A 72,089-nucleotide genomic window follows, 5' to 3' on the forward strand; every position below is an offset into this window, starting at 1 on the left:
TTAAAATATATGCACAATTTCTTCCTTGCTTTGTTATTTAAATCTTGCTTATAATAATCACTTTTTAATTTCCTCTCCTCTTCTTGTGCTGTCTTATATAAGGAATATTGGTGGCGGCTAAGCTAAGTAGCTATTCTTTAGATTACAACAGGGATTGGGACTGAAGAACCAATAGCCGCCAGAGATGGGTACAGTGTCTGATGGGACCAGAGCTTTTCCTTTTGGGCAGAGCGCGGGTGTGTCTTTGTTCACACAATGTAAAGCTGTACCATGTTAAGTGGAAGCATGATATTTGGAAATCAGATATTAGAAATGTAGGAAGAGATAAGGAGAAGTCAAGGGTTAGACTGTGCCAGATGTTTGTCTACTGGAATTCCACACCATTCTGACTCCTTTCTATGCTCTCCCCCTAGAGCAAGTGAGGAAACCGGGAATTGCATCCCTCAGAATCCTTGGTCAGCACCTGGTTTGCATTCCACTAGAGAGAGCTTTGAGAGTCCAAGGGAAGCGGGAGCCGCTTTTGCTCCTCGGGCCATAGTGGGCAGATGTTTGGGCTTTGGCAGACATGACATGAGGTTTTACAGCAGCATCTGGGCAGAACTCCATGATTTACCTGTCCCTGTGCCACAGGCAACTGTGGACACCAATTTTTGTGTCTGTATTTTCCTTACTTGGGTGATGAAATTCCCTAAAATCTAGTGGTAACCTTGAGATCTGGTAATGGAATTCCCTGACCTTTCCTCCTCTTGCCTTCCTACAGCTTCATAAACCTTGGTTCCCTGTATTAAGTCTCTTTATTTTATAAATACACTTTAATAACCCAACCCTATCTGATGCACTGGTTTAGGATGCCCATCAAGGCCATGGGAAGTGCAGGATGTGACATGGAGTGACAGGGTCTATGACTCCTGGGGAAAGGCTACTGGGGGAATGAGGGGAAGGTAGCAATGGGGACTGCACTTACTGCATACTGTAATTTTCCACGAATCTCATAAATAATTTTATTTAATCCCTATAACAAGAGCTTTGGCCGCAGAGGGTAGATTTTTGCTTGGGTCCTGGCTCTTTTTCTTACATGCTGTGTGATTGTAGATAAGAAATGTCTACTTGTAAAGGTAGCTAATAACTAGTATCCTCACCTATTACATGTGAATAATAAGTTCCTAGGCCACAGAGCTATTGTGAGAGTAAAAAAGGCAATCTACATAAAGGGCTCAGTACTTAGGACAAAGTAAATTATGAGTATGCATAGCTTCCATTATTTCATTCTAGTGTAAATGAAGAAATGGAGTCTCAGAAAGAGTTAGAAAACATATCATAACAATTAATATATGATAGAGCCAGAACTGCAAAGTCTGTGTTCATTTCTCCGTATCATGCAACCAGCCATACAGAAAAGATGTGATAATTAAATGACAGGCTAAGACGCTTGTATGGTCTGCTAAGACACCAGACAACCCCCAAATCTCATGGCTTACAAGTGTGAATATTTGTCAGAGGCCTGCAGGTTGTCTGTGTCTCTGCTGTGCTTGGCTGGGCACCATGTTTCTTTCTATCTGGCATCCAGGTGAAGGAGCAGTAGCTCTCTGGAACATGCTCTTCCCATGAATACAGAATCTCAAGAAGCCTAGAAGAAATGTGCTGTGCTTCTTAAAGCCTCTTCCTGGAACCTCCGCACTGTCACTTCTGTCCATGTTCTTTTGGCCAAAGCAAGACATATGGCCAAGCCTACATGGATGGGATGGGGAAGTAAACCTTTTCTACAGGGCTGGACAGAAAGGGAGAACGAATATTTGCTGATCAATAATTCAATTTACCTCCATATTACAAACCAGAGTTTTATACTTCTTCTTGCCTTCTCTGTAGTTTTCTTTCATTTCCTCATTGTGCTGGACTATCTGTTGTTTGTCTGTTTTTTTTTTTTGAGCAAGATTAGCCTTGAGCTAACGTCTTCCGCCAATCCTCCTCTTTTTGCTGAGGAAGACTGGCCCTGAGCTAATATTCATGTCCATCTTCCTCTACTTTATATGTGGGCTGCCCGCCACAGCATGGCTTGACAAGCAGTGTGTGAATCCTCACTCGGGATCTGAACTGGTGAACCCCAGGCCACTGAAGCGGAATGTGTGAATTTAACCACTGTGCCACTGGGCTGGCCCTGGGCTATCTGTTTTTAACGTGTGGCATCACCACGACCACCTTTTACGATCTTTTGCACTGCAGGAGAGAAGCCTGGAGATATATTTCTCAGAATCTCTATCATTAGTTAGATCTCCCCAAAGACAGGACAAGCAAGTAAACTTCTCAAGAAAAGGAAGAAAGAAAATCCATTACTATAGTTATCATCATCACCATCATTATTATTGATGGCAGTTGCACATAGTCACACGAGCAGATGGCCAATATGACATTTTTGATACCTTCTGGGCAAGCTCCTAGAATTCACCTGTCTTAATATCACAGGCAGTGGACATTAGTGGTGTTGGCTGAGATTTGAGATTCCTGAGATTTGCTGTGGGTTCCAGGTGAGTTCTTGTTAATTATCCCCTCCTCAAAGCTTCCATGATACTGGTTCTTACAGCCCTTCCAATGATCATGGGAGCCTTTAATGCCCTCTGTTAAAGCCCTTCCTACTTGGAATACCTGGAGTGGCTTCTGTTTGCTCAATGGAATTCTGATTTACATACTTTATATTTTATAAATTTTTTGGATATCCTCTCTCATGATAAAAATGACCAAGTTTTGCAACCTTTGAGTACCAAACATCAAGGCTATAATCATCAGGTGGGATTTACCCTATACATTTTTTGAAGTACAAAAAGTGAAGGAGATCTTAATGCAGGTCAATAATAAATTGATGACAAAAGAATGTTTTGAAAATTGCTAAACACTTGGTAGGATGAACTACATATGCTTATCTCTCAACATGCATACGCAATGAACCACGAAGAAAGAACCACAGAGCTCCAGTTCATCCTCTGTGAAAACTAACAATAAGACTTAACCAGTGTGGCTAAAGGTCTGATTCTCATTTCAAGCTCTCTGTTTCTAGGAGATCTTGCATGTCCAAGAGTCTACTCACCCACACTCTGTCAGCTTCAGAACCTGTTTTATGCATCTCAGAAGGTCCTAGCAATTGTTTAAGCTCAGCTTACAGTCTGTAACCCCTGAGGATTCTGCTCTGCTTCGTGGGGAAGAGAGCTCAGGTGCACAGAAACAGATGAATCACAATCCTTGATTCACATCACATTCATGCTTGATCCATGCACAGGCTTCTTGTTGTTTAATTATTTATTTGTCAATTAGTGTGTCTTAATGAAGCAATCAGCATCCATGAACCTATCACTCTTAGATCCTGTGGAAGCTTCCTCTTCTTCAATATGCTCTGCAAAATGCTGGTAGAATTTTACGTCTTAGCGAAAATAGCTATGTGATTTTCATGTGTCTCTTTAACCTCATCACCAGATCTGTATCTTGGACAGAGTCTGCACTTTCTTCCTTGTCTCTGAAAATAAGGAATAGATGTTTCAAACCCCTTTTGGCAGAAAGAATAATATCCTCCTAGTAGTCCAAGCTATACATGCATCAGTCTTGGGCAAAAATATAAATGCCCTGACATTTCTGCTCGCCACTATGAAAACATCCCTTTGGCAATAGCAGATTGGGGCATTTCCACATGATCAGTGTTGCATTAAAGCCTTGGGAACTCTGTTTTAGACTGATTCAAGAAATGAACCTCTTGAAGAAACATACACTTTTTAATAGTAGATACTCAAAAATAATAAATAAATAAGTAAATACTATTTACGCATTTTTAAAATGAGAGTATATTTCTTAAACTTTAATCAAAGGAAATTATATATCAAAGGGCCTGACAAAATATAAATTTAAAAAAATGCAAACAATTATCTCACTACTTAATTGCAAAATTTCAACTTTTTTAAAGCATGAATTTGAGCTGAACTGATCATTAAATATAGAAAACTGCATTTAAATATGCCAATTTGTTTACCACCAAATTGAACAAAAAGTATATTATGTAAAAAACAAAATGAAACAACATCTGAGAATTGTAAAATAAGTGGAAACAAAAGCAAAGGAAATAACTGATCAATTGAAATCCAAATTAAAAAATATGTTTTCTGAAATGATTGTCATGTAACCAAAAAGATATTCTCTAACATGAAGTAAACCAAGATGCCCATTCTTTAAGATTTATTTAATCATTTCTAAAAGAGTTGACTATTTTCCATCATAATGGGCCAGCTAGTTTGAGAAGTCTCATAATTTGCTTTCACTTTAATTCAACATGAGATAAATAAATAAACAAATAGATAGATTCCCCATTGGGTGCTTGGCGATTGGAAAGGCATTTCAGAAGTCTTGGAAAAATCCTCTACTCTGACTTTTTCCCAAATCTAGGCAGTCTGCCCAATGCCCCAAACTAAATAGCTAACCACTTGTCAACCAGGTCTACAGTAAGGCAGATATTTCTGTCATGTGGACTGAATCTAATGTGGATCTCCAAGGAAACTGCCCATTTGCAATTAGTACCAGAAATCACGCACATTAATGGTTGATGATCTTCATTCTCAGCATGTGTACCTAAGCCTTCTCCAGCCACAGCACATATTCAGAGATTTATAGATAGCTGCATCTGTGAGATAATTTGGAGTTCATCTCATCCAACCTTCTAAACAGTGAAAGAATAATTGCAATCTCAACTATCTTTATTTAATGAAGTGCCAAGCACTTTCCATTTATTATCTTTCATTTTCATGTCTGCAACCAAAGTATTATTATTTGAATTTTCGAGATAAAGAAACTGAGGATTCGGAATTATGTGACTTGCCTACAGCTGCACAGTGACTGAATGATGGATACTGCATTTAAACACGAATCTTTCCCTAAAGCCCACATTTTTCTGTGCTACACTACAGCTCAACCACATTATCCTCCCACATCTAAGTCTGCCAAGGATGAAGAATACACGACCACAGAAGGCAGCCTGACTCTTAGTTAGTCAAGCGTAATTAAAAGAAGAATCTTTTCCACCACTTTCATCCATTCGCTGCCCTGTGAAGCAAGAGAAATAAAAATACTGTACCTTTCCTCCACGTTACAGGCTGTCAAGTATTTGAAGACCCCCTCCATGGCACTCAGTCTTCTCTTTTCCAGGTTGAAGTTGCCATTGACCCACAAGATGTGGCCACGTTTGCTGCCACAAAGGATCTCATAGGACAGCTGAGCAAATGCAGCACGTGGGGCTGAATCAACTGTTCCTGCATAGCATGACTTCCAGAACCTTTAAAATCTTTCGCTAGATGTTGGGCACTGGTCTAAGAAGGTGAAACGATTTCAGCTTCAGGTCTCTCTGAGATCAATACTGGGGAGACAGTGGGGGAACTTCACTTATTTTTAACAGTGAATCTACTGGGATGATTTTTGTTGTGAAAGATGGCTACTCTCTGACCCAAGTCCTAGAAAGGGACTTCCAAATGAGTAAAATGGAAGCTCTGAATCAATCCTTGGCATTCTTTTCTTTGTTATGTTTCTCTGTCAAGATTTGCTGGGCACTCAATGCGTATTTATTAGTCACCTAGTATTTGATGAACACTATTTCAGGCACTGGGAGCAGAGCACTCAGCTAAACAAAATTCCTGCCCTGATGGGGCTGTCAAGCAAGACAAAGAAATTAAGAAAGCGTTCTTGCGAAGAACGTAAAATTCAAAATGGGTGGTCAGAGACATTTGCACGGAAGAGGCATTTGAACAAAGACCTGCAGGTGGTGAGGTAGTGAACTGTGGGACTATCTGGGAAAGAGAGAACTCCAGGCTGAGGTACGAGGAGGCAGAGGGAGCTTGTGAGTCTGGAGCTTGAATCAACAAGGAGGCACGTAGGACAGATGAGGTCAGGGAGGAGCTGGGGGCCAGCCTGTGCAGCGCAGTGGTTCTCAAAGAGTGGCCCAGGGATCCTGGGGTTCCCCAGATACTTTCAGGAGATCCAAGAAATCCAAACAAGTCTCATAATCCTAGTATTCTAAGATGCTATTTGCCTTTTTCACTCTTGTTCTCTCGCTAGTATACAATGGAGTTTTCCAGAGACTACATGATGTGTGATATTTCAAGAACTAATGCAAAGGCAGAAATAAGAATCCAGTTGTCTTGCAAAAATGTACCACAGTGCCTCTTTTACTGCTAATATTTTTTTGGTTTTGTAAAATATAGTTATTTTTGATAAAAACGTTATTTATGGTAATAGGTAATAGGTTTATTATTTTTATTTTTCAATGAATATATATTTTTAAAGTTCTCAATTTTAATGTATAATATGGCATATATTGATAGATATAATCCACATAAACAACAGTTCTTTGGGGTCCTCAATAATTTTTTGAGTTTAAAGTGGTCCTGGGGCCAAGTGGCTGAGAAGCACCAGTGAAGGGCATGACGGTCTATTTTGATGATTTTTGTCTTTTGACACTAAACGGTTTTGAGCAGGGGAATGCTGCCATCTGACTTACAGTTGGGAGGGATTATTCTGACCAATGATGGAGAACAGGCTGGAGTAGCTGGTGGAGGAGAGAAAGGCCCAGCATGAGGGCCAGTGAGAGGGGTTTGCAATGACCGGGGGAAGGGGGGCGGTGAGCAATAGTCTCAATTCCAGATTTATTTTTAATAATAAGCCAATAGGTTTGTTGACAGATCGAATGTGGAATGTGAAAGTCAAACGGGAGTCAAGATATCTTCCGAGGTGTTTTGCTCATTTGTTGTTTTTTGATTGAGGAACTGAAAGGACGGAGTTGTTAACTGAGATTCCCCGTGGTATCCCTTTCCACACCTAATCTGGGACTCGGGGCTTTACTTTTAGCATCCCCACATGTTACCTCTGAGAGAACGTATGGGGTTGAGGCAAATGAGGAACGGCCGTTTCCTACAGAAAGAATGGGCACGTGGCCTGTGGGGAGAGTTTACTGTACAGCCCTGCTGACTTGGTTTCTCCATCACACAGGAAAATAAGAGACAGTCCTGAAGACACTTTCAGGGTTTCCTCGCCCGCTCAGACCGTGCCCTCACCTCTGAGGGCTGAGACAGGGTGAGGATCTCACAGCTTTGGAGGATGCCAAGCAGGGCTAGGAGTGCGGGCTGCTGCCCTGAACCCAGAGGACATTCCTCACTCCCGAGGGATCCCTTTCCCACAGGCAACATGCCAGGAGTCTTCACCCCAGGCTGTGTCACTCTGAATGACTCCCTTGGAAGCGTCAGCAGCGTCAGTGGTGCAGCCTCAGTGGAATCGCCTCTGTGGGAGGCTGATCATGAAGGAATGAGGGCGAACATGCCTGTGACACCACCAGCCCTGGCCTCCAGGATCGTTTCTTATTCGCTGCTGGTCCGTTAGTAACAGAGATGAGAGAGAGTGCTGGAGAGCCGCGTGCTCGGGAGCAGGGGTTTCCTGTCCCTTTTCCCTTCATGTTCTGCTTCTTGAGCACAAGTGGCTTGATGCAGAATCCGCTGGAGCTCTCTCCTTCATCCCTACCCTTCCGCTACTTCTCCCCTATCTCTGGCTCCATCTCTGTCTCTGCCTCTGTCTCTGTCTCTCTCTCTCTCTACCTTTTGTGGCTAAGTCCACAGTACATACAGAGCACTAGAGCATGTATGAATATATATGTATATATGTGCATATAGAACACACATGGACATGGAGATCATGTGGGTGTGCTCTTTTCCTTGAGAGAAGCCTGGCTGGTTGACTGATACGTGTTCCAACCCCACCGCTGCGAGAAAATTCAGGATAATGAATGAGCAAAGGTATTTTGTTGCCTTGGATTTCATTTGAGTTATTTAATGGAAAAAAAATAATAATAGTAGGAAGAAGAAGAAGGGGAGAAGGAGGAGAAGGAGGGTAATGGGAAGGGGGGGAGGGGGAATCGCCTGAAGGTAGTGTATATACTGAACCTGACTTTCTGGTTGAAAGGAAAATAAGTTTATGTGCTACTGCTCTATTTGTACCATGATACTAGCCACTATATATACATACATATATATATATACACACACACACATATATATAGATATATGTCTATATCTATATCCATATACATAGAGAGAGATTTTAAGGAACTGTTTCATATGAGTGAGGGGCTGGCAAGTCTGAAATTTGGAGGACAGCCTGGAAACTCAGGCAGGATTTCTATATTATAGTCTTGAGTTACAATTCCTTCTTCTCTAGGAGCCTCAGTTTTTGCTCTTAGGCCCTTCAACTGATTGAATGAGGCCCACCCACATTATTTCCTTTACTTAAAGTCAACTGGTTGTAAAAGTTCATCACATCTACAAAACCCCTTCACAGCAACCTCTAGGCTGGTGTTGGACCAAACAACTGGGCACCATAGCCTAGCCAAGTTGACACATCAAGTTAAGCATCACAGAACAGTTAAAGGGCCAAGCCCTGGGGAGGGACGTCGTGTTTTATTTCCAACAGAGCAACAGCTTGAAGAAGTGAGAGCAGCTATAAGAGAAGGACTCTGATCTGAGTTAAGTGGGCTGGGGGCAGAAGTGGAAAGAGAGGCCACCCCATAGTACTCAACCCTGCAAAGATGATCTGCCTTCTGAAGGCCAGAGACCTAAGAAGTTTCTAGGACCTTTTCCCTCCACTGGTGCAAAATCATTTCCCTGACTCGAGCCACAATGCAACTTCAAAGTCCATTTCAATCTGTAGGCAGCCCATGGGGAAAGAACCTTGCAAAGTTTCTAGGTTGCATCAATTGTGAGATTGCACAAAGGCAAAGATAGGGTTTCAGTCACTCCCACCTTATGGCCTTGAGATATTTCCCCAGCCAGTTACTGAAAAGAACGGGGCTAAGCTTCTAGAAGCTTGTTACTAACAGGCCCTCTGACTCTGTTGCTGACCTGTTCCATTCTCACTCCTGGTGTCTGGGCTCCCTTATGTTTACATTCTCTTCCTGGCTTCCCACTTTCCCAATTCGACTCTAATTGCTATTTAGTGTTTCATATCCCTAGTTTTACTCAAACGGCTATGCAAAAAATTGTGTCAGATTCACACCAGATCTCCCCTTCCTCTTCCTTTCCGTCCTTTTCTTTCTAATTCTTCTCTGAAATCAGGGTGGACCTTAATTGCAGTTAATCCTCTGGGAACAACTCCCAGAGAGTGTTCGGGCTGCTTAATTTTGTGCTTTTATGGTATATAGTACATGGTCAATAAATGCTTGATATTACAGTTGTCTGAGTACTAGCATGATATGGGGCTAGAAATCAGATGGAAACCAGAAATTCAAAAAATTTAGTTTCAAAAATCAATAAGTGGGAGGGAAGTTCATCAGATGACCGCAGAGGCATGGTCAGGTATGGCAGCCAAATCTTAGGTACCAAGAATCTACAGACGCAGCCAGGGAAATGGAAACCAAGATATTGGTGTCCAGGTAGGAGCAGGTTCTTAAAGGAATAATCCCGAGCATGAACCACAAGTCAGAAACAAAGAAATCCAGGCAAAGTAGCAAAGAAGCAAGGAAGTGGGGGTGACATTGAGATGCCTTGATCTGGATGGCTTTCTAGAGGCTCTCCATGTCAGTCCTTATTTCTTCATGTCCTGAAAGGAACATCTGGAATCTGGACAGGCAAAAACGATTCATTAAAAGGCACAAGATAGAGCAAGGTTATTGGGCTTTTATTCAAGATAAAAGCCCATTTTAGAGGTTTCCAAGTGGACACTTTCACAGACACTTCACTTATTGAAAAATGAAGGGCAAGTTTCTTCCACGAAATATCCCTCTCTGTTCGCTTCAGAGTTCTGAAAATAGTACCCCAACCACACATAAAATAGCACTGACTATTGCCTACTAATTGTCGTAATGGCATTCCTCTCTCTTGGAACTTGCGAAGACTCCAAGTTGAAGTTTGCAAATGGTCCTCTCTGATAATGAGCTTGACCAAAGCTGACCTTAGTTGCTTTTGTTGCAGAGGAAGCAATAGATCATTTCACTGCAAGAAGAGTGCCTGATTTCCAACTGGAGATGGGTCAAATTTTAGTCCCAGTTCCAACACGATCTAGCCATTTGAGCATAAACAGTTCCCTTAAATTCTCTGACATGCAGGTGACTCCATCCCAAAGAGATGCTTTTGTAACTCATATGTCAGCTGGAATGACTCCTCCCCGTAAACTCTAGATTTTAAGATTAGTCTACTACCTTATCTCATAAATTATGGATAACCCATTGTCTCTCTCAAAGATTTCTTAGCATTCTGGGTGGTCTTCCATTCCCCGGTCACCTTGGCTCCAAACTTTGGTGTCTACTCTCCTAGTGATACTTCCTAATATCGCTTCCCATCATATAGACAGGGAAATCATCTCCTCTTCTCTATTTCCTTCCAGCCCTCCCCATTTACAAAAGACGATTGATTGTTATTTGTAGCCAACTTTCCTGGATATTCAAATGCAAATAACTTAAAATAGAATATTCTGCATCCTTGTTCTCTAAGTCCTTTGGACCTCCTAGATTTTCTCTCTTCTCTCACTCTTCCTTCTCTCTTCTCCTAATTTCTATTCATTCTGTTGTAGAACAGTTTATTTGTTTCTTTTGTAGCAGTCTCCTCCTGACCCCTGCAGGGTCTTACCTTCTATACTGAGTGACTTATAAAGGTAGTTTCCTAAGCAGAGACACCTACCCTCTTCTCTAAAAAGACTCTGGTTCCAGTCTTTAGATAGTAATCGTTTTCACTCCTACTTTATTGTGGCAGTAATGACACTCATGGCAATAATAAACATAATTATCAGGAGATTGGGAACTGGCACAATACAGGGACTTCTGAGCATTTATTATACACTAGGAATTGTGCCACGAACTTCCACATCTGTCAATTCATGTATTGCTTTCAAATCTCCCAAACCCTGAATCCACGTCCTGAGTTCACTCCAGAAATCCACTATGCAGCCTCCCTCTGAGGTCAGGAGAGGTGGATCCATCCACAAGATGGGTTAGGGTGTTTCTGTAGAAATAACTTACACTTGGAAAGAGAATGAGAAACTGCAGCTTTGGTTCAAGGTCACTGGGCCTGTGCTGGAGAGGAAGGCTGAAGATTCTGAGGATGGAAAGATCTCTGCTCCTGGAGTCCACCCAGCCCCCAGGGTTACTACAGAAGACAGAGGGCAAAGGGGTTTCAGCTTGTGTGGCTCCGGAGGGAAGATCAGTGGGTGTCACTGTAGAGATGGCACCTCTGGTGGGCAGCAGTGTTAGTATCTTCAGCGACAACTGACAGAAGAGTTGTTTGGGAAAAATATCTCAGTAGGAGACATTGCCATAGGCAAGCACGGGGAGAAGCTACAGGAAGGAGAGGCCCCAATAGTGGGACAAAGGGACATTAGAGGTGCCTCTGGAGAATTCCCAGGACATTTTGTGGGCAGCTTGAGGGGGTTGGATTTCTCACAGACTGTGTGGGAATTGAGCTCGTTGTTGTTATTTTATTTTAACATTGTTGTTAAATAAAATGTTATTTTATTTTATTTCAGAAGAGTTTTATTTTTACAGAAACTTTGATAAGATAGTACAGAGAGTTTCCATATACCTCACCTCATTTTTCCCCTATCATTAACACTTTACATTAGTGTGATGCATTTCTTAGACTTAATAGACCAATGTTAATACATCATTAACTAAAAGTCCATGCTTCATTCAGAGTTCCATAGTATTTACTTAATGTCTTTCTTCTATTACAGGATAGCAACCAAGATGGCACATTTATTTGGTTGCTTCTCTCCTCAGTCTCCTCTTGGCTGTGGCAGGTTCCTAGACTTTCCTTGTCTTTGACGAGCTTGATGGTTTTGAGGAGTCCTGGTCAATAATATTATAGGATGCCTCTCTATAGGAACTTGTCTGATGTTCTTCTCATGATTAGACTGGGGTTACAGTTTTGGGGAGGAAGGTCACAGAGGTAAAGTGCCATTTTCTTCACATGATATCAAGGGTACATACCATAAACCTGACTTATCACTGTTGATGTCAACCTTGATCACCTGGCTGAGATGTGTTTATCATGATTCTCCACTACAAAATTAGTCTCTTTTTCCCCTTGTCCATGCTGTGCTCTTTGGAAAGAAGTCAAAATACACAGCCCAGACTTAAGGAATGGGGGATTATGCTCCACCTCTTTGAAGCAGAGTAGCTACATAAATTATTTGGAATTCTTCTGTATGGAAGATTTCTCTATTTGCTCCCATATTTTGTCACATTCTGTATTCCACTATGGGATCCTCTGTACTCTTAAATTATTATTATTATTGTTATTATTACCACTATTATTTTTGCTGAGGGAGATTTGCCCTTAGCTAACATCTGTGCCAATTTTCCTCTGTTTTGTATGTGGGATGCCTCCACAGCATGCCTGATGAGTGGAGTAGGTCCGTGCCTGGCATCTGAACCTGTGAACCTGGGACACCAAAACGGAGTGCCAGAACTTTAACCACTCAGTCACACTTTGTGCTGTAAAGTTCTATGGGTTTTAACAAATGCCTAGTGTCTTATATCTGCCATTACAGTATCATACTCAATGGTTTCACAATGCTAAAAAAATCCACTGTGCTTCACTGATTCAACCCTCCTTTCTCCCCTGGAACCCTTGCCCTTGGCAAATCCTGATCTGTTTATCATCTCCATAGTTTTGTGTTTTCCAGAATGTCATGTAATTGGAATCATACCTTATGTGACTTTAATAAACTAGCTTCTTTTACTTAGTGGTATGCATTTAATAATCATCTGTATCTCTTTGTGTCTCTAAAGCTCATTTCTTTTCACCACTGAAAAACACTGCATTGTATGGGTATACCAACTTGTTTATCCATTCACCTCCTAAAGGACATGTACATATGTATATAAATATATACATATATGATTTTCTTACCTTATTACACTAGCTAGGACTTCTGGTGCAATATTGAATAAGAGTGGTGAGAGAGCACATTCTTTCCTTGTTCTTAATCTTAGGGGGAAGTGTTCAGTTTTTTACCCTTAAGTATGGTGTCAGCTGTTGATTGTCTGTAAATGTTCTTCTCTGTATATGTCCAAATTAAAGGTCTCTCTATTCCTAAATGATGAGAATTTTTATCATGAACGGGTGTTAGATGTTGTCAACAAAATCTAAAAGTTTTTTTGTATCAATTGGTATGATCAATGATTTTTCTTCTCTAGACTGTTGATGTGGTATGTTACATTGATTGATTTTCACATAGTCAACCAGCCTTGCATACCTGGAATAAATCTCACTTGGTCATTGGGTATAATTGTTTTTATACATTGTTAGGTTTGCTAAAGTTTTGTGGGCAGTTTTTGCATCTGTGTTCCTTAGAGATGTTGGTTTGTATTTTTCCGTTCTTGTACTTCATGTCTTGTGTTATTATTAGGGTAATGCTGGTCTCATAGAATGAGTTAAGAAGTATTTCCTCTGCTTCTATCTGTGGAAGAGATTGTGGAACCTTGGCTTCATTTCTTCTTTAAATATTTGCTCTAATATACCAGTGAAACCATATGAGCCTGGTGATTTTTTTTTTGGAATGTTGTTGATAATTGACTCGATTTATTCAATAAGCACTGTCCTATTAAGAGTATCTATTTCATTTGGTATGAGTTTTGGTAGCTTGTGTCTTTCAAATAATAGGTCCATTTTATCTCTGTTATCAAATTTGCAGGCATAGAATTATTCAGAGTATTGCTTATTATACTTTTAATGTCTATAGGATCAGTAGTGACAAGCTTTCTTCATGTCTGATGCTGCTAATTTGTGTCTTCTCTCATTTCTTGGTTAGCCTGACTCTAGGTTTATCAATTTTAATGATCTTTTCAAAGAATCAACTTTTGATTTCATTGAGTATCTCTATTGTTTTCAATTTGATTTATTTCTGTTCTAATTTTTTTATTATTTAATTTCTTCTGCTTGCTTTTGGCTTAAATTGGTATTCTTTCTCTAGTTTACTAAGCTGGAAGACAAGGTTATTGGTTTTAGATCTTTCTTATTTTATAATGTATATCATGTAATGCTACAAATTTTCCTCAAAGCATGGCTTTTGTTGCATCCCATAAATTTCAACAAGTTATTTTCATTTAATTCAAAATATTTTAAAATTTTCCTTGAGACTTCTATGACTCATGTGTATTTACAGGTGTATTGTTAATTTTCAAATATTTGGAGTTTTTTCCAGCTATCTTTCTCTTATTGAATTCTAGTTGAATTCCATTGCTGTTTGAGAACATACTTTATATGAGTTTTATTTTTTAAAATTTGTTAAACTGTGTTTTGTGGCCTAGAATATGGTCTATCTTGAGGAATGTTCCATGTTAGCTTTAGGAGGGTGTGTATTTTGCTCTTATAGGTTGGAATATCCTATCAATGTCAGTTAGATTAATCAACTGATAGTTCAGAGCAACTATATTCTTACTGACTTTTCTGCCCACTTGATCTATCAGTTACTGAAATGGGTGCTTTAAAATTTCCAACTATAATATTATATTTTTCTATTTTTCCCTGAAATTCTGTCAGTTTTTGCCTTACCTATCCTGATGCTCTGTTGTTAGGTGTATACATATTTAAAATTATGTCTTTTGGAGAATTCACCCCTTTATTGTTATGTAACGCCCCTCTTTATCCTTGATAATTTCCTTCATTTTGAAGTCTGCTTTCCCTGAAATTAATACGGCTATTCCAGCTTTCTTTTGATTAGTGTTAGCATGGTATGTTTCTCTTCATTACCTTACTTTTAACCTATCTGAGTCTTTGTGTTTTAAATAGTTTTCTTATAGACAAAACATAGTTAGCTTTTCTTTTTTTTTTATCGAATGCTGTTTTAGCTATACTTTTATTTTTAGGCTGGTGCAACTTGATATATATATGTTAACTCACAAAATTTTGTAAGATAATGTTATTATTCTCATTTGAGAGATGAAGAAATTGTGGATTAGAACATTTAATTAGGCCAGAAAAGGACACAAACCCAGGTATTCCATATTTAACTAGGAAGACACACAGCACAGTGGCTAATAGTACCTGTCTTTGCCGCTTGCTGTGTGTGAGATCCTGAAAAAGTTACTTAACCTGTTTAAGTGTTGGTTTCCTCAACTCTAACATGGGGATGATGATAAGAGGCATAACTTAAATTAAATTAAATGCATTAAAAATTATAAGCACCTAGAATAGTATGTTGTACGAGGTATTAAAAGAAAGAAGAGAAAAAAATAAAGCCCTAAGCTTTTTCTATTTCAGCATCTGCCTTTGAACCTGTCTTCTTCTGAGACTGAGGGATATTAATAAAATCAATTTCCTAAGTTTGTTGAATGGATTAAGTGGAATATTGCCTGATAAACACATACTAAACAGCACCAGGTGAGTGCTCAACAAATATTGTCTATAGTTATAAAAATATTTACCACTGTGGGTATTTTCCTATATTTCACTCTTACAAACAGTCCTGAAATGACCATACCTACACACATGTCATTGCATGACAAAGGTTTATCTGGAGACTGAAATCAGAGAGGTGGAATTGCTGGGTAAGGGTATGGAAGTTACAATTTCAATAGATATAACACAGTTTACCTCTAAGCATCATAACTCTTTAAATTCTCACGGACAATGTTTGAGAATGTCTGTTTTCCTCACACCTCTACCAACACACCTTTTCATTTTTGTCAACATAAAAGTTGTATTTTATTTTTATTTCTTTATTAGTGAGATTAAGCATATTTATTTTCTTTGCCTTTTTCGTGTTGTTTATCCATTTTTTTCTTTAGATTTCTTTAAGCACCCATTACATGCTGGGCAGGATCTCTAGACACCAGGAATGCAGTGGTGAAAAATAGCCAAGCTTTCTGCTCTTGCCAACTGAGGCTGTTTCCTGATTTCTGTTCTTATTGATTTGCACCGGCTCACTGCATGTTTAGCAAATTCATCCTTTGTCTACCAGGTGCTAGAACTTTTGGGAGGAATGGCATTTTTAAGGCAGAGGCTTCTACAGGACTTCTTTTCAGAGTGTAATAAAGTGTTAATCCTCAGGAGGAGCATAAACAGTTTTTCCAGACTGAAGGCAGCAGTTACAATTGAGTGTTAATGATTTTCCTGATTTGCCAGTAAGACTCCGATGTTAAGTTCCTTAACACAGTCTTGATAAAAGTGGGAGTGTGGTGGGAGACAGGAGAGGCAAGATACTCCTAGAATCCTGAATAAGTGCCCCGGTTTACAGAATTTTTTTAAAACTAATTAAACAACACTCAATTGTACAGCCTGACGATGGAATCTCAGGCCCAAATCCAAAAGTCAAAATTGAAGCAAATTACCTAATGTGGCCTAATGATAGAGTCATTTGGGTAGTGGATTGGAAGTCAATAGTTTTCATCTGAGTACAGAGCTCTCCTGTTCAGGAGGACAATTTGTATCTAATCTGGGCCAGCGACTTCGAACCGAACATGCAGGGCACCGAGAGCTGATGCTAATGCAGTCTGCTCCCTTCAAGTCAGCGGAGACAGGGACCGTCACTGCCTGTGAGCATCCACAGCCCTGGAAGGCTCCCCGCACTTCACCTGGGAGGTCACAGTTGAACTGAGGCCCTGGGACAGCCATAGACACATCTCGCGTCTTCTCTGTGAGATGTTTTCTCAAGGGGCAACCACCTCCACAGTGAGAAATCCTGATTTCTAAGGACCCAGAAGATCAGAGCACAGTCTATGTGCCTTGGAGGGAAAGGGTACTAGGGAAGCTCCTCCCGCCCCCTAGCACAAACACACACACACACACACACACATCTTGCATTTCCCGTGGTCATACCCTGCTCAGCACCTCACTCTAGAACTCTGAATCAGCCCTCTTCAAACTGTAAATCTCTTGAGAGGCGTGGTTCTTAGCTGTTTGTTCACCTTAAAAGGAATTATCATCTACACGCTGACTGTTGCTGCCTCAGTGGGCTAAATTATGACTTTGTGACTATTCCACATTTGATTTGTACGTTGGACATTTAGGAATTTTTGCTATGATATTGAACCAGCAGCATCTCTTTATCTCAGACAGTGTACTAAGTAAGTGCTCTTATATTAAGAAGTCTGTTCATGTAAAATGCTACAGAACACAAGGAAAATATTATGACATAATGATGACCTTCAAATGTTCTCTACATATGTGCTCCTTAGGTTTACAACAAATTTACTGATTTTAAATTTAATAATAGCTAACATTTATTTAGCTTATACTACAAACATATGTAATTCATGTATTCTGCTTATACTATGTATGTTTGTAATATATTATATGTATATCACATATAAGTTATATATCTAATAATCTTTGCAAACAACCTGCTTATATATTATATATAAATATTGTATATATTTTATATTATACATAATCATTAGTATTCATTAAAAAACAAGATCAGCATTATTACACTAATTTTATAAACGAAAAAAGTGAATTTCAGCAAGGAGTGATGACTTGCTGAATGTCATACAGCTAATATGTAACCCAGCTTTGACTGAAACTCAGGTCTTTCTTCCTCTGTCACAACATTAAGAATAACAATAAAGGCTAATGCTATATAATTCTACTATGTGCCAAGCACTGTCCAAAGTACATTTTATATTCACTAACTCATTTAACCTCCATGAAGTGGGTATGATCATCATCCCATTTTATCAATGAGAAAATTGAGACACAGAGATGTTGAGCAAATTGCCTGGAGTCACATAATTACTAATTCTGGAACTGGTGTTTGAACCCAGAAAGTCTGACTCCAAAGCTCAGTGCTCTTCCCACTATATCAAACTACTTCTCCAAAATCTGTTAATTGTGATTATGGTCTTTTTGCCAAAAACTTGGGAATTACGAAAGAGAAAAGAAGAATAAATCATCTGCAACCCAAACATCTAGAAGCATCCACAAAAGGCATTTGATTATATTCCCCTGCAGTCTTTATTAATGTGTGTTTTTGTACTGGTGGAATTCTTTTTATTGACTACAAAAAAAATTCCATTTTATGAACACTCCAGAATTTACTTCTCCATCTCTCTTCTGATGCTCATTTGACTTCCTCGCTATTTGTATTTAAATATATTGTTTAGGATGTATTTCTTGAGGTAGAATTAAGAGTGAGAGAAAAATCACATTTAACCTTTTTCAAACATTGCCAAATTGCTTTCTTAGCAGATTATTCATATTTACCCATATGTCAGTAATGTATGTGGTTGCCCATGTCAGCATACCCCTATTGAACATTTATCTTTTTCTAAAAAATATCCCAGCTACTTTGGAAGGCATAACATGGTATGCTGTTAATGTCTAGTGAGTTTCATGTGTTTCACATGTTTACTAGATACTTATAACCTCTCTCTAGTGGATTTGTTTCTCCTCTTTGGCAGTTGTGCCGAATGACCATTTACTCCTCAAGGACTGAGGTGGTTGGGAGATATCAACCTCCTTGGCCTGGTCCTGTTGACCTTCATGCTTCTAGCTTCCTTGCTGACCCCATTGGCCCTGGCTGAACACCAGGCCTCATTCTGGATCCACATATTTGACTTAATTATTACCACTTTCCCACATTGTTCTTCTCATACAGGATCCAGTTAATCCTGGAGGAAGAAAAGGAAAAGCCCTCTCAGAGTCTCAGAAGCCAAATTATCATTTCTTATAGGACTCATTATTGAAAAAAGACCCATGCCTATGGCTATGGAAAGTGCCAGGCTCTGCTGCATTTCCTTAATGGAGGACCCAGTGGCCCCACAGCATTCCCCAGAGAAGGAGTGGCATGGAACAGTTAAAACCATAGTTTTGGAATCAGACAGGGCTCAGTTTGAGATCTGATTCAAGCACTCATAGCTGAGATAACGTGGAGAGGTAATGTTCAGAAGAATTTAACACACGGCACTTAGTATGTGCTCAGTAAATGAAAAAAATAATGTGATCATTATTAGTAGTAGCAGTGGTACAGATTAATATTGGGGTGTATGGGACAACATAGTCAAGAGGAGAAGAATATTGAGTGGAAGGGGGTCTGGAGCAATTCCTTAGGAGACAATGTCCCAACTTTACAATTTTGCTAGGAAGCAAAATACTTAAGCTACCTTCCCTCCAGCTTTAGTTATGTAGGCTCTTAACCATGTCCCCCTTCTTCTGACTATAGTTTTCACCAAGTACCATAGCTTCCATCTGCCTACAAATGATGGAAGTGACAGAAACCTCAAACATCCCATTGGCTAACTGGGCCACTCATCAACTAGGCTGTAGCCGATCTGTTCAATCAGAAGGCACAGTAGGAAGATGTGAGACTCGAAGTCATTTCCGTGGGCAAAAAAGACAGTGCTAAACGACCAGAACATTGGAAACATTGAACTATACTTCCCTGTAAGATTTTCATGAGAACTTCATTTTCTAAACTTGCCTCTCAACCTCTCAAAGATTTATAATTTAGTGCTTTGATGTGAAGATAAATATGCCTGCGGTTTTAGAAATGTCAAAGTATTGCTTGAAAATGAAAATTTCAGGCTGTCAAGTTCATGGTCTACATGGGGCCATGGAACCTGTTTAGTTGATTCTTGCCATCCTATTATCTTCAGCAGTCCCCTCCTCCACTTTCATTTAGAAACAAAATTAGCCTAACCCTTCTTTACACACATTTCTTCTTGATTGCTGTCCCTGATCAGTTTAGTCATACAACTGATCAACACAGTGATAAAAATTAGCTTGCTTCAACTCTACCTCTCAAATCTGCCACCTCTCTCCGGTCCTCACTGCCCTTGTAGTTTTGTGTAACCTTGTGTAGATTAGCAGTCTAATTTTTCATACACTACACATTATCTTCCTGTCAAAGCTATTTTTTCAACGCAAATATTAACAGCATTTTTTCACTTATAACATTTCAAAGGATTCCAAATATCTATCATAGTGCTGTGCAATAGACAGCGATGATGAAAATGTTCTGTGTCTGAGCAGTTCAATATGGTAGCCAGTAGCCACATGTAGCTGCTGAACATCTCAAGAGTGACTGGTGAGGATGAGGGACAATTTAATGTTTTTTAATTTTAATTAATTTAAATTGTAATTGAAATAGCGATATTTGGTTAGGGTCATCCATATTAAATGTTGCAGATCTACGGAGTAAAATCCAAGCTGCTTAGCTTAGCACACAACGGCCTCCATCATTTGGCTCCCGACTCCTTCTCCAGTCCCGGCCACGAGTGTTCTCTGCTTGCATTTTTACTAGCAATATCAAACACCTTGCAGCTCTCCAAGCGTGCTTTACCAGAGAATGCTACTACATCTGTGCACAAACTAGTCCCTGGGTCTTAAATGTCTGCCTGCCCCAACCTTGGACATCTGCTGTCTCCTTTAGGATCTTTGAAAATAAACCTGAGACTTATCCTCCAAGGATTCTTTCTTGCCTAACCCAGGAAATCAGCACTTCTTTAGTTAGGCTATTTTTGCCTCCTGTATGTGCTTTTATTATTGCACTGATAACACCAAATTACTTACTTAGCTGCCAGTTTCTTAAGGACAAATTCATGACTTCATTTGTTTGTTTGTTTCTCCAGCACTTGATATATTGCCTGGGTTTGAATGGTCACTTATTAAATGTTTGTTGAATTAGATGTCATTGAATTATTTAATTCGCATTACGTAGACAAAAAATTTCATTATTTAACTGTTTTTTTTTTTTCTGGTTCCGTGAATATCCCCGGGACTCAGTATTAAGTAAAACACTGAGATCTCATTTTCTTAGCAATAGAAAGAGTTGGGAATGGAGTGAGATCGCTGAATAAAAAATCAGCTGCCCGTGTGTAAGATCCAGTTTCACCTGTTCAGACAGTCAGAGAATCGAAAGCCATTAAAAGTACAAAGCCTCTTTTCAAAAAGACCTTATTCAGTTGTAAGATTGTTTCTCCTACAATCACTTGCCAAATTTTAGCTGTATTTAAAATATATGTAGTGCCTGTGTTTTCAGAAAACATACATAAATTAGATCTGTCCTTTGCACAGTTTAAAATATTCTAGCAATTTCTCTATGTGGAGGGAAGCAGCTTTTAGCAAGGTCGTTCCTTTAACAGATGTTTCTATAATTAATAGACTCCGTGTGAGTATCTATGAATTCTGACAAGGAAAATGCCATGAAGTACTCTCTTATTTTTTCCTGGCTGCTCTTAAATCTAACACACAATCTTAGTCAGCTCAGTTTTGTGGCACACACCTAGACTTTATTTGCAGGGACTAAAATAGTATTCGGTGTTATAATCCAAACGGTCCGGCAGCCTCTGAAATGCAGAAATTCAAAAGTCAGAAACAAGAACAAAGCCTCATATCTGCATAGCACTTCACAGTTTACAAAGCACATTTAACTCTATTGTCTCATTTGATTGTTACAAGAATCTTTTGAAGCAAGCGGGGCATAAACCATTACCTACATTCATAAGAAAGGAAGAAAGGAACTGAGGCTCCTGTTGCAGATGTGACATGCCCAAGCTCTTAGAGCTCGCACGAAAAGGCCAGAACTCCCATCTAGTCTGACCACCAGTCCAGAGCTGTTTCTCCTGCTCACTCTGCTGCTCAGATTAGGGCTAGCCCAGGATCCCCTGGGACCAGGAGCTTGCAGTCAACACTAGTAGTCTTCCCAAAATTGTAGTTTCAAAGTGAAAGTGTGTTCTCACCATGTCATCCTGTTATTTTCTTTCTGGAATGTTGCTTCTAGTAAATGAAGGGGAAAATTGCCAGTGACAGCTTGATAACTACCCCCAGCCATGGCTGACAGAGGTTACCTTCAGCCACAAGTTGGGAAGTGGTCTCTATGGAAACCCAGGAGCGGAGCTATTTCTCAAATACGTCTGAACAGCAAGAGCTCCATTATAAACTTTGTCAGGAGTTTGGATGCACTAAAGCTTCAGTGAGGTTAGAGTGAGACCTCTGAATGGGGAAAGGGCTGTAAATAATCAAATATGTTTGGTTGCTGATGTATACCACATTGTCTGCCGTTTCAGTCTCTGATGCACTAATACCTCTTATTTACTGTCTCCTTAACTCAGAGTTTTGGTAATACCTTATAGGTAAGAGCATGTTATAATGAGGATTTTAGAAAAATTTTGTAACTAAACCTTCTTGTGTAGACTTCACATTCAAATGGGATCTACTTCATAATAAATAAGTCCTTGTGTCAAATGTAATTCATTATGAGGTTTCCCAGCATTTCATATTAATGGATCAGTGGGTCTACCAAAAGCTCCATTGAAGTAATGTGCCTTTTTGCCACGTGCCCTTCATAAGCAAGGAAATTAAGGTACTCTCTATTTTCTGCCATGTAGCCGGAATAAAAAGGGAAACATCTGGTCCATCATTCATTCAGTCTGTCCCCAAATGCCAATATCTTGCTCTACGAACATGGATTTCTCATGGCACCTCTGTGGACCTTATATTCCTAGTGAGGAGCCTGTTCTTGACTGTTCTCCAACTCTACAACTCCATGAATTAGGATTTTGCTCCACAAAAAATAAGTGGCGGATAATTGGTTAAACGCGCCCACTTGAATTCTGATGCCCTGGCAGAATGTACATACAGAATAAGACAAGATAAATTAGGGTAAAAAATAAAGCACAGTCAACTCTTAGTCATTTACGGGAGGATTATCTACAGCTTCTGTTTACTACCAACCAGATAACCTCTCTCCTTTCTGCTTTTAGACTGCTCACCTAAACCATGAATTATTGTGAATCTGAGTAGACAATATAATTTTACTTATAGATAATCAACAATTATTTATTGCCATGGAACAAACCACCCCAAAGCTCAACGACCTAAAACAACAATTTGTTATTATTTCTCACAATTTGGTGTGTCAGCTGGACGTTTCATCTGCTCCATGGGCTGTTAGCTGAAGTCACTCATTCAGTTGCGAACTTGACTGGGGTTATTAGAATGTCCACAGTGACTTCACTCACTTGTCTGGAAGCTCATACAGGGTAGCTGGAATAGCTGGTGCTTGGTGGGTCCTCTCTCTCCATCAAGGTAGCTGGGATCTTACATGGTGGTTTAAGAGAGTGAAAAGGAGGCTATGAAAACTCTTGAGGGCTATGCCCAGAACTGGCCTAGTATTATTTCCACTGCATTCTGCTGGTCAAAGCAAGTTAAAGTTCAGCTAAGATTCAAAGGGAGGAGAGACAGAGTCCACCACTCCATGGAAATGTTGCATATGCATACAGGAATAGGCTTATTTATGGCCGTCTTTGGAGACAACCTACCACAGTTTGCACTATAGTCACAACAACTTATGCAAATTTCATCCCACACCCCAAAGACCTTCAGTCTCATCCAAACAGTGCCTCAGGCTCAGGCCCAAAAGCCAGGATTTAAACCAGGTCTGGATGTGGCTAGATGTGGATGAAGCTACACAGCTATGGTTCCTCTTGATCTGGAAATTTGGAAATCAAAACAGCAACAGTAACGACAACCAAAGCAAGTTATCAGCCCCTTACCCCACACAAATATATCCGACATCATGACATAAGAATGGAGTAACCACAATAGACATATTTGTTCAGAAAGTTAGGCACGTGTTGTCAGTTCCCCCAACTATGGGGGTGAGAAATGTTCCTTGATCAGGGCCCAGTCCTGCGCTTTGAGAGTGGCTCCTTAATTCATAGTTCTCCTTTCCTCTAGGCTCTGCCCTCAAAGTCATTTTTTCCTTTTGTATAAGAAAGGGCCCATGCTTACAGCTAAGTAGTTTTCTCATCCTGCTTCTTACCAACAGGTAATGTTGGACACCCAGAGGTTCTTGTCATTTTTCACTTTTTATTTTAGTCCAAGCTGGGACTGCTAGGACAATTATTTAAAAATTTTGTAGGTTTTCTAGAAATTTTACTGTGGCCCCCAAAGCCACATCTATGATTCTCTCTGAGACACACGTCTCTCTACTTTGGGCTTATCAGGCGGATATGGGACAGCAAGATTCTTAGACACCCTATTGTCTAGCTGTGAAGCTCTACTAGCTCTGCCTTAAATCTCTCAGAAGTCTTAAAAAGAGTTCTTTCACTCTCACTCAAGGGGAGGAAAAGACGTTCACACTCTTATCGGGAGAAGTGTCATGATGCACATGGATGGGATGCAGTATTGGTGGCTATCTTTGGAAACAATATACTGAAGCTGAGTACCTGAGGGTTACTGTAAATATTCAATAACAACATGATTACCCTTGCACTCTGTTCCCAACACAGACACAGATGAAAAGAAGTTAATCTTGTTAATTTGCTGTTTTCTTGTTTAGCCTGAGGGGTGACTCAAGGATCCTAAGTACTTATAAGCTTGTTTTGCAGAAGAAAAAGAATGCCTTCCGGGAAGTCACAATCACCAGATAACTAGCTCCCAGCTGCCGTTGACACTCAGAAGTCAGACTGCCCATGGGCATATCTGGAGTGAAAGGAACGTGGATTTCCCCTTTGTTTCTCTGAAACTTCTCCTGCAAAGCTCTTAGCTCTATAAAACCCCCTGCTCTTTTCTTTTGTGAAAGTGGATTTGAGAAAACCTATCCTCTCACCTTCTCCTTTTGGCTAATTTGAATAAAACTTTCTCTATCCCCAAGCACCTGATGTCTCAGTGAGCGGCTTACTGTGCATTGGGCACCAACCTGAGAGTAAGAGGTTTGACATCAATACCACAGAGCTGAAAGGGACCTTAGAGATCATCTGATCCTACTCATTTCAGACCAAAATCAACCCACTTTAGAGATTACAAAACCTAATACTGCAGCATCACGTCAAAATGAGGTCTCTCAGAAATCTTTCTCCTCCAATATACAAAAAAAAAAAAAAAAAAAAAAGACATCCATACTCCAACAGACAACATCCAAACACAACACAAGGTCAGAGGGATCCATGCAGCCATACGATGGATGGTGGAGAGGCTGGAGGCTCCCTCAGAGGAGGTGGAATAGGGTAAGAGAAATCTTTGCTCCCTCCCCTAAAGACTGTGATCAGGACCACGGGAGGCTTCCTAGAGGGAAGGATCGGGGGACGTTCATTCATGGGAACTTCAAGAACTCCCAAGGGCCCTTGCAGCCTAGAGGGAAGCCCTCTACTGGAGCGAAAGCTTTCCCTAGGGTAAACTTACCAAGCAAATACCCCAAGAGAGTAGAGCAAGAAAGCCCCAAGAGTATGCAGGAGAAAGGACCCCATCTCCCACTGCCAGGCACAGCTCCACTGTCTGGGATCTCAGCTGAAAGCGGAGGGCTCAGAATATGCGGCTCTCAACCCCCACCCAGGGGTGATAAGTGGTAACTGCCACCAAATAATATCAGGATGTATAAGAACTGAGCCACTGCTTGTAACAATATCAAACACTATATTAGATCTCCAGACCAGAGAGAAAATGACAAGTACCCAGAAATTAGTTCTGAGGATGAAGAAATACGTAATCTAAATGACAAAGAATTCAAAACAGCTATCATCAAAAAACTCAAAGAAGTAAAAGAGAATGTAGAGAAACAATTCAACGAGTTCAAGAACTACTGCACAAAAGAGACTGGAACTATAAAGAAGAATCAATCCAAAATATTAGAAATGAAAGACACAGTGGGAGAAATAAAACAAAATATGGATTCCTTGAACACTCAAGAGGACACCATAGAGGAGCGTATCAGTATAATCGAATATAGACGTGTTGAAATGCTCCAGATAAAGGAGGAGAGAGAACTAAGACTAAAAAGAAATGAAGAAAGTCTCTGAGAAATATCCAATTCAATTAGGAAATACAACATAAGAATTATAGGTGTTCAAGAAGGAGAAGAGAAGGAGAATGGAGCAGAAAGCTTGTTCAAAGAAATAATAGCAGAGACCTTCCCAAACTTAGGGAAGAAAATCCATGTGGAAGAGGCTGCCAGATCTTCAAAATATGTTAATGTAAAAAGACCTACTGCAAGGCATACAGTAGTGAAACTGGCAAAATTGAATGACAAAGAAAGACTGCTAAGGGCAGCAAGGCAGAAGAAAATAACCTACAAAGGAACCCCCATCAAGTTTTCAGTGGATTTCTCTGCAGAAACCTTACAGGCTAGGAGAGACTGGAATGACGTATTCAAATCATTGAAGGACAAAAACTTTCAGCCAAGAATACTCTATCCAGTGAATATATCCTTCAGATTTGATGGAGAAATAAAAACTTTCCCAGACAAATGTAACCTAAGGGAGTTCATAGCCATGAGACACCCGCCCCCCCACCCCTGCCACAAGAATCCTCAAGAAGGGCCTCATACCTGAAATAAAAGGGGGATAAGATATTATAAAGCACAGAGCAAGGAGTTAAATAGGTAGATAGAATCAGAGCAGGATAACAAATACTCAAGTATAGCATTAAAGGCAAAGGGAAGGAAAACACCAAAAACAAAGATAATCTTGTCATTTTAAACACAAACTCATAACACAAGATGGAATAAGATGTGAGAAAAACAACTTAGGAGGGGAACAGGAAAGGGACTGAATCAGTTTGGTCTAAGGAAATTAGAAGCCATCAGAAAAGGGACTGTCATATCCACGAGATCATGAATATAAACTTCAGGGTAACCACTAAACAAAAAATCAGAACAGAGACACAAATAATAAGGAGAAAACAAAGAAACACAACATTAAAAACTATACAACTCGATTGGTAGACCAAAATACACAGGAGGAGAAACAAAGGAAATGCAGGAGAACCAGAAAACAAGTGATAAAATGGCAGCATTAAGCCCTCAGATATCGATAATCACCCTGAATGTAAATGGATTGAATTCTCCAATAAAAAGACACAGAGTGGTGAGATAGAGTAAGGAACAAAACCCAATAATATGCTGCCCCCAGGAAACACATCTCAGCTCCAATGACAAACACAGGCTCAGAGTGAAGGGATGGAAGACGATACTGCAAGCTAATGGAAAACAAAAGAAAGCAGGTGTTGCAATACTTATATCAGACAAAGTAGACTTCAAGATAAGGTAGGTAAGGGGAGACAAAGAGGAGCAGTATATAATGATCAAAGGGACACTCCACTAAGAAGAAATAACACTTATAAATATCTATACACCCAACACAGAAGCACCAAAGTACATAAAGCAACCATTAACAAACCTAAAAGAAGACATTAATAATAACACAATAATAGTAAGGGAGCTCAACATGCCACTCACATCAATGGATAGATCATCCAGACAGAAAATCACCAAGGAAACAGTAGAATTAAATGAAAAGCTAGGCCAGATAGACTTAATAGACATATAGAACACTCCAATCAAAAACAGCACGATACACATTCTTCTCAAGTACACACAGAACATTCTCAAGAATAGACTGTATGTTGGGAAACAAGGCAAACCTCAATAAATTTAAGAAGATTGAAATAACAACAAGCATCTTTTCTGATCACAATGCTATAAAGCTGGAAATTAATTACAAGAAAAAACCTGAGAAAAGCACAAAGGTGTGTAGACTAAACAACACACCATTGAATGAGCAATGTGTCATTGAAGAAATTAAAGGAGAAATCAAAAAATATCTGGAGACAAATGAAAACGAAAACATATCATACCAACGCATATGGGATGCAGCAAAAGTGCTACTAAGAGGGACAGTCATGGCAATACAGGGTCACCTTAAGAAACAAGAAAAAACCCAAATAAGCAATTTCAAACTACACCTAACTGAATTAGAAAAAGAACAAACAAAGCCCAAAGTCAGCAGAAGGAGAGAAATAATAAAAATCAGAGCAGAAATTAATGCTATTGGAACAAAAAAGGCAGTAGAAAGGATCAATGAAACAAAGAGCTGGTTCTTTGAGAAGATAAATACAATTGACAAATCCCTAGCCAGTCTTACAAAGAAAAAGAGAGAGAAAGCTAAGATAAATAAAATTAGAAATGAAAGAGGAGAAATAACAACAGACACCACAGAAATACAACAGATTATATAAGAGAATACTACGAAAAACTATATGCCAACAAAATAGAGAATCTATAGGGAATGGATAAATTCTTAGACTCTTACAACCTCCCAAAGCTGAATCAAGAAGAAATAGGGAATCTGAATAGCTCAATCACAAGGAAAGAGATTGAAACAGTAATCAAAAACATCCCCAAGAATAAAACCCCGGGACCAGATGGCTTCCCTGGGGAATTCTATCAAACTTTCAGAGAAGATTTAATACCTATCCTTCTCAAGCTATTCCAAAAAATTAGGGAAGATGGAACGCTTCCTAACACATTCTACGAGGCCAGCTTCACTCTGATACCAAAGCCTGACAAAGGACAGCACAAAAAAAGAGAACTACAGGCCGTTATCACTGATGAACATAGATGCAAAAATCCCCAACAGAATATTGGCAACCTGAATACAGCAATACATCAAAAAGATCATACATCATGAACAAGTGGGATTTATTCCAGGGACATAGGGATGGTTCAACATCTGCAAATCAATCAATGTGATACACCACATTAACAAAATGAGGAATAAAAACCAAATGATCATCTCAACAGATGTAGAGAAAGCATTTGACAAGATCCAACAGCCATTTATGATAAAAACTCTTAACAAAATGGGGATAAAAGGAAACTACCTCAACATAATAAAGCCCACATATGACAAACCCACAGCTAACATCATACTCAATGGGGAAAAACTGAATTCCAGCCCTCTGAGAACAGGAACAAGACAAGGATGCCCACTATCACCACTCTTCTTCAATATAGTACCAGAGTTTTTGGCCAGAGCAATTAGGTAAGAGAAAGGAATAAAAGGAATCCAAATATGGATTGAAGAAGTGAAACCCTCACTATATGCAGATGACATGATCTTATATATAGAAAACTCTAAAGAATCCATCAGAAAACTATTAGAAATAATTAACAACTAAAGTAAAGTTGCAGGGTACAAAATCAACTTACAAAAATCACTTGCATTTCTATACTCTAATAACGAACTTACAGAAAGGGAACTCAAGAATACAATTCCATTTACAATTGCAAATAAAAGAATAAAGTACCTAGGAATAAATTTAACTAAGGAGGCAAAGGACTTATGCAATGAAAACTATAAGACATTATTGAAAGAAATAGATAATGACATAAAGAGATGGAAAGAGATTCCATGCACATGGATTGGAAGAATAAACATAGTTAAAATGTCCATACTACCCAAAGCAATCTACAGAGTCAGTGCAATCCCAATCAGAATCCCAATGACATTGCTCTCAGAAATAGAGCAAAGAATCCTGAAATTCATATTGGGCAACCAAAGACCTCAAATTGCTAAAGCAATACTGAGAAAATAAACAAAGCTGGAGGCATCACAATCCCTGACTTCAAAATGTGCTCCAAAGCCATAGTGATCAAAACAGCATGGTACTGATACAAAAACAGGCACATAGATCAACGGAACAGAACCGAAAACCCAGAAAGAAAACCACACATATATGGACAGCTAATCTTCGACAAAGATGCCAAGAACATACAATGGAGAAAAGACAGTTTCTTCAATAAATGGTGCTGGGAAATCTGGACAGCCACATGCCAAAGAATGAAAGCAGACCATTATCTCACACCATACACAAAAATAAACTCAAAATGGATCAAAGGCTTGAAGAGAAGTCCTGAAACCATAAAACTTCTGGAAGATAATATAGGTAGTACAGTCTGTGACATCAAACTTAAAAGGATCTTTTTGAGTACCGTGTCTTCTCAGACAAGGGAAACAAAAGAAAAAATAAACAAGTGGGCATTCATTAGACTAGTTTCTGCAGGGCAAAAGAAACTAGTGTCAAAACAAAGAGACAACCAATTTGGAGAAAATTTTTGCAAATCATATATCTGATAAGGGGTTAAGCTCCAGAATATATAAGGAATTCACACAACTGAACAACAAAAAACCAAACAGCCCATTAAAAAATGGGCAGAGGAATATTATCTGGAGACAAATGAAAATGAGAACACAACATACCAAATCATTTGGGATGCAGCAAAAGCAGTCCTAAGAGGGAAATTCATCTCAATACAGGCTCACCTCACTAAACAAGAAAAAGCTCACATAAGCAACCTCAAACGACACCTAACAGAACTAGAAAAAGAAGAACAAACAAAGCCCAGAGTCAGTAGAAGAAGGGAAATAATAAAAATAAGAGCAGAAATAAACGATATTGAAACAAAAAAGACAATAGAAAGGACCAATGAAACAAAGAGTTGGTTCTTCGAAAGAATTAACAAAATTGACAAACCCTTAGCCAGACTCACCAAGAAAAGAAGAGAGAAATCGCAAATAAATAAAATTAGGAATGAGAGAGGAGAAATCACAACAGATACCAATGAAATACAAGAGGTCATAAGAGAATACTATGAAAAACTATGCCAACAAATTGAACAACCTGGAAGAAATGGACAAATTCCTAGACTCCTACAATCTCCCCAAACTGAATCAGGAAGAACTGGAGAATCTGATTAGGCCAATCACAAGTAAGGAAATAGAAACGGTAATCAAAAACCTCCCCAAAAATAAGAGTCCAGGACCAGACAGCTTCTCTGGAGAATTCTACCAAACATTCAAAGAAGACTTAATACCTATTCTTCTCAAACTGTTCCAGAAAATTGAGAAAGATGGAGTACTCCCTAACACATTCTATGAAGCCAACATCACTCTGATCCCCAACCCTGACAAGGACAACACAAAGAAGGAGAACTACAGGCCGATATCACTGATGAACATAGATGCAAAAATCCTCAACAAAATTTTGGCAAACCGAATACAGCAATACATCAAAAAGATTATACACCATGATCAAGTGGGATTTATACCAGGGACACAGGGATGGTTCAACATCTGCAAGTCAATCAACGTGATACACTACATCAACAAAATGAAAAACAAAAACCACATGATCATCTCAATAGATGCAGAGAAAGCATTTGACAAGATCCAACACCCATTTATGATAAAAACCCTCAATAAAATGGGTATAGAAGGAAAGTACCTCAACATAATAAAGGCCATATATGACAGACCCACAGCCAACATCATACTCAATGGACAAAAACTGAAAGCCATCCCTCTGAGGACAGGAACAAGACAAGGGTGCCCACTTTCACCACTCCTATTCAACATAGTACTGGAGGTGCTGGCCAGAGCAATTCGGCAGGAAAAAGAAATAAAAGGAATCCAAATAGGTAACAAAGAAGTAAAACTCTCGCTGTTTGCAGACGACATGATCTTATATATAGAAAACCCCAAAGAATCCATAGAAAAACTATTAGAAATAATCAACAACTACAGCAAAGTAGCAGGGTATAAAATTAACGTGCATAAATCACTAGCATTTCTATACACTAACAATGAACTAACAGAAAAAGAACTCAAGAACTCAATCCCATTCACAATCACAACGAAAAGAATAAAATACCTTGGGATAAACTTAACCAAGGAAGTGAAGGATCTATACAATGAAAACTACAAGACTTTCTTGAAAGAAATTGACGATGACATAAAGAGATGGAAAGACATTCCATGCACATGGATTGGAAGAATAAACATAGTTAAAATGTCCATACTACCTAAAGCAATCTACAGATTCAATGCTATCCCAATCAGAATCCCAAGAACATTCTTCACAGAAATTGAACAAACAATCCTAAAATTCATATGGGGCAACAAAAGACTGTGAATTGCTAAAGCAATCCTGAGCAAGAAAAACAAAGCCGGTGGAATCACAATCCCTGATTTCAAAACATACAACAAAGCTACAGTGATCAAAACAGCATGGTACTGGTACAAAAACAGGTCCACAGATCAATGGAACAGAATTGAAAGCCCAGAGATAAAACCACACATCTATGGACAGCTAATCTTCGACAAAGGAGCAGAGGGCCTACAATGGAGAAAAGAAAGTCTCTTTAACAAATGGTGCTGGGAAAACTGGACAGCCACATGCAAAAGATTAAAAATTGACCATTCTTTTTCACCACACACCAAAATAAACTCAAAATGGATCAAAGACTAAAGATTAGGCCTGAGACAATAAGTCTTTTGGAAGAGAATATAGGCAGTACACTCTTTGACATCAGTTTCAAAAGAATCTTTTCAGACACTATAACTCCTCAGTTGAGGGAAACAATAGAAAGAATAAACAAATGGGACTTCATCAGACTAAAGAGCTTCTTCAAGGCAAGGGAAAACAGGATTGAAACAAAAAAAACAGCTCACTAATTGGGAAAAAATATTTACAAGCCACTTATCCGACAAAGGGTTAATCTCCATAATATACAAAGAACTCACACTGCTTAACAACAAAAAAACAAACAACCCGATCAAAAAATGGGCAGAGGACATGAACAGACATTTCTCAAAAGAAGATATGAATATGGCCAAGAGACACATGAAAAGATGTTCATCATCGCTAATCATCAGGGAAATGCAAATCAAAACTACACTAAGATATCACCTTACACCCGTTAGATTGGCAAAAACATCCAAAACCAAGAGCGACAAATGTTGGAGAGGTTGTGGAGAAAAAGGAACCCTCATACACTGTTGGTGGGATTGCAAACTGGTACAGCCACTATGGAAAACAGTATGGAGATTTCTCAAAAAGCTAAAAATAGAAATACCCTATGACGCAGCCATCCCATTACTGGGTATCTATCCTAAGAACCTGAAATCAGAAATCTCAAGAGTCCGTTGCACCCCTATGTTCATTGCAGCATTATTTACAATAGCCAAGACGTGGAACCAACCTACATGCCCAGAAACTGATGATTGGATAAAGAAGATGTGGTATATATACACAATGGAATACTACTCAGCCATAAAAAATAAAAATTGGCCCATTCACAACAACGTGGATGGACCTCGAGGGTATTATGTTAAGCGAAATAAGCCAGTCAGAGAAAGACGAACTCTATATGACTCCACTCATAGGTGGAAGTTAGTATATTGATAAGGAGATCTGATCGGTGGTTACCAGGGAAAAGGGGGGGGGGTGGGAGGAGGGCACAAAGGGGGAAGTGGTGTACCCACAACATGACTAACAAAAATGTACAACTGAAATCTCACAAGGTTGTAATCTATCATAACATTAATAAAAAAAAAAAATGGCAGAGGATGTGAACAGACATTTTTCCAAATAAGATATACAGATGGCCAATAAACACATGAAAACATGTTTGACATCACTAATCATCAGGGAAACACAAATCAAAACTACACTAAGATACCACCTTATACCTGTTAAAATGGCTGTAATCACTAAGACTAAAAATAACAAATTTTGGAGAGGGTGTGGAGAAAAGGGAACCCTCATACACTGCTGGTGTGAATGCAAACTGTTGCAGCCACTGTGGAAAACAGTATGGAGATACCTCAAAAAACTAAAAATAGAACTACCATGTGACCCAGCTATCCCACCACTGGGTATCTACACAAAGAACTTGAAATCAGCAATCCAAAGTAACCTATGCACCCCTATGTTCATTGTAGCACTATTCACAATAGCCAAGACATGGAAGCAATCCAAGTGCCCATCGACCAGTGATTGGATAAAGAAGATGTGGTATATATACAATGGAATACTACTCAGCCAGAATAAAATACAAATTCAGCCCATTTGCAACAACATGGAAAGACCTGGAGGGAATTATGCTAAGCCAAATAAGCCAGACTGAGAAAGACAAACACCATATGATTTCACTCACATGTGGTATATAAACAAGCACATGGACAAAAGACACAGTTCAGTGGTTACCAGGGGAAGGAGAGTGGGGGTGGGTACAAGGGGTGGAGGGGAGCACCTATATGGTGACAGACAAGAAATAATGTACAACAGAATTTTCACAATGATGTAAACTATTATGAACTCAAATTAAAAAATTGGGGAAAAAAAGAAACTAATACTGAAAGAGGAGAGAGGATTTGACCATAATCATAAAGTAAGTTGTTAACAAAGCAAGAAAGAAATTGCGTCTCTTATATTAAGGTTCAGATTGTTTTCTACTCCATTTACCCCTAAGTTTAGTTGGAAAGAAAAACTGCTTTAAAACACTATTATGAATATCAAAGATAAATTATCTTTGAAGTATCTTCTTTCTTATTATTCATACCATTGTTATCTTCTTTAAGGATGCACAATAGAGTTGACTGTAATAGAAAGATATAAAATCAGAGAACAGCAATCTGCATAAAATGGGAAACCAAGCTCTAATTCCTGTATTTCTGGAACACCTAGGGGACAAAAAAAATGCCATTTGTTTTAGAGTTTTAAGGATCTTTTACTTTCTGTTCCTGTTTCATCTATTCATGTAACAAATGCTTTTTAAACACCTTCCACACGTCAGATTATATTCTTCACATTTGCGATGCTCACTAGGTAGGAGTGTGGGCAGTTGATAGTTGGAAATATAAATATGCAGTGAGAACAGAGAAAGCAGCTCTACTTTCGGCAGCTGAACAATGCCTTGCAGAAAGAAGAAGGAGCAGAAATTCACCAGGGGTTGGTAACTGCAGGGAGACCTGAAAGATCAGAGAATGTCCGCAGTTGGAATGTAGCATGAGTGACGGGCAGTGGTAGGAAGGAAGACCCTGGGAAGGTCAGAGGCATCATGTAGCACCTCGAGTTGAACAAGGAAGCTGTAAAGTCAGTAGCTTCATAAGCAGGAGAGGTAAGAAAGAATCACAGACATGTTTTGTGCCAACCTCATATCAGAAGCCTGGATCATTACCACTCTGGATCATAATCCAGACTTTCCAATTTATCGGTCAAGATAACGTTTACTCAATCAAATTTCCTTTTGCCTTTCTGTTGTTGTTGTTCTGTGTGGTAACAAAACTTAGTGCTGGCAGCCATGGCCACAGCTATTAGAGGGAGGCAGCGCAGAGAAAGACACATGGTCGCAAAATCAGGTAACGTTAGTCAAGACACATGGATGCTGAAGAAATGACCCTCGTGAATGCATCTACGTTTTCTGTTTGGGTCATGCCTCATACTCTAAAAAGCATTTTAAATATGCTTTTAAATCTTGCACTCATGCTGCAGGACCATTGCCATGAGGCAGTTGGAACAGAAGTTATAGAACATGCTTTAGGCAAAGTGAGTATACATTATTTGAAAACATCATTCATTTTTAGAATGCAGCTTTTCACCAAAATGAACATTAGAGATTGTTTAGCCGAAAATCTGGTACAAGTTAAAAAAAAGAAAGAGCCTAATTCTTCTGTGCCCAGACAAACTTGGGCAGGGTGACTATTCAGATGTGTGTCCAGCCTCCAAAAGCTGGCTACCTATTTCACCTCAACCATGGCTCAAACACAAGGCTGAGGGCCAGACTCATCATATTCTCAAAGAGGCAATCAGCTGCCTAGCAAAGAAAACAGAGGCCGTGAGAAGGCGTGATGCCATGAAATAAATTAGAATGAACATCCCATTTTTATCTCCATGGCAGTCAGCCCATTCCATTCTTTGCATGCTATTTTCATATGTTAACAGCAGTTTGAGAGCTGAATAGGAGGAGAGGAGAAATGGTTTAATGGAATGAGTGGGGAAGAGAGAGCAAAACACTCGTTGACTGTTAATCCAGACCCAGTGAAACCCAGTTGTGTCTACTGTCAGCATGAAGAATTGGAACTTGATTCAGGGGCTTGCCATTGAAATGAAGAAGGCAGGGGCCGGCCTGGTGGCACAGTGGTTCCACTTCATTGGCCTGGGGTTCGCCGGTTTGGATCCCCGGTGAGGACATGGAATCGTGTGGCACGCCATGCTGTGGTAGGCGTCCCACATATAAAGTAGAGGAAGATGGGCATGCATGTTAGCTCAGGGCCAGCCTTCCTCAGCAAAAAGAGGAGGATTGGCAGCAATTAGCTCAGGGCTAATCTTCCTCAAAAAAAAAGAAATGAAGAAGGTAGCATCCTCACCTAGCCTGGCCATCTCTGCCTCTCTTTTGATCCCTGCTTCCGTGGCCTCTGCAAGCGTTTACTGAAGACATTGACAGTTCCCTGGTTCTTCCCCAGTGGTCTGTCCAGCTGGGACTATAGAACCCTGAACTGTGGCTTGGAACTCTTCCAGGAGGAGAGGGGAGAGCCTCCTCCAAGCTCAGCAGTCCTCCTGTGCTTACTTCACTCTCATCTCAGAAACTGGTGCAGCACTGCAGAAGGCATGATGCCGTATGATGGGCTGGGTGCCAAGCACTGAGATCGCATTAGAAAATGGCCAGTTTCAATGGCAGATTTTATCCATTAAAACCTATTACTAGTTCCCTCCCAGAGCCCAGCTGGTTTCATTATAGAAAATTGGAGTGCAATGATGTCAGGTTCGTGCCATAAAAATGAATAGGAATCTTGCTTTCCATTATTTTAAATTGCAGATTGTTGCACTGATATGTATTTATTTTTGTCATTTCTCTCTGGCCCTGGTTGAGGGTCTGACCCTTGAATAATGAATAAACAGAAAGACACATGTTGGCACTTGAGCCTTGCCTGTGTCACCCTGTTTTTTCCTTCCATTTGTGACAAATTCAAAGAATGCAGCATTCTTAAATGGGTTTATAATCTGTACTCTTTTAAGCTGTCACTCAATCTCCATCTCAGAAAATAGGCTGTCGAAACTAAGGAGGAAATATTTCATAGAGACCTCAACATTGCAAACTTGCTTCTAGGCTGAGAGGCAGCCCTTTGCTTTAGGATTAAAATAAGAACATGGAATAATTGCTGCTTATTAAGATAAAGCAGGTTCATTTGGAAATGCCAGGTACATTTTAGCAGGCTTAGAAACGATGACTTCTTTTGTTTGGGCATACTGGAGCTTTCCAGATGTTTCTTTCAGACCCAATGATATTTATAGAATGAATCTCAAAAGTGAGCAAAAGGGCAAAGCAGTAGTGAATATAATAATAATTATAATGAATGTGGGTTCATTTTAAAGTATCTTCTCGTCAAGAGGGTTTTATATCTTGTTGCTCTAGCACATTCGTGGCCACTGAAGTATAAAGCCCCAAACTAGAGTGAGTCCTAGAATTACTAGAGATAAGAGAAGCAGTTGAAGTACTGTAGAGATAAGAGAACTTGTATCCCATGGCATCCTTAATTTTGGGGAAAATGTGCAACTCACAATGACCATTAGGAGCCTTATGATCAGAGAACAATGCAGATTAAAAAGCCCACAAACAGGGCTCGCCCTGTGGCTGAGGGGTTAAATTTCCATGCGCTCTGCTTTGGTGGTCTGTGTTTGTGGGCCCAGATCCCAGGCATGGACCTACTCCACTCATCAACCATGCTGTGGAGGTGTCCCACATGCAAAAAAATAGAGGAGGATTGGCACAGATATGTTAGCTCAGGGCTAATCGTCCTCAAGCAAAAAAAGAGGATTGGCAGCAGACATTAGCTCAGGGCAAATCTTTCTGAGCAAAAAAATTTTTTTAAAAAGCCTGCAAACAAATAATAATTGCTTGAATTAAAGAATAATTAAACACTATTGTTTTCAGAGAGGCAGAAAATGTCCTGGTTCATATTTTCTTCCTAGTCTGCTAATTAGAAAGTGTGATAAGTAGATTTCAGAAATGGCAGCATGAAGGGCAACTGAAGGAACATTCTCCACTAAGTCCCATTCTTCCAGGTAGCTCAAAATCCTCTTATTGACCATGGCCACAATAAATACAGAATCTGGCCTCTCTCTGAAGTGTCATCATGCTTACGTTCAGCCCTGTGGCCAAGGAGAACAACATGGGGGCCATGATTTTCCCACTGTCAAATTTGAATGTGAGAAATGGAGAAACATCAGAAAGCTTTTATTCCCCCCAAATAAAAGTCAATATTACCCTGAGTTATGTGTCAGCACAGTGTTGAGAAATTCAATCTCAGTCATTGTTGGAACTCCCTGCTCCTACATTCATGACTGTGTGAGAGAAACTTGAGATTTGACAAAGCCTAAAACACTTGGAGAGGTTTCCAGGATGTAGCTCTATGCTCGTCATCCATGATATGGTCATTTTCTAAGCACAAAGAGTCCCTTGCACGAATGTGTGTCCACCACTATGTGTTACACTTGGAGCAAGATCTTTCATGAGACTAGGATTCCCCATATCCAGATCTCATGACCTAGATGCGACCCTGGGTCATTTGTCTCTGAGGTCCACCAAGTTGCCATGGAGTGGAGTAGAAGTTCTCTTCACAATCTTGGAGAAGTTCCTCCTCCCTCAGTTTGATCGATTGTGTCTTCCTTTCAAACGCTTTCCTCCAGCCTGTCTTTGCCTTCTGGCAAGGTCTGCTGCTGCCCACCTTTAGAAACACAGCATTGACTTTCCTGCTCTTTACTGGAATGTGGTGCCGAAACCTGACAGCTTTTGCGAGTTATTAAAGTATTTATTAAATCTAGATTCAAGTCCTGACTCCATCACTTTAGAAAACTAATAAAGCTTTCTGTGACTTTTTTTTTGTAAAAGTGGTATAATAGCAGTGCCAATATCATAAGGTTACTGTGAAGATTAAATTTTTAAAAGGCATATATATTCCTTAGCTCAGTGCACATAAGAAACACTCTTAAAATACTACTCATTAAGATGGTATTGTGGCTCACCCATTCATTAGGTCCTGTACTTCAGATGTTGATAGGACCAACAAATTTCTGAAACCGGTTGACGATCTGCACCAGAAGGTGCCAATATCAACATGCATGTTCCTGAGAGAGAAATAAGGGACAAGCACCTCTCTGTGATTTGTTCTCCAGTCAAAGCCCAGGCAGGACAAATAACAGAGCATTGATCCATGGTCCATCCTGTGGCTCTAGACATGAATATTTCTCTTTGTGTTCAATTACACTACGCTCACAGGCACAGCAAACTACACCTAAACCCAATCTGCCCTCTGCCCTCAGCTCAACTAAAATTCCCCAACACAACTCAAGAAGAATTGCTTTTCAAACAAAGCTAGTATTGCAAAGGATATAGATATTTCAAGGGAGAGAGCTTTGGAGAAATAGTTTGCCAGAGTTTGGTGGTAGATCTTGGCAGAGAGATTCTTAATGAGTGTGTTAAATAGAACAATGGTCAGCCCCAGATATAAGATATTAGATCCTAATCTCCAGAACCTGTAAACATCACTGGGTTTGGAAAAAGAGTTTTTACATATGTGATAAAGAGACAGAGAGACTATCCTGAATTATCCTGTGGGCCCTAAATGCCATCACATGTATCCTTATAAGAGAAAGGCAGAAGGAGATTCAAGACACACATGTGAAAATGGAGCAGAAAGATTTAAAGCTGCTGGTCTTGAAGACTGGAGTGAACTGACCACAAGCCAAGGAATGCGGGCAGTCGCCAGAAGCTCGGGGAGGCAAGGAACAGACCTCCCCTACAGCCTCTGGAGGGACAGTGGCCTTGCCGATACCATGATTTTGGCCAAGTGAGACTAATTTTGGATTTTTGCCTTCCAGAGCTGTCAGAGAATAAATTACTGTTGTTTTCAGTCACCAAGTTTGTAATTTGTTTTAGTAGCCACGGGAAGCTAATACAGTGGGAAAAAAGAAAGTGAATGACAAGAAGACAAGAAAATATAAAGACAGTAAAGGGAAGATGACAATGCACCATCCCTTGTGAGATTAATGCTTCACGCTCTTACAGAATTCAGTGGTTCTGAGCGTGGCATCCCTGGGGCTTTAGAGTAAACAGGCATGTTACTGAAACTGCCGTGAATTAAGCGTAGCCTTAGAGCAAATCGCTCCATGAGTGCAAAAGTCTGGCACAGAGGTTAATCAGCCAGAGTAAACGGATGTGCATTATAGTCAACTATCTCAAGTGCAGCATCAATGAGCAAGGCCGAGGACACAGTGGCATGAAGAGGAGAGTGGGTTCTTTCAGGTCCCTGTATAGCTACTGAAATAATGTTAAATTTTATGTTTTGCTAGTGAAACAATAGAATTCTGTGCAAGTGGTGCCTGCAAGATCTGTTCATGGTATATGACTGCCACCTGCTTTATTGTCATAGGAAAACACAGACTAAACAAAGTTGAATATTCATCCAGTTTTTCAGTTGGGTCCCTTGGGTTAACGATGGGAGGCAGCAGACGATGCACAAACAAACTGGCATCACTACGAAAATCTGCCCGCACAGAAAGACCACCACAGATGTCACCTCTCCTCCCCAAAATAAAAATTTAATTCACATATGAGAACAAAATTTGAACTAGAAATTTTCTAGTAGAGGAAAAAAAAAGAGATGCAGTATTTCTCAAATAAGCAGAACCTAAGTTTTCAAATCTAAATAAATGAAGCAGATAAAAATAGAGTAAACAGTTTTCAGAATAAACTGTAAAAGAGATTCTCAGATTTACATCTGAGTGATATCACTTGAATATAGAAGACAACTTTAAAAGTAATTGAAAACAATGTGCAGAAAGATGAATCAACATATTGTAAGAACTCAATACTTTCATTAATTTTTTTGCTTTAAAAAGAAAGGAGAGCTGGCTCCATGGCATAGTGGGTAAGTTTGGCATGCTCCACTTCAGTGGCCCAGGTTCATGGGTTCAGAATAAAATATTTAGGAATACACTTAATAAAGGAGGTGAAAAACCTTTACAGTGAAAACTGCAAAACATAGCTAAAAGAAATTAAATATGACACAAATAAATAGAAAGATGTCCTGTGTTCATGGGTTTGAAAACTTAATGTTATTAAAGTGGCCATACTACCCAAAGCAATCTACAGATTCAATGCAATCCCTATTAAAATTCAATGGCATTTTGCAGAAATAGGAAAAATCATGCTAAAATTCATATGGAATTTCAAAGGATCCTGAATAGAGAAAACGGTCTTGATAAAGAAAAACAAAGCTAGAGGCCTCACACTTCCTGATTTCAAAATGTATTACAAAACTACTGTAAACAAAACAGTATGGTACTGGCATACTGACAGACATATAGACTAATGGGACAGAACAGAGATCCCAGAAATAAATCCTTGCATGTATGGTCAAAGGATCTTCAAGTGCAACAAGGTGACACAATGTGGAAAAGACAGCCTCTTCAACAAATGATGTTGGGAAAACTGGTTATTCACATGCAAAAAAATGATTTTGGACTCTTGTCTTACACCATATACAAAAATCAACTCAAAATGGATCAAATACCTAAATGTAAAACCTGAAACTATAAAACTCAGAAGAAAACATAGGAGAAAAGCTTCAAGACATTGGATTTGTCAGTGATTTCTTTGATATGACACCAAAGGCACACACAACAAGAGCAAAAATAGACTAATGGAACTACGTTAAATTTTGAAACTTCTGAGCAGCAAAGCAAACCATCAGCAGAGTGAAAAGGCAACCCATAGAATGGGAGAAAATATTTGCAAACCATATATTTGATAAGGGGTTCGTATCCAGACTATATAAAGAACTTCCTTAACTCTTCAACAAAAAAACAAATAATCCCATTGAAAATGGGCAGATGACTTGAATAGATATTTCTCCAAAGAAGATATACAAATGCCAAGAAGCACAGGAAAAGATACTTAACATTACCAGAATGAGATATCACCTCACACATGTTAGGATGGACACTATCAAAAAAAAAACCCAAAAATAATAAATGTTGACAAGGATGTGGAAAAATTGGAACCCTTGTGCACTGTTGTAAAGGTAAAACGGTGGGAATGTAAAATGGTGAAGCTGCTATGGAAAACAGAATGGAGTTTCCTCAAAAGATAAAAAATAGGATTACTGTATGATCTGGCAAACCCTCTTTTGGGTATAAATCCAAAATAATTGAAAACAGGATCTTGAAGAGATATTTGCATACCCATGTTCATTGCAGCATTATTCAGAGTAGCCAAGAAGTGGAAGTAACTTAAATTTCTATTAATAACTGGAAAAATAAAGAAAATGTGGTGTATGCATATAATTATTCAGCTTTAAAAGAGAAGGAAATTCTACAATATGTGACAACGTGTATGAACCTTGAGGACAATATGCTAAGTGAAATAAGCCAGTCACAAAAAGACAAATACTGCATATTCCACTTACATGAGGTATCTGAAGCAGTCACACTCTTAAAAACAGAAAGTAAAATGGCTGTTGCCAGGGGCTAGTGGGAGGGGGAAAAGGGAGTTGTTCAATTGGCATAGAATTTCAGTTTTGCAAGAGGAAAATATTCTAGAGATCTGTTGCACAAAAATGTGTATATAGTTAGTAAAACTGTACTGTATATTTAAAAACTGGTTAAGATGAAAAATTTTATCTTTTTACCACAATACAAAATTGGTTTTGATTTGCTTGATATGATTATGACTATGTAAATATAAGTTGTGAGAATATGAAGTGTTGTGAGATAATTGTTGGTAGAATTGTAAGTAATTTGTTTATTTTTCAAATCTTGGATTTTAAGGCAAATTGTCATATGTATAGTAAGTTCTCAATAAATATCTCTTGAATAAATGAATAAAGTGGTTCACTTGTTGGAAGACAAAATAGATATAATAAAGGAACATTAAATGGGTAGGTTAAAATACAATTAAAGATTTCATAGCAAGAGCGAAAATTATAACCAAAAAGTGTAAACAATATAAATTCTCATTTCAAAAGGGTGACAAGTCTCAGACTGGATTTTTTTCATTCATATATTTGCTACTTTTAAGAGAAATACTAAAACTAGATGGGATGGGAAAACTAAAATTACAATGTTTGGTCAACTACATAAATAATGAAAAGAAATCAGGACTAGCAATATTAAAATTAAATCAGATATTAAATTTAAAGCAGAGTATATCACATTAAATTTAAGCAGAGTATCCAAGATAAAGCATAACAAAAATTTAATAAACTGAAAAATATTGGAACTAAAAAAAGTGCAAGAAGCATAATGTAGTACAAGCTCTCAGCTTGTTGTCATCAGCTTGTGACTAATTAAGTGAGAAGAGAGAGATGAAAGCTAATGAATGACATTGCAAAAAAGAGCAGGTAAATAGTCATGATTTAAGTACTCTACAAACTAGACATTTCTGATGACTTTTGTTAACAGTTGTATATTGCTTTTCCTCATGATCAAAGATAATAAATGCTGAAAAAAATTCAGAAAAAATGGAAAAAGTCATCATGTATTTATTAACAAGAATGAAACTCAAAAACATAAGTGAAAAAGCAAGTTATAGAAGAATTTTTACCATATACCACAATTTATATGAAGTGAAAAAATATGAAACAACAATATATATAATATATAATTATTACAAATTGTTATATATAATTATAACAATATTATACTATTTATTATAATTTATATTTTTAAAATATTGTTTTATTAATGATATATTATAATATTACATATAATTACTATATATAATTATATATAATTGTTGTATTTATAAATGTATAAGTTATATATATATACTCATATATACATACGCGCACACACACACACACTATAGGGAAACGCATAGGCATGAGGAACACTCCATTCAGAATGGCATTACCTGTGATGGTGGAAGAGGGACGTCATCAGGAAGAGAACACAGAGCTTCCACTGTTTTCCACATGGTGGGCAATTTCCTGTATAGGACATGTAACCTTATAACCCGCTTCATCTGACTCCTGTCACCTTTCTGGTCTCACCTCTTGCCACCTGCTCCCTTGTTCTCTATGCTCAGCTACACTCAATTTCAGTTACTAGATGATGCCATGATTTCTCTTGCTTCTGAGATTTTGGACATGCTTTGTGTCCTTGCCTGATTCAGGCCTCCCTTCACAGGTCTCAGTTTAAATGTCAGTTCTCCTAGGAGGCCCCTCCTCTCTCCTGCAGCTGGTTTCGACACCCCTACTGTTTTTGCCCCCAGCTCCCTGTTCTTTCCATCTCACTTTATAGCACCATTTACATAATTGTCTATTCTCCCTTTTATACTGTACCTTTTGGAAGGCCTTGTCTCTCTTATTCACAGTTGTTTCCTGGGGAAGATCAAGGAGGGACACAATAAATGTTTCTAGGATAAATGAACAGTGAATGAAGCAACAAAAGAATGGATGAATGCGCATGAAAAACTCCACGTCTTGCCTTTAGGGCAACGTAATATCTCTTTTCCGCTGATGACTGGGATCATCACATTTCTGTCTGCTCTTCCTGTTGGAATACTCATTTCACTCCAATTATGGTCTCACTCTCACTACTTCCCACATCCCATTACACCCACTGACATTCTAGAAGTGGAACAATATTCCACTGAATTGAACAGCAGCCCAAGCCAACCAGCCCATAATCCTGCTAAAGGCCAAGCTCGGATACAAAACACAGGCCCTGTGACAGGAGGTACATTGGGGAAGCATCATCTTACCCATGTGACAGCCGACCAGAAGGGGCTTAAAGATTAACAGACTTTCCAAGGAAAAGCTGGGTCTTTAACACAAGTGTTCTGACTCCAATGTGTATTATTTCCCTGTGGGCCTGGAAGAAAAAAAATTACTATCACTATTTCCTATCTCAATCTCTAGCTCTATCTCAAAATCGCATTACCAATTCAAACTTTTTATTTAAAAGAGAAGAACCACAAGCTCAGAGTATTTAGCAGGATCAGCAGATCCCAAAGACAAATAGGAAAGAGGATAATCTCTTAAGTCAAGGTCAACATGTGCAGTTTAACACTCTTGATGGAGTAACTGGTAAGTTTAACTACATTATCTTCTTTTGACCTGTAGGAGGGTAATGTGATCACTGGAGAGAGCTCTGGACCAGGAGGCGGGAGAACCTAGTTCTGTTCCCCACTTGCCCTTCTACCAGCTGGGTTACTTTAGACAAGTCAATCTACCCCTCCAGACTACACTTTCGATGATCTGTGAATGACCTAGGTCTTTGTTTTACAAATATTATTTCGTGTGGCACAGGTGCCCCAGGCCCATCCTCTCCCCCAAGGATGCTGATTCAGACTCTGCATTTTTAAAGCTCTCCAGGTGATTTTGATGTAGAGGCAGGTTTAAGAACTACTCAGCTGGATGACCTCTGAAACCACGTGACTACTTCTGTATGGTTATGTGAGTATACCATATGTGATTCGTCTCTTCTCTTACTGATGGACAGAGTTCGCTTCCAAATATTTGCTATTATGAGCAGTGTCACTATGAGCATTCTTTCTTGTGTGCATGTGTTCCTGTGCAGGAAACTGTAGAGTAAATACCTAAGAAAGAAATCACTGGATTCTAGAGTATGTGCAATCCTCACATTTTCTATTACCAAATTGTTCTCCAAAGTGGTTTCACCAATGCATATGCCCACGAGCGGTGTGCAGCAATTCCTCCTGCTCTATAGCCACGCTTACATATGATGTTGCCAGACTTTTTTATTCTAAATATTTTGAGTAAATGCTTTGAATAAAATTCTTCGAGGATGGACCGTTCTTAGTATCTAGTGTTCCTTTGCTGGTGCCCTACATATGTCCTTAGTCTTCCTGTTGGGGAAGTTTGTAGAGAAAGCGTCTGCCTTAGTATTCTAGTGCTGTCTACATACAGGATTTGAACTAACTTTGAGAAGGAGGAATTCTGTTCTGATGTCCCTCGCTCAGATTCCAGTTTATTTGGAGGTGTCAAGTCTGCAGTTGTCTGTGTTGATGTTTATTACAGCTTACTATGAAATTAATAGGAATTGATAATAATCACAAATTTGTGAAATTTATATCAGTTTTAATTGCATGGATAAGTGTAATAGTGATTTAGAATGTGACTTTATGTTACTAATCAATGAAAAAAGGATATCTTCTAAATGGGTGGATGGAATATGCATATAGCAAGTTATCAGAGGATATTGACAGCTAAAGAATTTCTTCTTTGTTTGTACAAGTGGACGTATGTCTCCACAGTCCCCTAATGAACTCCTCAATTACACATCCCTTGAAAATAGTTTCCTTAGGCCTTGGAGACCTTGAGGAGGTGTCTTAGGTGAAAATATGTGAAAAATAGAGAAGGAACAGACAGTTACAGTTGACCATATGAAGTTAGACCTACAGGGCTTTTAGAATGAGAAGTTGCCCAGAAATTAATAGGTTGGAGGTCATAAAAATATGAAAATATGTGTCCTATGAAGATAGAATATTCTTTCCTATCCCCCTCACTCACGGAATATTGAAAGAATTACAGCAGACACAGTAGGATTTTGAGAATATATTGCTAGATACCTGAATGTCAAACTGAAAGGGCCCTGGTTCTTAATGCAGGGTGTCAGTCTGCCTCCATGTTAGAAGCAAAATCATCTGGTTGTCCGCCTCTCTGGGAGCTATGTGAGGTGACCTGGAGAGAGCTGAGTTCAGAGCAGAGTGTTCTGATCGTCCAGGAGCTGGGTGTGTTGTGTTTCTGTCCTTATTCCAGCTCGCCAGCCTCTAAGCAGCAGTGGGATGGAGGAAGGTGAGAGCCGCTGAGTCTTTCGAGTTAACCAGGCTCTACTGTGAGGGGAGATTCAGGGAGAATTTGAAGTGGAAAAGTGGCTAAGATAATGAAAAGAACTTGAGTTTGACAGACTGTTCTTCTGAGAGAGCCTCAGATTTTTATAACCAGATTGGATTGTAGAAATCATTGGACTGGACTAAAATTTTAGTTGGAAAGGGATGGAAAATGTGATGTTTGCTCTAGTGGTTCAAGTTTCTGAACAGAATGTGCAGCTGTGAGAATATAACTAGCTCTGTGTTTAGCCATGGCTGAGATGAGTGAGGTTCCTTGCACAGACTGATGATTATTATAATTTTCTTATTATAAAAATAATACGTATTTCCTGCAGGAAACACGCTTTGTCTTTACTCTTGATTTTTCTCTAGTTTTGGTTGATAGTTTTAGTTTATTTGGGGAGTGTTCTAGAGAAGGCAATGTTAGATTACCTAGAATAAGATGATTTTCATGGCCATATTGAGCCTGTGTACACAATTAAAGTTTCCTTGGTTTCCGGTGATTAAGAGAATCAAAAGTTTTTCAAGAAGCTCCCTTAGGAGAAAATATCTGTGTGGAAAAGTAGAGAAGAAGCAAGCGGTTACAGCCCACCACAGGAAGGCAGACCTGCATTCCTTTAGAATTTCCTTCATGGAACCCTCCTGAATTCCCTGTGGAAAGAAGACATGGCGACTTTTCTTAGCCAAATTCACATATTTTGAGCTTTATGAATTAGTGATGATGAAGACTATTTAGGACTAATTCCTCCTACTCAAGTCACAGAAGTGGGCCATGTGGTCTGAGGCAGGATAGCTCAGAAGTCCAAGTCACAGAACGATCATGAATAGTATATTGGAGCCCAAAGGATTGAATTGTCTGCCAGGCATCAGTGTGCATTTAACAGTACTTTGAGCCCTTACTATATCCAAGGAGGGCACATTTGCCTAAAATACTTCATTTAATCCTCACAATAACCTTATTGGTCTCATTGTATAGAGGAGTAAATCGAGGCTTCAAGATATTTGATAACTTTCTCAAAGTCTCTGAACAAGTGAGTAGCAAATCCAGCCCAGCAGCTTTGCTCTTAATGAGTTTTTCAGTATTTGGTTGTGCTATATGTAGTCTGGAATATGACTTTGCAGTCAGAGCATATTTTAATCTAGAAGTAAAGTTATATTCCCCAGAGATCCAGATTGTTAGAAATGCAGATTTTTTAATAAATCCAGATTTGAGAGGGGAAGTTCCTATTGCAAAGTTTGTCATCAAGCACAGAAAGGGTAACATTTTTTGTTTTCCAGGTATCTAGCTAATGAGGAGTTCTGAGAGGAATGTCAATGCATGTGCTTGCTTAAGATATCCCTAAAGGGCCAGGAGCAGAGGCTTACTGGGAAATCGGTGTCAGCATTTGGCGTCAGCATCAGTATTTGGTTGTGCTCCTGGCAGTGGTCCTTGTGTACCTGTGGTCAGGATGTGGCCTTTGGGCTGAACATATTTTTATGTTCTTGCATTTGTGGGGAAAAATGATCTGTCTAAACTACAGCATGTCTCAGAAGGAGTGTGCATGTGCAAAGACATGGTCTTGGTGTTTTAGGTAAATGAAAATTTGCCAGGGGGTTGGGACCCAGGTGGGTAGCACCCAAGGAGAGCACCTAGGTGTCTAATCACAACATAATTGTTACCTACCAATTCTGCCCCTACCATTAGAATGGTAACCCAGCGTGGTAAGTACAGGGATCTGCACTTTGTGAATCAACCCACAATAAATAAAACCTCTGAGGACAGCCAAGTAAATATCCCAAGGCCTAAGTTTAGAGCTATTTGTGTTGGGCAGCCCACGTTTCAGCATCAGCTGTACGTGTTAATCCAAAGTGGACTGGATAACTGGCTACTGTGTAGATTTGGGAAGTGCAGTTGATTATTCCTGCTTGGCAGAAAGTTTCTTTAGAAAGCCAAGACACATATGTGATCTCCTAGGAGATAACTTGGGAAATTTAAATAATTAAAGGAAACAGAATATGCAATCAAGTAAAAAAGTAGAGAGAAGAGGAAGAACAAGGTGTCAGAAGATGTAAGCAGTTGAGCAATACCTATGATGGGGATCTCACTGCATTTAAAAACCCAGGCCACCCCTGGTAACCCACAAAGGATAGAGAATGGTATCTAATACCTGAGTGGGGCTACAAATGTCTGTGCCTTTCGTTCCATCGGTTTAAATCCTATCTCTTCTTTTTAGTATTCTCATTGTATCAATGACACTATATGTTCTTTACTTTTAAATATAAATGTTTTCAGATGTATATGTAAGTTTATCTTGTTTATCCTATGTTTTTAGTTAGGTTTATATAATCTATATAAAATGTAACTCACTAATTTAAGGTGTACAATTCGACAAGTTTTTTCAAATTCATGCAGTCATGTCACCACCACTATCACAGTCGTAGTACAGAACACCTCCATCACCTCAAAAACGTCCCTTGTGCCCCTTTGCCGTCAATCTCCCCCCAACCCTCTAGACTCGCTAGCCCTTGGCCATCACTTATCTATTTATCATCATAGCTTTGCATTTTATGAAAAGATATATAACTGGAATCATAAAGTATGTCGTCTTCTGTGTCTAGCTTCTTCCAGCTAGCATAAAACTTTGTAAATCTACCCATGTTATAGAGTGTTTTAGTTAGTTTAGTTAGTTTGTTTCTGTTTATCCCATTGATTGCACAGACCACAATTTGTTTCTCCATTTACCAGGTAATGGACCTTTAGGTTGGTTCCAGTTTTCTGTTATAAATAGCTCTTCTATGAACATTAATGTTCCAGGCTTTATGTGAACCTATATTTTCATTTCTCTTAGATAATATCTAGGAGTGGAATTGTTGGGTCATATCAAAAGTGTAAATTTAAATCTATAATAAACTCCTAAATTGTTTTCAAAGTGGCTGTATCATTTTGAATTTCTCACAGCAGCGTGTGAGAGAGTTACCGTTCCACAGTCTTGTCAGCATTTGGTATCGTCAGTCTTTTTTTATTTAGGCCCTTTTAATAGGTATGTAGTGGTAGCTCATTGTGGATTTAACTCAGATTTCCCAATGACTAATGATGTTTGGCATCATTTACGTCCTTATTGGCTATTTGTACATCTTCTTTGGTGAAGTGTCTGTTCAAATATTTTGTACATTTAAAAAAACTTTTTTTATTATGAATTGTAAGAGTTCTTTATATGTTCTAGATACAAGTCCGTTGTAAGATGTATATTTTTCAAATATTTGGTGTAGTTTGCAGCTTACCTTTAATTTTTGCCAACAGTATTTTTATTTTAACTTCCTATTTTGATATAATTTGACTTACGAAAATGTTGCAGAAATTGTACTGAGAGTTCTGTAAAAATTCTGCCGGGACTTTGGTTGACTTTAAATTTATAGATCAGTTTGGGGAACACTGACATCTTAACAATGTTGGACCTTTCAATCCATGAAGAAGATACAGCTCTGCATTTATTTAGATATACTTTGATTTATGTCATAGTGTTTTGTAGTGTTCAGATGCTATACTCATCTTGTTAGATTTAGACCTGAATATGTCTCTTTTTGTGGTGCTATTGTAAATTGTACTCCTTTCAAATTTTATTTCCAGTTGTTTGTTGCTATTTATAGAAATATAATTGAGTTTTGAGCATTGGCCGTTATTTCCTGAAAATTTGCTAATTCGCTTATTAGCTGTAGAATTTTTTTAAGATTCTCTGGGGTTTTCTACAGGGGTAATCCTATGGTCTGCAAACAGCGGCGGCTTTACCTCTTCCTTTCCAACCTATCTGTCTGAGTTCCGCTCTCTTTCCTTCTGTGCTGGCTAGGACCACTAGCTAATTTGTGTAAGAGTGGTGAGAACAGACATCCTTGCCTTGTTCCCAGTCTCAGGGTTAAAGTATTTTTTTTTTTTTTATCGTTAATGAATGCTGAATGATCAAATGTTTTTTACAATTTATATAATCACATAGTTCTCTTTTTTTTCTGTTGATATTTTAGGTTACATTTATTGGTATTTGAATGTTGAACAAGATTTTGTGTTCCAAGGATATCTCTTGAAATGTTTTGTGCCTTGGTTTGGGACAAAATTAAGTTACTTGGAATTATTTAAAACTTTGCGGCTTAGACTTTCTAAGGCGTGTCTAGAACAACCTCACTCTAGGATGCTTTGGCCCCATGGTCTTAGCCTCTTTGGGCTGCTATTAAAAAAATACCATACACTGAGTGGCTTAAACAACAAACATTTATTTCTCACAGTCCTGGAGACTGGGAAGTCCAAGATCAAGGTGCTGGTCGATTCAGAGTCTGGTGAGAGCCCGCCTCCTGGTTCACAGAGCATCCTCTTCTTGTCTTCTCACTGTGTCCTCATGTGGCAGAAGGGGTTAGGGAGCTCTCTAGAGGCAATTTCATAAGGGACTAATCCCACTCATGAGGGCTCCAGCCATGACTTAATCACTTCCCAAAGGTCCCGCCTCCAAATACCATCACATTGGGGATTAGATTTCAACATATGAATTCTGAGGGGACCCTAACATTCAGTCTAGCACCCCACTAGTGAGGTAACACAATCCTGAGGACTGCATTCTCTGCTCCATGTGTCAGGAGATCTTTCCACCCTGCGTCGTGATAGCATGAACTGCACGCAGCCTTGTGATTCTTGGCGATTGTTCTGACTACTTTCCAGAGGTTCTTTCCCAGATTGCTTAGTTTCCTCACACACATGCACAGATCAGTAGGCAGCCAAAGACACAAGAACAGCCCTCTGCCGGTCTCTGGATCTCCCTTCTTTGCTTTCCAGCACCTTCCATGCAAATCCCTGGTCTCCCTCCTTCCATCCCAGACTCCCCGCTGCTGTCTCCTCAGTTCCGTGAGGCCACCTGGCTTTGCTTTGTTCCCCTCCACGTGCGTATAACCAATGGACCTCTGCAGGGAGTGAGTTGGGGTACCCCTAGGGCTCACCTCATTTGTTCCCCTTCTTTCAGAGATCACTGTCTTGTGCTGCCTATTGTTCAATTTCTGAAATCTCCTGGTTCATACATTTTATCTGATTTTCTAGGTTGGACGAGAACTCTAATCGCTGTTATTCCCTCATGGCTGGAAGTAGGAATCTTTCCCTCTTATTTTTAATGCTTGATTCTGGGTTACCTATTCCAGAAAGATCTCCCTGACTACTCTAGTTCGTATTCTCTATTTGACTCCAGACAGATGGAGTGATTATACATCAGACCCTCTCCCCTGAACCCCTTTGTCGATTGAACCCATGCTCACTATTTCTATATGCATGGACTCGCCTCAGATCCACAGCCAATCTGTAAGATAAGTGTGATTATTTTGCTTTCCATGGACCAGCTAACTAAGACTCAGGAGAGATTAAATTATTTGCCCAGCATAGCACAGCTGATGGTAGAGACAGGACATAGGCTCATATCCTCTGTCTCTTCACATCCCACATAAAAATAAATTCCGTATAAAGAGTTAGACGGAAGAAATGAAAACATGAAAAATTAGAAGAAAATATACATGGCTATTTATCCAAGCTCTAGATGTGAACAAAGGTAATGGGTGTAAGACATAGATTATTTTGTTGTAGGATTGTACTGGGACCAGACCAGGCTTCCAGATTTAGGCATTTAATTTGCTCTCCATCTTACTTCATGAATAACAATAATGTGATGAACATCTTTTTGTATAAAATTTCCCTCCCTCTCCCATTTGAATTATTTCTTTAAGATAAAATTTTCAGAATTTAGGAATAATGTTTGTGCGTATTTTTAATATTCTTTACAGATATTTGTTAAAAGATGGAGCCAGTTGATATCCTCATCAGCAGTATATGAGGATGTGTATTGCATTATATATTTACTAAAATTTGTATCATCATTTTTGTATCTTCACTAATTTGCAAGAAAAATGACCTCTTACTTTGCCATAAATTTTTTCCATTTCTGGTATGACTGTACATTGCTTTAAAAGTTTATTAAAAATTACTTCATATTTTTTTTGCTTTATGGGAGGACCTAAGTGGGTTTTTTAAAATTATTGATCTGATCCGTAGAAGGTAGTTAAATATTAAGGACATTAATCTTTTGTCACATTTGTTACAAAAATTTTAATAATAATTTTATTTAACCAAAATTTTCATGCAAGAAATGGAGATTGCCTTAGAGAAGTAGATTAGAGGAAACCAAGTCTGTACCTGCATGAAATAAACATCTCTGCTGCCAGTTAACTATATCTGCCAAACCCTTCAGATAATACCTGTATGTAGCTGGCTTTCTCTCCACCCTATTTCCACCCTCCATTTTTGAGCTACAACTTCTCCTGTAAGTGGGATCTGAAGTATAAACAAATGGTAATTGTCTTTGATCTCATCTTCTTCTCGCTTTCCTCCTCCTCTAGACTTTTCTTATGCATTAAGTATCATAACATTCACAAGATGGGCCTGTGAACCATCTGCCGTTATAGAGAGAGAGCAGTTGAGAAGAAATCATGTGTAGATTAGAGGCTGTCTCCTTCTGTCACTTAAGCAAGCACATCTCAGATTCTTACTGTAGTCTAAATGGGAGGCTAAATGTCTGGGCCATTTAAGTTGCATGAAATTAGCTTTGTGTGGTTGGACAGTTCCCCTGAAGGGCCCAGGAGGAGCATCGTTCCATGAATAGCTCACTGGAATCTTTTATATGGAATGGAGAAGAAGGACAAATAATGCCAGTTAAGGAAGGCAGAAAGCTAAAGACAGTGACATAAGATATTTGTACAAAATCTGTTTTGCATGACCATATCCCTGCCACGTGAAAAAGCCATTCATTCATTCATTAGCTCATTCATTCACCACACATGGCACGTCCTGTGCAGGCAGTGACAGGTGTGTGTGGGTGTGGATTCAGTCACGGTTCCTACAGGACCTCACAGTCTAATGGAGGAGCAGACCGGTAAATAAATAACTGAGTGCTATGACTATGATGGTGAGCTTTGCAATGACATATCTCAATTAGAATCCTAGCTCAGGAAACTCACTAACTGTGTGACCTTGGGTTTAAATTTTCTGAGGCTTAACTCCATCATTTGTAACATATGCTAGTCCCCCCTTATCCACAGTTTCACTTTCCATGGTTTTAGTTACTCTCCATCAATGAGTATTAAATGGAAAATTCCAGAAACAAACAATTCATAAATTTCAAATTGCACATCAGGATGAGTGACAAAATCTCATGCTGTACCACTCTCTCCCGCCCAGGACATGGATCATTCTTTTGTCCAGCATCCTGAGCATCCTATAAATCGCAGTGCTTGTGTTCAAGTCACCCTTATTTTACTTAATAGGGTCATGTGGTCATGTGTCTCTTAAGGACAAGGATACGTTCTGAGAAATGCATTGTTAGTTCATTTCATTGTAGTGCGAATATCATAGAGTAGACTTGCATGAACAGAGATGGTATACACTCCTAGGCTATATGGTACTAATCTTATGAGACCACTGCCATATATGCGGTTTGTCATTGATTAAAACATGGTTACATGGCTCATGACTGTAAGGGGCCCAAAGCACAAGAGTAGTGATGCTGGGAATTCAGACATGCCAAAGAGAAGCAGTGAACTGCTTCCTTTAAGTGAGTAGGTGAAAGTTCTCAACTTAATAAGGAAAGAAAAAAAATCTTATGCTGAGGTTGCTAAGATCTATGGTAACTTTTATCATAGTATATTGTTATAGTTGTTCTATTTTATTGTTATTGTCGTGAATTTCTTACTGTGACTAATTTATAAATTATCATAGAAATGTGTGTGTACATAGTATACATGGAGTGAGGTACTATCAGTAGTTTCAGGCATCCACTGGGGGTTTTCGAACGTAGCCCTGTGGATAAAGGGGGGCTGCCATATGGATAACAACATCTATCACCAAGGAGTTTCTATCAGGATTAAATATGTAATGGTAACCTGAGGCCTGTACTTAACAGGCGTTTAATAGGTGATTAAAACCAAAGGCATGGCCAGAGTACAACAGTAATTCAGAAGAAGAAGACACTTAACAAGAAGAGCCATCCCAAAGAGAGGATATTTGAACTAGATTTGGAAGGAAATGTAGGAGTTCACCAGGTGGCTAAGGCAGATTGACAATCGCAGGAAGAGACATGAGCATGCAGAAAATCTGAAAAGAACAAAACTGCAACCAATTTGGGTTGATGTTTGAAAGAATGCATATGGTAAAGGTGAAAGGTCACCAGGGAAGTATGGCTAATTAGGCGTCATGAGGCTTCACATGGAGTCATGGTCTGTGAAATGGCCCTTTAGGCTGAGCAAAGCCAGAAAGTTGATTTTTGTCAGTATGGTGTGAGAGAATTCAATCTCCAAAGAGACTCACATAGCCCAACAGTTGATAGCCAATATATAAGCAGAAAGCCTGTGTTAATTTCCATTGACAAACCTAACTAACGGGAAGAATGTTACTGTTATACATCATGTCACTGTTACACATGATATTTGTCAGCATATCAGCACCTTGTGCCCCTGTACACAGGTGCACAGAAGATGGCATCTCAGCCAAGACAGCTTGAGGCACATTTCTCCCTAATAAGAAGAGTCAAAGGGGCCATCTTTCCGTCTTTCTGAAGATTGTCTCTCTCCTGGACAGGGATGTCACAAAGGCCAAAGGATGCCTCTCTGAATCTTTGCCACAGTGAACAACAGCTGCCCATTCTGGTTGAAAATAGAATTCTAACTTCTTGAGATTGTTAACCCACTTATTTAAACCATGGTTATCTCTTGCTTCCATCTGGGAACCAGTCAGTACCCTGCGGACGACCCTATTTATGTGTCTTTGCTCTGAGCCTTCAGCTGTTGTTCATCAATGTACCTACACTTCCTAGAACAGTGCCTGTCCACAGTTGGCACTCAACAAATATCTCTTAAAGAAGGAATGAGGTATTGGGTTCACTATAGTCTGATTTTATACCTAAATTTTCAGATGGCTATCCTCTGGCCAATTGGGATGAACCACTCTTGGCCCCTTTCTTCCATGTACCTCCTACCACCTGGTGGACTTAAAATTTAGAGTATGGGGTGGGGAGGCTAGTGGGAGGCTTGTGGAGAGAAAGTTAAGGTATGCACTTTTGTATTTTAAGCCAAGGAATAATAACCAGAGAATTAAACTTATTATACCTCCCCTCTTCTTCACAGAAACAACTACCTCTTTTTCTGTGTTAATTATGTAATTCTAGCTTCTGTAACAGATAAACCCAGGATCTCAGAGGGTTCACAGTATTAAGTTGGTTTCTCACTCACAGTCCAGGGTGGGTATTTGGTGGGTGTCTTCCACGTGGTGATTCGGGGATCCAAGTTTCTGCCACCCTTGAGAGCAGTGCTTCTTTATGTGTGGTCCCCAGCCCAGCAGCATCAGCATCACCTGTGAACACATAAGAAATTCAAACTCCTGGGCCTCATCCTGGACATACGAATCGGAAGCTCTGGGGTTGGGGTCCAGCCATTTGTGTTTTAACAGGCCCTCCAGGTGATTCTGACAAACACTTAACAATTTAGAACCACATTTCTAAGAAGGAGGTGTAATTTTGGTGACTTGAATTGGAATTTGCTCCAAGAAATAATGTCGTTATGAGAAATTAGGATCAGTAGGAATGGTAACTGTACCATTGTTCAACAAATATTCATTGAGGTCCTACTGTGTGCCAGACCCCATGATAGGCACTGAAGATACATCCATGATTAAGACACTGATCTATTACTATACTACTTAAGATATTTTGGATTAAATAGGCTTTTGTTGGCTTAACTGGGTACTTAGACTGGTACCAATTAGTAAATGATTAGGCGATTAATAGGTGTTTATCAAAAGAAAATGAAGGATGAAGGAATCATTTTACCTTCCTCGGATTCAGATTCCTAACCTTGGAAAAGAGGGAATTGGATTCCCAGATTATCTCTGGGTCTCTTCCAGACGTATTCTAGTAAAATACACCTCTAGAATTTAGGGAAAAAACCTCCCTTGGTGAGTAGCCATCTTGGCTGCCTATAGTCATAGAAAATGTTTAAAAGAATTTTCTGGAGCAAAGCCCCATCCACAAAGAGAGAGGATTCCCTAGGTTAGGATTAAGAATGATAGTGGTAATAACTATCAAACTTAACAAGTAGTGATCACTGACTAAGAGGCAGGCATTTTACGTGTGTGATTGCACAGAATCCTCACAAGCTTTGAAGGAGTTACTATTGTTGATTCTCATATTAGAGATGCAGGTACCAAGACTGAGGGGTTTAACAAGCTGGCCAAAGCCGCACATTTGGTAAGCGGGCAGATTGGGATGCAAACTCAGGCTTTGCGTGGCTCTAGAGCTTGTGTGCTTCACTTCTAGCTTAAATCGTGGGACCTACTTTAAGCTTCTGAAAACACAAGTAAACCCCTGGGCTACAGTGGGACGGAACTGGATCAGCAAGGGAACAACGTACCGTATTAAAGCTTCTGTAACATATTGATAGCAGATGCATGGGGATGGTAAGATAAAGGCCCTTTGGGAAAGATTGGCAAGAAGGAAGGAGCTTCTACATCAGACAGAGCAAGGCCCGGACATTTGTGTGCTTGGGTCCTGGCAGAGGCCCTGCCTACACGCTGCAAGTTCTTAGACAAATCAAATAACCTTTATGAGCTTTATAAGCGTATGGCCTATAAAATGAGGGTGATACCTTTAATGACGGTCTTGCATGGCCATTATGAGAGTCCAATGAAAAAGATTATAGTGCACGTAAAAACGGTACCCACGGAAGGCATTAGGAAGTAGAGCCGTGCTGCAGGCCTTAAGACAAAGCCACTTACATTGTTAGGGTAGATTGGAAAAGGAGATCCTTGAGCTGGACTTGAAAATTTATACAGATTCCACAGGCAGAGGGATGAGCCCGTGCAGAGACATGGAGGCGGTAGCAACAGCAGATAGTAATTGACTTGTTCAAGCAGGAGGATGCAGTGCCTAGGAGGTGAGCACGAGGTGAGGATAGAGGGAGATGGAGCCTGGTGATGCTTCTAATATTTTCTGTAAGAATGAAAAATCGGTATATTTATAGCAAAGTGAAAACAAAAATATTGTGAAGCATAAATGAGAAATGTTTTGTGCAAGGCTTCTGCAAGCTCCAGAGCACCATCCAAACATTAGTTACGGCTTTTGCTGCTGGTGTTGTCAAGTTACAGCAAGCTAGGCATTGCCATGCTTAAAAGATTGCACATAATTTCAAATGGTCACAGGAAATGCTAAAAAAAATACCCATCCAATAAGAGGAGGGAAGCCATCTCAATCCAAATTGAGGGTGATTTATTACCATGAGTAATCAATAGTAGTAGGTCCACATCAATTTTATATCTAATTTAAAAATTTGAGGTCTCAATGTGCTCATTAAAGAATATAATGGATTTACATATTTTAATTATGTTTTATGGATTGTGAACATAATGTAATTAAGAGTCTTTTCAGGAGGCGTGATGAATGAACAGGGTGGCTCGACATATGGCAGGAGACAGCACACCGAGTGGACTCGGGTGAGAGGAGCCCAGCCCCACGGCTGGTGGCCAGAGCGTTAGGACAATATTCACGGTGATGGGAGCCTAATGACGCTGCAAGGCAGCAATGAGAAGCAAGGAGTGAAGAGGGCCAGGCCAGCAGGAGGCCCAGGGCTGCATCTGAGAGAGAGAGAGAGAGAGAGAGAGAGAGAGAGAGAGCTGCCTGCGCTGAGCAGTCCCTCTCCTGCCTCCCGGCCCCTCTCCAGCTGCCCCTCCTGGCCTTCCTCTCTGCCGCCACACCACCTTGGTTTACAGCCATATTAGCTGTTTTATTTTTTTTTCAAATGTGGTAAAAAAAAAAAAAAAAAACCCTCATCACACAGAATTCACCATCTTAACCATTTTTAAGTGTACAGGTCATTAGTGTTAAGTATATTCACCCTGTTGTGCAAACAATCTCCAGAACCTTTTTCATGTTGAAAACTGAAACTCTGTCCCCATTAAACAACAACTCCTCATTCCCCTCACCCCAGCCCCTGGCACCCACCGTTCTACTTTCTGTGTCTATGAATTTGACTACTCTAGGTGATGGTATTTGCCTTTCTGTGACTGGCTTATTTCACTCAGCGTTATTTCACTCAGCGTAACGTCCTCTTGGATCATCCATATCCGTGAAGCACGCTTCAGGATTTCCTTCCCTTTTAAGGCTGAATCATATTCCATCATGTGTATAGACCACGTTTTCTTTACCGATTCATCTACCAGTGGACATCTGACAGCCTGTTGACTCTTCTCTGCACGGTTGTGATGCCTCCCAGCTGGCCTTCCGAGCCCCAGTCTCAGGGTTCTTTACGCTCGTTTCAGCCCACAATCACAGAAGACCAGGTCACTCCGCTGTTTAAAATCTATTGATCTTTGCATCTTTGTCACTTCTTAGTGTGATTGACAGTGCCCTCACCATCTGGTGCTTTGCCTTGCCGTTCCGTCCCTCTGATCATGTGCCCCCCCGTCCAGGCTAGGCCATCTCTACCCAAAGTTCCTCACTTCCAAACACATTTGCACCTTCACACCTTTGCACATCCGGTGTTCGTGCCTGGAATGTATGAGTCCACTACTTGCGAGGCCCTCTCGGTCCACCTTCCTCTAGACTATCTCTTAACCAAACAAGGATGAGTCTAGGACAGGAGTCGGCAAATTATGGCCAGCAGGGCAAATCCAACCCTCTGCCAGTTTTTATAAATGCAGTTTTATTGGAACGCAACCATGCCTGTTGTTTATGTACTGTCTGCAGCTGCTTTCCCTCTACAATTCAAAGCTCTTTGAAGAAAATATTTGCCAACCCCTGCTCTAGGCCATTGCTGTGTCAAATCCATCTCTGCCATTTCTTAGCTATGATCTTGGGAATTCAACATTCCTGAAAGGGGATAATAATACCCACTTCACGGCTTTATTGTCAAGATTGAGCTAATACATATAAAGCCCTTGGCACATAGATGCCAGGATGGCCTTTAAAGCAATGAGTGTGTCTATGTCGGATTGTCAAACAGACACAGCGCAATCCTAAGCAGTGGCTACAGTCCAGCCTTCTCTCCCTTGACGGCAGCATGGCAAGTACAAAGAGTGTGGGTTTCGGAGTTTAAAACCTTCGGGTCCAAATGCCAAATCACACCTGTTTTTATTGTAAACTTGGGACCTTGATTTTTTCATCTGCAAAATAAGAAAACTAATACCTGGCTCTCAGGTTTATTGCAGGGATTGAAAGCAGCAAGCGTTGGAGCTATGATTTATAGATTAAAAACATACTGCACACAACAGCAGAAAGCAAACTCTCAGAAGAGGGCAGTTTCCTTTCTCGCTTCCTCCCCGTCTTCTAAGGCTGAATTTCACAATTCACAGCTCTTATCGCTTGCTTTGCTCAAATATCTTTACAAAATCCTTTTGCCTGCAGAGTGGACTGTGAATGGGCCTCTGAGCCCAGTGCCCCAGGACTGCTCCCTTCGCTTCTTATCGGTGTCCTTGTGCATCTCACTTTCCTCCTCTCAGGGAAGGATCTGGTAACTGTCCTTTAGATTGGCCTGCAGTCTCCCCTCCTTCCCTGCCTTGCAATTACTATTGGCCTCTAGGGGGAGCTCAAGACTTCATCATCCTTGCTGGCCTGGGTCAAACGCAAAGATACCGAGTCACAGTGGGAGTAGGCTAACAGATACTCAATAAATACTTGCTGAATGAAGGGAGAGATGCATGGAGGGATGGATGTCAGGATAAAGCTAAAGCTTGGCTTCTGAAGGCTTTTTCTCAATTAAAATTTTACATTTTGGGGATTCTCCCTTCTTTGCTTCGAGTTGGGCTTTAGGGGCCCTAGGACACCTTTAATTTGTATAGAGGCAAATCTACCCTTCATTCTGCCCCCATCTCTCTTTAGAAAGCTACATGCCAACTGAATTGAGTCTCGAAGGCACAGCATGGCCTGGAGTATGTGCTGAGGCCGGCTACATATGAGACCTTGGGAGCCAGAAATGGAGTCCTATAGGAAGGAGACCAAGGAGGCCACCAAGCCTTGGGCCTTGGTTTACTTTGGGTAAAAACATCCTGTGACACAGAAATCCTCTCATCCAATTTATTGGGCAGCTGTGCTGGTGTTTGAGAACGTAAGTTCCAAATAAAAATAAAATGTTCCTTAGCCTCAACTTTTCCTCTGTTTCCTGAAGATAACTTAAGCCATAGCTCCTGGTTGGTCAAGGATTTTGAATTTTGGATACCGTTTCTTAGCTTTCTCACGTTTTTTTGTTGTCTCTCTCTGAATGAAGGGAGAGATGCATGGAGCATCCTGGAAGCAAGCAAAAAGATGGTTCCATGGAGCAAGGATTAGCTCATTGTCACAAGATCATCAGGGAAATTTCCCATAGGTGGTAATGTCGGAGTTAAGTTTTGAGCATGAAGGAAGAGTGTCAAGTGGATTGTATGGGAGATATATCCCAGCATGTAGGAGAAAGAATGTAGAGAGAGGTAGAGAGTTGCGACAAGTATAGGACATGATGTGTTGATGTTGGCAACGGTTAAATCTTGGGGTCTAAAGAAGGAACGGTGGGAGATGAAGCTAGAATTAAATGGGTTTCACACAATGGTGAGACTGGTATTCACCTTTTTAACAAGGATTTTTTGAGCAAATACCATGTATAATGTTGTAGGAGCTAGGTGTATGTGAACAAGCAGACTCATTCCTTGCCTTTATGGAGTGTAAATTCTACTATACAATCCAGAGGTGATTGCATCCATCCAAGGGTATTGGGAAGTCATTAGAGAAAATTTCAAGCAAAATGATCACGTGATCAGAACTGTGGTTTAGAAATGTTACTGATGTTGTGCAGAAGGTGGACTGGAGGTTGGAGACACCAGAAGTGAGAAAGCCAATAAGAACCCATTGCGATAACACAATAAAGAGATAACATAGGGCGGATTGGGAGGGATAAAACCAGAGGATAGAGTAGCAAGTTGTTTCAGAGATAGATTTCAGAAATATATTTGGAAGAACTTGATAATATTTTATAATCGATTGAATGTTAGGGGTAAGGGATAAAGGAATAGTCAAGGAGATCAAAGACTTGAGTTGTGAGAAATAGGTATACGGCACAATATACCAAGACAGGAGAGACAGAAGGTAAAGTAGGTTTTCAGGGGAAGGGAGAGGGAGGGTTTGGACACATTGAGCTTGCTGTGCCTGGGGTACAGACAGAGATGTGCCTGGTAGACAGCCGACGTGGTCAAGTGCTCAAGAACCCCTTAGGCAGGGCGTTAGAGATTCCGATTTAGAAGTCGGGAGGGAATTGCTCCAAGCAGAGTGAGGAAGAGGAGCTAGAAAAGGCAATGGAGGAAGTAACAGCCAGAGAGGGAGGGACAGGACTGAGAGTCTGTGGTTAGAAAAACTGGAAATAGGGAATCTTGGAGGAAGGCAGATTAAAGGTAACAAATTCCCTGGAGAGATCAGATCCAAAGACAGATAGAAAGGACATTGGTGTCTGAGGATGGATTGTGTCATTGTTCTTGCTGGGGCGAAGACCATACTGCAGCAGCTTGAGGAATCAATGGGGAGGAGTAATACAGGAACTCTGGAGAACATGTCTTCAAACAGTTAGGTAATGGAGGGAAGGAGGTTTAGGCTAGTGGCTGGAGGGCCAGGGAGTGTTAAGGGTAGGGAGATTTTTTCTTTTTTCATGAAAAGTGACTTGCCTTCCTGTTGAAACCGTTTCAGTGCCACCAAACGGGAATGTTGACCAAAACACTTGTTTTCTTGTATAGGTCTGCTCCAATGCTGGCCACAGCAGGCAGAGTGAAATTCTAAGTGGGCATCTTCTGCTCCTATTAGTTTAAAGTGATACGTTATGTGGCAAGAATATCTGAGCGTTGAGCTATCTGGAGTGCTGAGTACTCTCTCCGAAAAGAAAATATATTATTTATGCAGAGGAATGGCTTTTTTCACTTGTAGAAATCAGTGCAGATGGAAACCCTGCTTCTTGACTTTTGTGGCCATCTAATGCTCCACCACTTACTAGCTATTGTGACAATGGGCCAGCTACTTACTCTCTCTGAGTCAGTTTCCTTATTTATGACATAGCAACAATATGTCACTGCAGGGTTGATTTTTGGAACTCATATTCTGCATCATTAATTTGTTTGGAGCCTCACATAGTTAGACACCCAATACATGTTAGCCCTCTCCTCCCACACTCTACCAGCTTTTGATTACTATGCATTTGATTACTTCGGCCTGAGCCGACTCCCTTAACAAATGTTTCCACCTTCGATTAAAATTAATTCAAAGACAGGGACCGGCAACACAACCTGTAAGGGACTAAGAAAATGGCATTAATTTTGTAAATTAATAAATATGCAAATGGAAGCTTTGTATGGAATAGGTTATATAAGCAGGAAGTAAATTGTGTTGTAAATTATGCATTGCCATATGGAGCAGATCCCCTTGACTTAGCATGCAAAGCAGAGAAAGCTGGAGCAGACCTTGCCGTAACGGCTTCTGAGAATGAGTGGCATGCTCGTCCAACAGCAGCCCTGGGTGCTGAGTCACGCAGCTGGTTCTGGAGTGTCAGTGGAGATCCCACGGTGAGCAGGCTGTTACCCAGCCATTGCTGAGAATAGTCTGGGGACGACCATCCCTTGGCCACCAAGAGGACGGGCAACGCTGAGCTCATGTAGGACAGCCCCATGTGCACTGAGCACACTGCCCAGGCTTGGGGGTGGGATGTAGGATGGGAGGGTGCTCCTGCACTTCGAGAGCCTTGGCTGGCAGCACCACAGTTCCAGTTCCAAGGCAGGTGTGACTAGCCTGGGGAAATGTGCATTGCTGCTGGATTGATCCATCAATCATTAAAAAACAAATAGTCTAAGAACAGTCCAGGTGTTCCACATTGTGCTAAATAGATGCTGCAGGGCAGTGGTTCCCTGTTATGACTATTCAGCAGAATCACCCCGGGAACCTTTTAAAAATAGACTCCTGGGCTCCCAACTCTGGAATTCTGATGCATCAGTCTGGGCTGAGACCTGGGAAACTGTTTCCAAACTCCCCGTAATTCTGATGATCAGCTAGGTGCGGGGGTCATGGCTGCAGAGAAAGTTTCTCCTTGGTCTTGGCCTTTAAGGGTCTTAAAACATAGTTGAAAAGGCAGGGTTGGGCTTCTGGACCCAACCCTGGCTCGTGTTCTTCATTGCTTGTGAGCTTAGTAGTGGGGTAGACAGTAAGCCCAAGGGAGAAGGTTCTAACAGTGAGGCAGATCAGGGAAGGCTGCCAGGGCCATCAGCCGTGGCTGACTCTGAGTAAGAAGGAAAGGAGAAGGCAGGGAGGCGTTTGAAACTGGAGAAGATGGCGGGAGGTGGGTTTCAGGCGTTATCCTCTGGTTGTGGGGACAAGCAGCTTAGAGCTGGACTGTGGCTGGTCTGCAATGCAAACTGAAGACGAGTTTTGCCTTTTGGGGTTTTTTTTAGTTGTTTTTCTCTGGAGATGCTAAGCAGTGGTACCTGTTTGGGTGTGACTTGAGACCTGTGTGCCCAGGGCCCGATGATTATAATGCTGTGTAAAGATGCTAAAGTGATCATCCACATCGTTCAGACCCAGACAGCTCACACAACCAAGCACAATTTTGAAAAATCTCATTTCTCTTCCACGATGATGATACACTGGAAGATCCCTGGTTCTAGCACACGGCTTTTATCTCTCTCTCCTCAGCTTTCTTCTCGAAACAACATTTCTCTCAGTCATCCTCTCCTTCACCTCTGACTGCCCCTCATTCCTCCTGCTTCCCTCAGGAGGAGAAGCTAAGCTGGTCTGAGAAGGATGAGGAAGAAATGAGACTGGCCAAGGCAGTATCTTCTTTAAAGAGCAGGGGACGCTTGGAGCTTAATCATGGCTAGGCTGTCCCCTAAAATTAACGTGATCCTCAGAGGTGCACATTCAGCCTTGGGTGGGCTCTGAGCGTTGTCTTGTGGCAGTGGTTCTCAGGGAGGAGCTGCCAATCCCCGGGGAAGTTTCAGAAATGCACATTGTCAGCTTACTCGCTGGATCTCCTGAATCTGAAGCTCCAGAACAGGGCCTGGGAATCTGCATTCTCAACCCTCTCCGCCGGTGTTTTTAATGTGGCTTACCCCTTAGGACTCCTGCAGTAGTCCCATAATGGGCTGATCTGGCCCTGGCTTACACTGCACAATGGAAATCTCACCCATTTATAACACCACATGGAAAGCAACATCTCAACAACCATGGCTCTTTCCATGGTTACAAGTCCTTGTAATAGCGCGGGCTTTGCGGTCATAGTGGCTTCCCAGTAAATCCTGTTGGCTTCCCGTGCAACGTTGTGTGACTTGGACATAAGCCTTCAAGTCTCAATTTCTTCATCTGTAAAATGGGAATGGTAAGAAAACTGATCCTGCAGAGCAGCTGCGAGGCTTAATGGAAGCAATGCATTCAAAGGTAGAAGCGGTTTAAGGAGGTAATTATATGTTGGTGTGTGTTGTCCTGAGCCAAAGCTGCCTCCTCGGAACTTTCACTGGGTCCAGGTGCCGGGTCTGTCCTCTGAGCCAACCCTCTACCACCAAGCAGGTCTTCGCATCCCCTCTGAAGCCTGTGACCCTGCCCCTCCTCCTCTCATCTCCAGGCTAAATATCTCCGTGGCTCCATGAGAGCCGGCTGTGTTTGCCATCCCCGGAGGTATCTCATTTTACAGCTGGGCAAACCCCAGCATGCAAAGTTCATGTCTTTGCAAAGTCATGCAGTTACAGAAATGTCTGGGCAGCAGGTGGCAAAATGGTGTTGTTATCGGAACCACATAGATAATCACGCCTTGTTACGAATAATTCTCCATCTAGTTCATGTTTTATAATTTACAAGGGGCTTCCACCTCCATTATCTCATTGAGCCCTCCCAATGACCCTGAGCAGGGTGATTTAGCATGGCAATACTAACGCCACACACTTGCGTGGCACTTTGCCCTTTTCAAAGAAGCTCTCCACCCATTATCTCACTGTGTCTTTCTCACACTCTCAGAAGATAGAAAGGGCAGGAATTATCAGAGGAAGAAACCAAGAAACAGAGAGGGCAAGTGCTGGCACAGATCCCACAGAGCCATTCACGCTTCCAGCTTCAGACTGAGACCCAGGCCCCCTTGTACTCCTGCACCGCTCTCTTGACATGATTTTCCTCTCACTCCTTTCCTGAACAGGGGAAATTTTTTTTCCTTCTGGAATGCTAGGAGAAAACTAGCAAATAATATACGAAAACTGTGTTCTAGTCAGTAAGAATTATCTAGCAGCCACAACCAGCACTTTTTCACTGAGCTGAGTCATTAAATCGTTTGGTCAAGGTCAAGGTCTAGCCACCGCTATCATACCTGTGTACTCCTGCTGACCAGCACAAAGCCGCAGAGCATGCATGCAGGCCCTCCAGGGCAGACAGAATGGTGACCATGGCTCAGGCCCAAGTCCAGGCTGAGCACTCGTCCACCAAGTGGAGGTTGGGAGACTTGGCCATCTGTGGGCTTCCTTCCTCTTGCTTTCTGCTCAGGCAGACCCTGAGGTTGGAGCTGGTTGCCGTAAGCCTGTCAGCCTGCCTGATGACTGCTGCTCAGGCCTTGGCTGGCCTGAAATTCCCCGAGGGAAAGAAGAGATGCAAACTCCACCCAGCCTTGTGTGCCTCCCACATCAGGGAGGGGATTGATCAGGCTGGGGACATGGCCAGCCATGTTGGGTATGGTCTGTCAGCTCAGAGGGTGGGATAGAGGAATGGGAGACAAGGCCACAGGTGGAACCACAGTATGGGAGGACGGGCAGGGGAGCACCCTACCCCCAGCGGGAGGAGCAGGAGGTGGAAGCTTTGGAGACAGCATCACAGCATGTGTGGGAGACCAAAGGGAGGCAAAGTATGGGGCAGAGACTGAGTGTGTCCATGGTTGTTACTTCAAGGAGGTAGAAGGGAAGAAGAAAAGTGAGCCGGGCTCTGGCCCAGCTCATTGTTCTCTCTCCCGGCCCTACTTCAGGCTTTTGTCTTTCTGTCATCACGGGTACTATTCTCTCCCTCTTGCATTATTATTGGTTTGGTTTGGTTGTACCTTCAGTGGAGTGTACACTCTGAATGCTGTGTGTGAGATGATGGGTTGGGATGGCAAGTTCAGGAGTGTGAGGGACCCTAGGACAGGGAAGGTCTGACTGAAGCCAAGGGATGGAGAGGGAGTTGTAGCCCTGTACCCCTCAGGGAACCAAGGGGGGACATTTGGGGGCAGGCACGAGGAAGGCCAGTAAGCCTGTGATTGGTCCATCCACGTCTTGGCAAATCCTGGAAGCTGAGGATGACTTTTCATCTTTTTCATTCTCTCAGCAAGGTTCTCTACCTTTAGGACATTGTTCTTTCTGGGATGCATCCTTTAAGGGCTAAGTCTTAAGTGACTATTCAAAGAGTGCTAGCAGATTGGCTCCCTGAAATTGGAAGTGCTTTGGAAACTTCATTCTCGGGCAACATTGCAGAAAGGGAAAGATTCGGATTTCTATCTGGATTCACTCCTCAGTCCCACTTTTTTTAAGACTTTATTTTTCAGAGCATTTTTAGGTTCATGGCAAAATTAGGAGGAAGGTACAGATATTTCTCATGTATCTTCTGTCCCCTCCTACACACAGGTTCCTCCACTATTGACCTCCCACACCAGAGTGGTACGTTTGTTACAATTGATGAATCTACATTGACACATCATTGTCGCTCAAAGTCTATAGTTTACTTTGGAATTCCCTTTTGGTGTTGTACATTTTCTGGATTTGGATAGATGAATAGTGACATGTATCCGCCATTGTGGTATCACACAGAGTGGTTTCACTGCCCTAAAAATGCTCTGTGCTCCTCCTCTCCATCCCGCTCTCCTCCCTAACCTTTGGCCACGACTGATCTTTTTATTGTCTCCACAGTTTTGCCTTTTCCAGAATGTCCTATCGTTGGAATGGCCTTACTTTTTTATGATTAGACTGAACAATATGAAATTGACATTTTATAGGTATAGTCAACAATTTCATATGGTTTCACTTAATAGCTGTGGGGACACTGAATGGATCACTCAGCATCTCGGTGCTCTCTTGCTTGTGTCTGTGGGTCTTACTATGAAGTCAAGCCCCTCCTACCATCCCAGCACCCCTGATCAGCTCCCAAGTCATATAGGGTCTACCTCTGAAAACCATAGAGTTGAGTTCACTTCCTCCACCTTCTTGGTATTGCCTCAATCCAGACCCTCATCCTGTTCTGCCTGGGTTCTCACTACAGCCCCTGAGTAATTCCCATGATGCCATTCCTCCCACCATAAGCAGAGGTGACGCTTAAAATCTAGGTCTAGATCTAGATTGATCCCTGATTGCATTATTCTCTGCTTGACCACTTCTATTGCTTTACCACTGCCTATGAGATGGGGCCTGGGTGCCACAGCAGGGCCGTGAGCAGGGCCTGTCTGATCTGGACCCTCCTTACACCTCCAGCTCTGCTCCCTGACTGCCCCTCTGCAGCCCCGGGGCACTCAAGCCTCACAGCCTCCCCTCCTTCCTCAGGGCTCAGTGCGTTTGTGCACACTCTACTTTCCCTGTCTTAATGCCCCCATCTGGAAGATCCTGTTCATCACTCAAGACCCAGCTCATCCCTCTTTGATCTCAGCTTCCAGGTTGCTCAGCACTTTCTCTTGTCTGTTTACATGACCGTGTCCTGCACCTCACTATGAGCCAGGGCTGGGGACCCTCATCTTTGCATTCCCAGTGTGTTCAGTAAAGATTGGTTGAATGGATAGGTGTGTCAATATGTGAATACATGAGGCACATGGACACCTGACAGTAAAGACCAGGAACCAGTTCTTCCCAAAGTAGTATTACAATACTTTGAAATTCTTGGTCTTCTCTTATTAAAGCCCCAGACTCCAAAGTTTCAGGCAAAAGCTTTGAGGTTTTATTTCAAACGCGATTCTAAATGTTAGCAACAAAACACTTTCAAGGACAAAGAGGTGTCATTTTAGATCAATTCTGGTCAGTGGTCTGACCACCTTAGGTCCCAGTGAGCCATTGCTCCCAGGGGAAACAAGGGAAGAAGTGCGTGCATGCGTGAGAGTGTGTGTGTGTGTGTGTGTGTGTTGAGGGAAGCAGCTGGAGGACAGATAACGAAAGCTTCCGACAGGGCCCTTGAGAAGAAGCACAGTATTTATACTCTGGTCAATTTTCTACACAAACTGTTTAGTGCTGCCGTCAATACACTACATGCTCCAGTCAATCGGATACAAAGCAGGCAGAGGGGCGGAGACGAGAAAGACTGCATCAGGTGGTTTGACTCCTTTGGTAACAGCGAAGGTTTTCAATGTCCTACCCACTGATCACTGACTATGATTCTTTCTATTCTTCCAAGATATTTGGGGGCTGCCTCTATGAACTATTGGCCCTTATGCCTGTGTTCTATCTCCTCTTGTCCTTAAAACATTAAGGACTGTGAGTCACCAAATAGGCCAAAATAGACTCTTTCGAATTTTCTGTGGAGGTGAGCACTGCAGGCCAATGCTCTGGATTAACTGGCTCCTCCACAGCCCAGCATCCCCAGCAGCAGTTGGGGACAACACCTCTTTCTTGGGGTTCAGAGCTAGCGCAAGGTCTGCTGGGTTTGTAGCTGTCCTAAGCCTGCTGGTTGGTCTGACCTCGGCCTGGGTGGACTCTGATCAGGGGGGTTTCCTGGACAGCATGGAGGGAATATGTGGTGAAGATGGATCAGGAATCTTCTGACTCACCAGGCTGCTCTCAGTATGCCAGGCTCAGAAGATGTGAGCAACCACCAGGCCCAGGTCCAGAAGAAGTGGCCCCTGTGATGTAATTGCAACTTGTTATTAACTCAAGGGCCATGGGGATTATAACTTTAATAGGCTATTCTGTTTTAAGATCTTTGTAGGCTATGCACAAACTTATTTTTGGAGGCCCCATCCTACCATATATAAAAATGTACCCACATCCCACAATATACACACATACGAGTGGATGTATGTAATTAAAGATGGAGTGGGTTGCAGTTGATTAATTTGTCATTTTAAGTTTTGTAAACATTTCATTAGACGCTTATTAATGTCAGATTTTCTAGTTTTCTTCTCACAATTTGGAACCAAAGCATCTCTTTGTCAGGTGCAACTGTGGAGCTCTAGGGGGCTCTTTGTCTTCTACTGGCCCTCCAGTGAAGTGTTTGCCAGCACGGGTGTCTCTGTGGCTTTCCGTGTGTTTGACCTGATGGCTGTGGGCACCTGCACGAGCGCCTCAGCTTCTTGGGTACCCTCCTCCTTCATGCCCCTTTGAGCCTTAGGCTAGAACCGGCCCTGCTGAGCTGCTCCCAGGTGGAGTGCTCCGGGCCTGCTGCACGGCTGCCTTCTGAGTTCTCCCCTCACCACCATCCCGGAGAACGCATTCCCCTCGCTCTGATGTTAGACTCCTGGTTTTGGGATCCTGGCCCTTCCTCTTTCTTAGCACACTCCCTCATTTGGGCAAAATATATCCACAGTAACTTCTCGAGAAAGCTACTTGGAAGCCTGGAAAGTAATTTCTTTCGGATTCTTAGGTGCGTCTTTTGCTCTCAATGATCCCCTTTACACACACACACCCCCCCTCACTCTTTCCTTTCCAACACACAAATTAAAAGTTTTGTTTGATAAAATAACTGTTTTGTTCTTGGCTTCCATTTGCATTTTTGTTAAAACAATCTAACTTGCCTCTAGGCAATGTAGGTGACTTTGACTGACTCCTGTCAGGCATACACAACTAAGGGTAGAAAAGAAAAGCACAAACGTGCATGTTATGAACTGAATTATGTTCTCCCCAAATTCGGATGTTGGAGCTCTAACCTCCATGTGACTGTATTTGGAGCTAGGGCCTTTAAGGAGGTGATTAGGGTTACAAGGGTGGAGCTTTGGTCCAACAGGAGTGGTGTCCTCATAAGAAGAGGAAGAGACATTGGAGCTTGCTCTCTCTCTGTGAGTGCACAGAGGAAAGGCTGTGTGAGCACACAGCAAGAAGAGGGCTACCTGCAAGCCAGGGAAAGAGGCCTCAGGAGAAATCAGCCATGCCTGCACCTTGCTCTTGGACTCCCAGCCTCCAGAACTGTGAGCAAATACGTGTCTGCTGTTTAAGCCGCCTGGTCTGTAGTCTTTGGTTGAGGCAGCCCTAGCAGCCTAATAAATAAGTTTTTTTAAGATTTTTATCTCACTCTGTTGGTAGTATGTGCTCAATAAACATTTCCCTATCTGCTTCTAGGAGAAGTTAATTCAAATGGGGAAAATTTTTAAAGGGGCCAAATAAGAGCCCTATTTCAAAGGATGGTCAGGACTTGCTGACGTGGCTGAGACTAGCAGGCAGAACAGCCCAGAAGCAGCCTCCTCCAAACTTGTACCTCCTGTGTAGCAGCAACCTGGATTTTTCCAATCTGTAGATCTCACCTGTGTGTCTGATTTACTCAGTAAGCATTCCTGGTGCGGGCAGGTCTGCAGCATTTGTGTCTCCTGCTCTGATGGAGTGATTTTGGAGCTTCCCCAGCTACTTAATTCCCACGTGTCATTGGTTTGTCATTTAAAAGTTAAATCACAGATTTGGATGGTGGCCAGCTGTTAGGGATTGCACTCCCCTCTTCTATCTTTCAATTTATGTACCTGTTTACTGACTGATAAGTTGAAGTGCTCCCTGCTGCATTTCACAAATAATCCGGCAAATCCTGTAGATTTATTTCAACAATTGATTAGAAAAGTCAATGTTGTACATGAAGGATTAAAAAAAGAAATATTTGGAATCTACATAAGTATCTGTTATCTCAGAGACAGTCTTGACTCTTCCAAATTTATACCCTCACAGGCAGAAAGTGGTGGAAAATTCCTGTGTATGTACTGCACAGCCTGAATGGGAAGAACACTGGGCTGGCCCACAAAAGATGTTGATCCTAGTTCGAATTTGTCCACTGATGGACGCTGTGACCTCAGTCAAGCTATTTAACCTCCCCAAACCCCAGTTTTCATATTTTTATTGTGGTAAAAAACACATAACATAAAATTTACCGTCTGAACCCTAAGTATACAGCACAGTCATGTTGACTACACGCACCTCGCTGTGCAGTAGATCTCTAGAACTTCTCCATCCTGAAAAGCTGAAACCCGAAATCCGTTGAACAACAGCTCCCTGCTTCCCCCACCCCCAGCCCCTGGGACCACCATTCTACTTTCTGTTTCTAAGAATTTGACGATTGGTTTGTTTGTTTGTTTTTTCACTAGTTACAGTATCCATCTACAAAAAGGGAACCATCATTCTAAGCTTTCCCACCTGCAGCCTTTGCTGTGAGGCTGTGTTGAGTCAAGGCCTCTGAAACTGCTCCGGAAGCTAAGTCACTCTTCAAATGCCAGGTATTGCAAACAGAGCCAACCTCATCCAGCGGGGTGAGGATCATCTTGACATAACTCTGGCATTCGGCTGAAAAATTCTAACAGTCTGGTTATTCTTGGGTGTCCAGAATTCTGATTGTGTATATACCCTGACAATTTTCAGGAGAACTAGAAAAATTTATTGAAGGGATATATTTTGGGGAAATCTTTTTGTTTTAAATACAGATAAGTAAATACTGAGTAGAAGGTTGTTAACTGGTTTAGTCCCTCATTCT

The 72,089-nt window shown here is 40.7% G+C and overlaps 1 long non-coding RNA gene across 1 annotated transcript; it reads right to left on the reverse strand.

Moving 5' to 3' along the window:
• Nucleotides 1-21,203: 21,203 nt before the first annotated feature.
• LOC103549933 (uncharacterized) lies at nt 21,204-55,813 on the reverse strand. The gene is made up of 6 exons (XR_011524977.1): nt 55,693-55,813; nt 44,323-44,432; nt 43,901-43,939; nt 43,471-43,546; nt 22,847-23,038; nt 21,204-21,286 (listed from the first exon to the last, which is right to left on the reverse strand). It is a non-coding gene; the product is annotated as an uncharacterized lncRNA (long non-coding RNA).
• Nucleotides 55,814-72,089: the final 16,276 nt, after the last annotated feature.

The sequence above is a fragment of the Equus przewalskii genome, chromosome 12 (genome assembly GCF_037783145.1).
Source record: "Equus przewalskii isolate Varuska chromosome 12, EquPr2, whole genome shotgun sequence".
In the NCBI taxonomy this organism is placed as follows: Eukaryota; Metazoa; Chordata; class Mammalia; order Perissodactyla; family Equidae; genus Equus; species Equus przewalskii.